We start from the raw sequence: 71184 nt of genomic DNA on the forward strand, positions 1-71184 counted from the left end.
CTAGAGAAACAGCTGGTAGCGGATGGTTATCCTTGGTCAGGGAGATGCCTTATCCGTGAAATCTCGAAGCCGTGGATGAACCTTGGGCCTTTGTGGTTGGGCCTCATCGGCGGACATTCCTAAATCTAGTAGAAGACGGTTTCCAGTAGGTTTCCTACTGGACCTCGGGACAAGAGATCTAAGCCCATTAGGTTTCTTGTTCCCCAAGAACTACGTTGGCTTGATTCCCTATAAATAGGGATACGTAAACAAATTACAATGGGTCAGAAGCGAGAGCGCAAAGGAGCCACCATTAACCCTAAGCAATTTCACCCACCAATAATCACCACCATCAAACACTGTTCATATTTTTCAACAAATACTGTTCATCAAATCCACTGATTACTGTTCACATTTTTGACGAAGAACCACCGTCATAGATCTTATTTCCGGCTACAAACCTCAGACTTTGTTACTCCCAAATTCCTCCGTCAATAAATTGGCGCTAGAAGGAGGGGCTAATCAAGATCTGCATCTAGGAGGAAAGATGTCTCAATACCGTGATGGAAGTTTTTATGATGGAAGCTCTAAAGAAGAATCTGCCCATGGCTATGATCGCCATGAACCCTACGTTCCACCCATGACTGATCGCCCCACTCCAGATGTTGGAGGTCAACCGCCTGTGCTGATCAGTAACGCTGACTTGCTGGAATAACTATATCGTATGGGAGATGCTTTGAACGATTTCAACTCAAGGTTGAACACCATGGAGCGACGCAGGACCAGAAGGGACCTTCGCCATAACCGTGCTGCTCACGCACCTGGGAAAGCTCCCGTGACTGATTGGGATGCTTTAGCCCGTCACGACCGAACTGAAGGTGGACGTGTACCAATAACCCCGTGACATCTGAACTATTCCAACGATGTAACCCCCATATTCGAACTTGTGGACGAGGATGCAGATGGTCGAGAAATACTACGAGCAGATAACTGGGGAGTAACTCACCCGCACCGGTCCGGGCGTAGTCTTGAGGAACGTCGGCAAGCGGAGTCCATACCGGAGAATGAACAACGAGGCTTCGCAGCTTTAAAGGATCACTTGGGGATCCGCTTGGGCGATGATGATCTAAGGATGTTGTTGCTAGAATAGCAAAAAGAGGCCGATCTCGGAGATGTGACGTCCCATGGTACAACGCGTGTGCCCCTGAATTCTTATGAGAATCAGGAGCGGCCTTGCGACCATGAGAGAGCTCCTCCCCGCGGATCGTTGGACCGGTATGGTCGAGGATACGGGAATGACCGGTAGAGAAGACCTCAATTAAGGGAAAGAGGTGGAGGTCAAGGTAGATAATTATATGGATACCGGTGCGACAACTATTGTGGCCACATGGATAACCGCTGGTATAATCGAGAAGAAAGTGATAACTATGCTGAACATGATGATCATAGGGATATGGCAAATTATGATCACGAGATAGCTCGGGGCCGCGGGCGAGGTCAAGGAGAAAATCTAGGGGGAGATCAAGGTCGAAACCCGGAAGTGATTGTGATACCTGAGGATGCCCAGAACACCAACCAAAAACAAGCTCCTCCAGGTGGAGATCAGGCAGTAGTACCTTCAACTCATCCCCAAGGTCCACAGCCTCACATGCAAACTATCCCAGGTGTGGGAACCTTCAATATGGATGATCTAAAAAGGCTGCTCAACCACTTGGAAGGCAGAGTAACAGCCATGGCCGAAATTCCTTCCCCATTCTCTATGGCAGTAAGAGAAGCGCAGTTGCCGGCCAGATATCATAACACTACTAGCGATCTCCATTTTCATGAAAGTTCAGATACTGTGGAATTCTTGGGCCGATTCAATATAGAGATGAACGTGTATCAAGTCCCAGACTTGGCTCGATGTTGGCTCTTGGCGGCGACTTTTAGGGAAAGCGCCCAGCAGTGGTTTAAAAATTTCGGACCGGGAGTGATCACATCCTGGGACCAAATGAAGACTCTGTTCTTGACCAAGTTCCAAGCCGCCGTGAGATATGCTCCGTCTGTCACAACTTTTGCCAACGTCAAGCAAAGGGAAAATGAAATCTTGACGTCCTACTTTAAAAGGTTCAACGCTGAGTCCACCAGCGTAAGAGGTGTTTCAGACGAAGCATTGAAGAGTTTTTTTATAGCAGGGCTAAGGGTTGGCTCGGATTTCTGGAAGCATTTGCAGGAAAAAGGCCCGACTACTCTGGCAGATGTCTTTGCTTTGGCGGAATCATTTAAGGCCATAAAACAATCTCTGGAAGAGGTACAACCAACTTTGCAAACAAGTCAAAGAGGCAGAGTAAGAAAGAGAGACAGATCTCCAAGCCCAAGATACCGAAGGAGTAGTCGAAGCCCGAATCGAGTAAATACTATGACTACAAGGAGGGAATGGAGCCCTCCCTCGGGCTATGACAATAAAATGGGCAGATACACGCCTTTGGTCACGTCTATTGAACACATCTTTGAGATAAACAAAATAGAGGGCTGTTTAGAAAACCGGAGGCTCTGTCATCTTGGCAAAGCAAAGATAAGAAGAAATATTGTGAATGCCATGAGTCATCCGGACACAACACACATGAGTGTCGACAACTAAAGGATTAGATCGAAGCCCTTATCAAGAAAGGATATCTTGGTGAATGGGTGGTGAAGGAAGTAAGGAGGCATAAGGATAGCGCCGACAGAATAAAGAAAGAAGGAGGTCGAGCCCCTCAGGGGTCGAACAACGAAACTCTGGAAGAAAATAAGTTCATCAGGGATGGCAGTATCTGAACAATCTACGGAGGAGATCCTGGGATGGAATGCAATTTCAGAGCTTTGGCAAGGTATTCAAGGGAAGCCTGGTTCAGACCTATGACCGACATTCATAAGGTGGAAACTCGGCCACCCAAAGTATTTAAGGGCGAGTCCATGGATATCACCTTCGGAGAAGCAGATGCCCGGTGGGTACATCACCCTCACAATGACGCACCGGTCATTTCCATCTAGATCGGGACCAAGAATATCCATAGAGCCTTCGTAGATAATGGAAGCTCGGCAAATATCCTCTACTACAGGACCTTTAAGAAGATGGGGCTACCTGATCGGGATATGTCGGGAGAAGATTCTTGGGTCTACGGTTTCTCTGGCGCGGGAGTTAGAGTTATGGGATCAATTCGATTGTCGTGTACCTTGGGGGAGAGTCCGTTGTCCGTGACAAAGATGCTCGAGTTCAAGGTTCTAAATCAGGAGTCATCCCACAACGTGCTACTAGGACGGCATATCCTTAGGGAAATGAGGGTCATCACTTCGATCCACCACCTTACTATCAAGTTTCCCACCCCAAATGGTATGGGCAGTATAAAGGGCTCTCAATCTGACTCTCGGGAATGTTACAGGCAAGCCATGAGAGGTTTTAGGAGAAAGGATGCCTACAACGAAGATGCGTCGGATGATGAGCGAGAAAAAAGTATCGAACAGCCGATCGAGGAATTTCGAGTCCATTACTATGTCGAGCAAGAAAACGAGCGCCCCTCTGAATTGCCTCCAACGACGTTGGTCTTAGAAGACACAATCAGGATTGAAATTTTGGAGGAAGAAAGGCCCACGAATGACATTATCCAAGAAAATTTCAACGGGGAATGGCTTGAAGGAAGATCTGATGTCATACAGAGTCTTGGACAAGATGTGCATGCCCCTCTCCCTGAGGGTGCGTCCTTATCTTCAGGAAATTCAAAGAAAGTTGATGCCTCTATGACACAGGACGCGCCTTCTAAAGAAGTAGATGCCCCTCTCCAAGAGGAAGCGCCTTCTCTGCAAAATGATGAGGATCGTAATCAGCTCGACTTAGATCCACGAGTACCAATGCCAACGGAAAAGATGGGGCCAGAGGAAGACACAGTTGAAATCCCTGTTGATGAAAAAGATCCAAGTAAAGTTCTGAGAATTGGATCTTAGTTGGCTCCAAGATTGAAATAAGGGCTTTCAATATTTCTCTTGGCAAACCTTGATGTATTTGCATGGAACCATTCTGATATGGTGGGAATTGACCTGAAAGTTATGTGTCATCGTTTGAACATTGATCCCAAGCATAAGGGGATCAGGCAAAAGCGGAGGGCCGTAAGTGGAGAAAGGGAAGTAGCCTAGGCAGAAGAAGTAGATAGACTCTTGAATGTCGGACTAATCAGGGAATCTTTTTACCCAGATTGGTTGGCAAATCCGATGTTAGTGAAAAAACCTAACGGCAAGTGGAGAACATGTGTGGATTTCACCGATCTGAACAAAGTATGTTCAAAGGATAGCTTTTTTTACCAAGAATCGACCAGTTGGTCGATGCTACCCTGCTGAGTTTCATGGACGCGTACTCTGGCTATAATCAAACCCCCATGTACGATCCTGACCAAGAACACACCTCTTTTATTACTGATAGAGGGCTTTATTGCTACATTGGGATATCATTTAGTCTGATCAATGTTGGGGCCACTTATCAAAGATTGGTGAACAAAATGTTTAAGAGGCAGATCGGGAAGACGATGGAGGTGTACGTGGATGATATGCTTGTAAAATCCAAAAGGGCAGAAGATCACATAGCAGACTTAGCTGAGATGTTCCATATTTTGAGAAAATATAGGATGAAGCTAAATCCTCAGAAATATGTATTTGGTGTAGAATCAGGGAAATTCTTGGGGTTCATTGTTAACCACTGAGGGGTTGAGGCAAACCCGACCAAAATCAAAGCTCTATTGGACATGAAATATCCCACCAGCGTTCAGCAAGTGCAAAGCCTGACGGGAAGGATTGCGGCTTTGAATCTGTTTGTTTCAAAGTCTTAGTTTAGATGCAAGGAATTCTTTTAAGGCAATTAAAGGGATGGGGAAAGATTTCCTGTGGACCTCGGATTGTGAAGAGGCATTTCTAAAAATTTAAAAGCAGTTGGGAAGTCTTCCTATGTTGGTCAAGCCAGGAGATGGGGAAATGTTGATTCTTTACTTGGCGGTCTCAGAATACTCCGTCAGCGCGGTGTTGGTGAAAGAGGAAGGGAGTCACCAATCGCCCGTGTACTATATGAGCAAAAGGTTACTAGATGCAGAGACTAGATGTACCAGCATGGAAAAATTGGTGTACGCCCTTATCCTTGCGGCACGAAAATTAAGGTCGTACTTTCAAGCTCACCGAATAGAGGTTCGCACTGTGACATAAACCAAAATCATCGGGAAGAATGTTAAAGTGAGCGATAGAGTTGGGACAATTTAATTTGGAATATTGCCCTCGAACGGCAATAAAGGGACAAGCGTTGGCTGATTTCATACTTGAGTTTGACTCTGAAGTAGACGATAAGGTTATAGTGTTGGCAGGACCTTCCTCACAGGAAATTCCTCCTGTTGACATGAGAGAAGAGTTCCCACACCCTTGGTGGATCTTGCACATCGACGGGGCCGTAAATAATAATTGAGCAAGAGCCGGGATTGTTTTGGTCACCCCGGAAGGACATCGTTTGATGAGTGCCATTCATTTCAAGTTTTGTCACAAACAACGATGCTGAGTATGAAGCATTAATCAATGGTTTGAAAATAGCTCTAGAAGTGGGGGTTGTGAACTTGATCGCTCGGAGTGACTCAGAGTTGGTGGTAAACCAAGTCAGCGGAGGTTTCCAAGCCCGAGCACCTCGGACAGAGTTATATATGAGATGTGTGTAGCGTCTACTGGAAAAGTTTGGAAGTGCCAGGCTAGAAGGTGTACAGAGGGAAGAAAATAACAATGCAGATGCCTTGGCAAAGATGGGGTCGCAAATGGACAGCGTCCAACTTGGGCAAATTCCTTTAGGGATCCAAGAAATCCCAAGTATTCCAGAAGTAGGGGTGTTCCAGACATAGGAGACCCCACAAGAAAATTGGATGACACTCATTCATAACTATATTCGAATGGGAGCTTTGCCAGAAGACAAGTTACAGGCTCGACGCCTTCGCTACCAAGCTGCGAAGTACGTTGAGTATGATGGGGTATTATATAAGAGAGATTTTAATCAACCACTGTTACGATGTGTGGATTTGGAAGAAGGGAATTATATCCTTAGGGAAGTGCTCGAAGGAATTTATGGCAATCACTCGGGGGGTGGTTCATTGGCATTGAAAGTCCTCAGACAAGGGTAATACTGGCCAACCATGAAAGAAGATGCTTTTAAGTTTGTTAGGGTATGTGATCGCTGCCAACAATTTGCAAATTATTCCAATGCCCCGGTAACATCTATCACTTCGCTGGCGAGCCCTTGGCCTTTGGCCATGTGGGGCATTGATCTCATTGAAGAATTATCTAAGGCCAAGGGGGTGTGAAGTACGTTGTGGTGGTTGTTGATTATTTTATAAAATGGGCGGAAGTTATGTCACTGGCCACGATCACGGCAAAGAAAATCAAAGACTTTGTTTTCAACTTCATAGTCTGCAGGTTCGGTATTCCATAAAAATTTATCTCAGATAATGGAAAGCAGTTTGACAGTAAATAGCTAAGGAAGCTTTGTGAAGACTTGAACATCAAGAAAGATTTTGCGGCGGTCTACCACCCGCAAAGAAATGGTCAGACAGAAGCCATAAACAAGATTATTAAACACACTTTAAAGGCTAAGCTGGAAGAAAAGAAGGGAGATTGGATGGAGGAGATGCCCATGATTCTTTGGTCTTACAACACGACTCCTAGATCAACCTCCCTTTTTTTGCTGACATACGGGTATGAGGTCATGGTCCCCGTAGAAGTAGGAGTCGGATCTCTGCGAAGGGATTTGTTTGTTGAGAAAGATGCAGAAGTTAACCAAAGGCTTCACTTGGATTTTCTGGACGAAGCCAGAATGATCTCTCAGTTGAAGCTTATTGCATATCAGAAGAGAATTGCAAGGTACTTTAATAAGAAGGTGAAGTATGTGCCCTACAAGATAGAAGATCTGGTGTTGCGAAAAGTCATGCCAAATACCAAGATAGCTCAGTATGAGGTGCTTGGAGCTAACTGGGAGGGACTATACAAGGTCAAGGCTATACTTTGGAAGGGAACTTATCGCTTGGAAGATTTGGACGGCAAGCTTATTCCCCGGGCTTGGAATGCAGAGCATTTATGGAAGTATTACCAGTAGGGTGTGACTTTGTCCCCCTTGTTTCTATGATTAATTCTTATGTAATAGACTAGTAGCAAATAAATTCCTCATAGCCTAGGGGGTAGTATACATGACTACGAACCTTGGAACTAGTAGAAGGATAAAATTTTCAAAAAATTTCCCCACAGAGCATAGTAGTCATGGGACTGGTGTAATTTTTACACTAGAACGCATTATCAATAAAAAGAAAACGTTGCTTCAAAATTGCTTTGTTTGCTTGGCATAACAACTGTAAGAGAAAGTTAGGGCGCGCCCTAATAACAAAGTCCCTTCAAAATAAAGAAAAAGTTATTTGTGATACTCCAATAAAAGATATCCATGATATGATATGACAGCAGAATTTCATTATTGTACTAAGGAATATGCCCTTTAAATCAGAAGTTATAAAATCTCATATCTAAGAAAATCTGTAAAAAAACCAGAGGCGCGCCCTATGGTAAGGCGCGCCCAATTAGGAAAATATTATGTTCTAAGTTAGCTCGTGATGGAATGCAAAGACGCGCCTTTATGTAAGAACGTGCCTTAACTTCTGTATACTTGTAAAATCTTAGCAAAATAAAAGAAAAAAACTAAGACGAAACCCTGTATAAAATAAGGCGCGTCCTAACGATAGAGGCGCCTTGACAAATTTTATCCTTGAAAAACTACTATATGAGAATATTTACTTTTAAGGTACCTGGAAACTTTTTCGCTGAAAATCCGCTCTTATATGCATATTGAAAGAAATGAAACCTTACGATTGTCATAGTGCAAATTGAAAAGTAGCAAAACATATAGTCATACAACTTTGCACAGCATCAAAAGAGGGCTGGCACCTTAAAGTATTTAGAAAGTCAAAAATAAAGAGATAAGCTCAGGGCGCACCCTTGGCGTTCTCAGTTGGAGGAACGGATTGAAGAGGAACCGTAGGATCAATTTCAGGCACGTCCTTAGAGGCCTCATCAGTGGGCGCGCCTTCAGTCTCTTCCTCTAACACAAGCTCTACCCTTCTTTCCTTGATCTCTGCAGCATGTTCCCTTTTGAACTCCACCATCTCAGTTATAGTCTCCTCCCCAAACTTCTCAAAGGTATAATCAGGATCATTGGCCACAAACCCAACCCTGTAGAAGTGAAATCCATTAGCAAAAGCCTCATCTTTGATCTCACTCTTTTCCCCAGACCACCCTTCCTTCTGCTGCTCTTCAAGATATTCAATCCTTAGGTTGGCTCCTCCAAGCTCAGTATGGAGAGAGGTAGCTTTCTTGTTGGTAATTTCAAGCTGGGAAGTCAGGTTGGCCACCTCATCCTTGAGAAAGGAAATTTCAGAATCTTGGCTTTGATATCCTTGGAATGCAGAAAGTCCTTGTCATTTAGGGTGTTCTGCTAGATATTGTTATCACCTTGTAGCCTTTTAAGGCACGCCTTTTCTTCCAACAGCTTGTCCACTACTTGGTTAGAATGGATGAACAGTTGGCAAGAAGCCTTAATAGAAGCCCTAGTAGCATCCTCCAAACTCATGGCCCTCCGCCGCTCCACTTCCTCATCTGTGACATGGAGGGAGCCCAATGGGCCAAGGCAGTTCAAGGCAGCAGAAGATCCTAAAGGCGCGCCATCTGTCCTGAGTTTTTTGGGCGAGCCCTCCTTCTTTGTCAGATCAATAATGGGCCTTTTCGGGACAGGAGCGGATTGAGGAATAAGAGTTGGAGTAGGTGTGGATGTTTGGCCTTTGGGAGCATCTTTCCTTGGTTTGGGTTTGGGTTTGTCGCTAGGACGCGCCCCGAATGATTTGGGAATCTTTGGAGGAGCCATTTCTGCATAAAACAAATGAATGATATTAGTGGGATTATTTAGGACGCGCCCAAATAATACGGTATGCTGAAGATGGAAAGTAAGAAGAAAAAAGTAAATACAAGTGTCAAAAAGTGGACTTAAGAAAGTATTATAAAGCATCAGTCTAGGTAACACGAAGGCGCGCCCTTTAACCTTGATTATATCATAGGTACATAACATTGACAAGTGAAAATGCATGTGTGTGGCAATAGTAAGGACGCGCCCAATTGGCAAGTGTTGTTCCAAACCTATGGGGATCTCATCACCCATGGGAACCTCACCCTGCAAGGTGCTATCATCTAGTTCTTCCTCTTCTTCTGCGTCTTCATCACTGCCTATGTCAACAGTACGGGAAACAGGGTTGATTTTCCTAAACTTTATATATTTACGTTTTACCTCAACTTGATCAGATAAAATTCCCGCTCGCATCAGATTATTCTTGGTGACTAAGGTTTTTAAATTCCATCTTTCGGAAGCCACCTTGAGTAATGCCTCTGCACGCCTTTTGGGCGCGCCCTCAAGGGCCTTCACATACAGTTTGTCTGAGGAAATAAGAACGAAAATGAGAGTAAGGTAGGTAAAAATAAAAGAATATATAAAATCTAAAAAGAAAAAGAGAGGGAGGAAAAGGCGCGCCCTTACTTGGAGAAGTGTTGAATCGTATCCTGATTCGGGGAACGTCATACAGATAAAAATAATCCTCTTTCCACCCCTTCTCATGACTCACTTTGCCAGAGGAAAATCCTTTCTTGTTATGTTATTTATCCACAACTAGATAATAATACCCGTGGTCAGATTTTCTCAAACTAAAGAAATAGCTTACCTCATTCATGGTTGGCTGGGGAAAACCATGGTCCATGTACATAATGAACAAAGCCAAGATAAACTTATGACTGTTTGAGGAAAGTTGGATAGGGGCTAGGTCATATAATTCGATCACTTCCCTAAGATAGGGATGTAAGGGCGCGCCCACTCCTAGAGAGATCAACTTTGGACTTGTAACCATTCTAGGAATCCTAAAGTTCCTGTCGTAGTTGAAGATATGGGGCCGCATCATACTTATAGGGCGCGCCCATATACCCTCCATATCATAGAATTCCATTAGCCACTCTAATTGCTCGTCTGAACATGAAGAAAGGCAGCCCAACACATAATAATTTGCCTTGTTCCTTTTTAAAGGTTTCTTTGTGGCTTCGGTGCATGGCTCATAATTGTTCCAATCAAAGTCGTTCTCGCTATCAGATACCTTCCAGTGTTCAAAAGGGACAGGTGAAGGGTCGGGAGAAGTCGAGAATTCATAGTTGTATTCATCAAAAAAGTTTATTTCAGGCTCATAAACTGGGGATTTTTTGTTGGGCGCGTCGTCAGGGTTAGAGGGAGAAGGCGCGCCCTGAGATTGGTGTGGAGAAAGGCTTGGAGAAACAGCCCTGTAAGAGACCTTAGATGGTCCTGCCCCAACATTAACACCAATTTCAACGCCCCTATACCTATCTGCGTTCAAACTTTCTAACCAATCATCATCATCCAACTCTGTGCTGACAGGAGCTGGGGATCTTTCTTTCTGGATCAGCTTTTGCTTACCCCTCCTTTGACTTAAAGGGACGTGATATTGGGAGTCATTTGATGATTCAACCATTATATCATTAACTTTGAACTCCTGAACAAGGCGCGCCTCCTGTTCTAAGAAGTGAGGAGTCCTATGAGCGTCTGGGAAGTCTGGATCAAAAGAAATAAGTGGAGGAGAGTAGATTTCTAGCCTAGTAAGAAAATCCTTGAATGGATGAAAAGGGGTGGACGCGCCCTCGTCTTCCAGCTGTCAAGAAAAGCAACAAAAATATTGAGGGCGCGTCCAGTTCAGAAGGAAAAAGAAGAAAAAGGAGAAGAAAATATGAAAAGCAAATGGTAAAAAGCATGTATTGGGAAGATAGCATACTTTATTCAGGAGTTATACTGGATTAGATTAATAGAGCATCTATCTTATTAATCTTTGGAGGTGCGCCATGTGATAAAATGGCGCACTCAATAAAAGGCCAAAACGGTAAAGGGAGATTGCAGCGCGCCTTGATAAGTTATGCCTAAAAACCTAAAAGTCTAAGTATGCTATTGATGGATAAACGAGATGGCACGCCTTAAGTTGTTGGCGCGTCCTAGACAAATGTTTGCGATATACGCACTAAAAAAACAAACTGGGCACAGAATACTAACGGCTGAACTTCTCAAAAACATAAATTTGAAGTTTAAAACCTTATGGTTTCGGATCTAAACCATAAAATTCATGTATATGCAGATATACGCACATATATACACAATGGACTATGAACAGGAAGTCGAATAGATAATATGGCATGCACGATGATTTACTTGATAAAATTCAAAAATATAAAAAGTATCATGTACCTTTCTGATCGGAGAAGAAGATTGACTGGAAAAATTGAAGAAATGGTGGAGAATAAGGCCGGTTTTGAACAAATATGCCTCCCGGTGGTGTGTTCTTCTTTGAGAGAAGAGTAAAGTAAGAGAGAGGGTAGAGTAAAAAGTAAAAATATTGATTGTAACTTGTATTTATAGCTGAAAAGGACAACTGTCAATCACATCAATCACATCAGTCACGTCAGTCATGATTCCCGAAAAATAAGGGGAACCATTTTTTGGACCGTTTAAAATTTCAGGACGCGCCCTCCTGAAGGCGTGCCTTATCTAACTATCACGGAAATTTGAAATTCTGAGTAGAGAAAGATTGGAACTTTAAAAGGCACGCCATGTTGATGGTGCGCCCTGTAAAAATGCTGATAAATAAGTTTATATAAATTTTGATGAAGATAAGTAGAAATTCCAATCCCATTTCCAATGACATATGGAATTTGGGGGGTAGTTGTTATACCCGAAAAATTGGTACAAACATTATTCAGATTAAGAATCGATAAAATAGTCAAAATTGAGGAACAAATGTTTAAAATTAAGGAGCAGATACGATTACCTTCCTTTGTGGAAGGAAAGTTGGTGCGCCCTATGTATAAGGGAGGACGCACCCCGTATTATGGATGATTGATAGAAATATGTCCCTGTAGGTGTGGAAGGCGCGCCCTTAGCTTCTGAGGGAGGTGCGCCTTGCTGGTTGGAAGGAAAATACTTGGGAATTCGTTACAGGGTTGGCCCTTTCTACTTTTTGAAGAACTTAGGGTGCGCCCTAAAGTCAAGAATGGCAGGAGTTTAATATGGTTGCATGGACAGGCTCTTTGGAGGACTCGAAGAAGATGGAGATTATTATTACTAATATATTTGATGCAGGTACTCTATTGAAGAACTCCTTCTTGTAGTGCATCTACAGGAAGGCGGTGTCCGTGGTCAGAGACCTCCAGAGGTATGCCTGGACGGAAGGCCTCCTCCTGTAGTCACTGGGTGTCCTCATTGGGGATTTGGGGTGAATTCTGGTGTGTGCTTTGGGAGCTCTGTCTGTGTAGTCAATGGGTGTCCTCAATGGGAGACTTCAGAGTATCCTGCACTTTGCACCCAAAAGCTTGGGATCACTTGTTCTGTAATCTGATAAGGGCTCCTTATCGGGGGACAAGGATGCGTCTAACATTTGGGGTGAACCACGGCTATACATGCGTCCATGGACTAGAGAAACAGCTGCTAGCGGAGGGTTATCCTTGGCCAGTGAGATGCCTTATCTGTAAAGTCTCGAAGCCGTGGACGAGCCTTGGACCTTTGTGGTTGGGCCTCATCGGCGGACATTTCTGAAACTAGTAGAAGACGGTTTCGATTAGGTTTCCCACTGGACCTCGGGACAAGAGATCTAAGCCCATTAGTTTTCTTATTCCCCAAGAACTATGTTGGCTTGATTCCTTATAAATAGGGATAGTAGGCAAATTGTAAGGGGTCAGAAGCGAGAGCGCAAAGGAGCCACCACTAATCCTAAGCAATCTCAGCCACCAATAATCACCACCATCAAACACTGTTCATATTTTCCAAGAAATACTGTTCATCAAATCCACTAATTACTGTTCACGTTTCCGACAAAGAACCACCGTCACAGATCTTGTTTACGGTTACAAACCTCAGTCTTTGTTACTTCCAAATTTCTCCGTCAACGCAACCTTTTTTTGACAAAATTTCTACTACGTGCTGGACACCCATTTTAGTACAAATCTTTCCTTATGCAGCCTATACGTTATAATTACATATATATTATGTCGCTAAAACCAATCAATTCGAAGCTGTTGCTATACACTGATGCTCGTTTTGTCCAAATAATAACCAGCATACACAGTCGTAAATTTGTAAAGCACACAGTAGTAGTGACAAACTGCCGAGAACTTTACATATAAAAATGTAAAAGAAATTTTGGGGAGGGGGGAGTGAGGGGCTACCTGTGAAAAACTAACAGACTCTTTGCTAGCTTTAGATGAAAAGTAAGTACAAAAAGTTTGGATCATGATGAGAAGCAAGTATTGATAAACGCCAAAGTATTCAAAGTTGGTAGAAATGTGGAAATGATAGAGAACCCTAGGATCTACTGCTTGCTTATTTAGTACACCAAAATCAAGACAACTGAGTTCAATCGACGATTCAACATATCTTGGAGTTACAAAACTATTACGCACCAACATCAGGTTTTGTTTTATTAATTCTTTCTTTACAACATAACTACAAGACCCTCTTTTTATGTGGGGAGAGCATTTAAATGCTTTATAAAGTTGCAACCTCTTTTTCCTGATCCGGTAATCTTTATTATGTACTAAGAGTTTTAAAAGACGTTTATTTTTTTTTCAGAAAAGCACTTTGTAAGTCTGGAGCAGTTGTTTATGGACACTATAATCTTCTGCTTGGTAATTAAGTAGCTAAATAAGTAGTAATAATGTAGTTAAATTAGAATAAAACAGACACATTCTCCTGTCTAGGCGTGCCCACATAATCTACTTTTGCATTCCAGTATATTTGAATGATGATTGTGGCCTAGCTGCCCAGAATTTTACTGAAATATGTGTCATGGGCTAGGATACATCTTTTTTTGTCAAGTTAGGATTTACTTATTTTGGCAACATAGGGATTTGAAAGTAAAATCTCACTGTAGAAAAAGAGAACATGAAAATTTGAAAGTTTTTATTTTAAAATAAAATTGAAAATTTTGATTGTGCCAATAACAAACACCACACATAGGATTATGAACAAACTACAATGGAAAGAGTCGGGACGGAAATAGCTTCCTTGGTTCAGGAGTAGGGACATAATCAACATACACCCCAACCGTATGTTTGATTTGGTTTATGGTATTACAACAGAAGTTAAGCAATTGTGTAGAAAGTATGTAGGTTTTGTGCAAGTAGAGAAGACACAAATATTGACTATATTTATGAATGATACGAGAGTCCATGTGATTACAAGCAACCGCGGCTGACAAAAAAATGGTGTACAATGGTACTACAAAACTACCTTTTTCATTCAACACGGCTTCATCAGTACCTTACTGGCCATTCCTTTTCAGTTTTCTTTCAACTTTCTTCTCTGCCACTCTCCCCTCCCTTCAATTAATTTTCCTTTTTCTTCTTCTTTTATAGTAATTATTATTATTTTTCTATTTAGATAATCTTGTTGGCCCAATATTGTTTTATTATAACTCAAACTATTTCATAACATTTATGTATCAATCAACCTCATTAATTGTCATAAAAACCTTCTAAAACAAATTATACTATTCTGAAATTCCATAAGAATTGGTAATGGGTACATAATAATAATTTCTGAAATTATTCATGAACCCTGATCAAACTGAGTACTGCAACTGCATGCCTGATGGGGGTACTGTGAGGAGACTGGGGGGCCTGGTCATGAGGGGACTGAGAGAGAGGACGACTGAGTTGCTCCTCTGATTACTTGTTTCTGAAGATAAATAGTAGAAAAGAGGTTGCAGAACGTTCTCTCCATGCACGTATGGGTGACACCATCTATATATATTTACTTCTATTCTATTATAGTTCTTACATTTTTAAAGCATTACTCATAACTCATGTTCTCTTCCTTTCCAAACTCAAAAACTGCTAATCACAAAATATATACTATTACTTGGCCTAATTAAAGATGAAAACAAAATCAACTTATTGACAAAAGTTTGTAAAAGGACAAAATACCATAATTAAACTGACTATTTACTGGAACATTTATTTATAAATATTGATTAAGAGAACAGAAAAAGCACTTCAATGTATATGTGTTTGAACTTTTATAAAGAGGGAGCAGGTGCACGTATGAACCTTATTTGACGCTGATCAGGTGCTGCATCTCCGTCTGTTCATAGCCACCCCTGCTGTGGAATGCATGCATGTCCTCCTCCTGTTCACCTTTACACATATATACTGCCATATTACTCATTTCATTTTATAATATCTTTTGTTTATTCTCTAGCACCTACCTAGCTTTCCATTTCATAAGTACTTAATTAAGTTTAGCTTTGGTACATGCTAATCTAGGTCATTAAGCACTACGGCAAAATTAATCTGTGCGCACATGCATTTCAAGATTATGATCGATATATGAAGCATTCGTTCTCTACTAGATTAACATATTCTGTTTGAATTTAAAAAATACTAGTGATGTTCCATTAATATTTAAATTTTTTATTTATCCCGTCATATTATAATTTCAAAATTATTTATATAAATATATAATAATAATAATAATAATAATAATAATAATAATAATAATAATAGGAGATCGTAGTTTTACTAAATAACTATACTATATCTAGTTTAGCGGATATATAACACTATTTTTTTTATTACTTTTAATAATAGGAAAACCGTGATTATAGTTTAGTAGGATAAGTAGTAGTTTAATAATTAAGTAGTTTAGCGGATATATAACACTATTCATTTATTTATTTTAATAACCAAAATTAGGGAATAACAGTTGAATCAAATTATACATCACTCCGATTATTATAGTATAGAGGTATAGATTAAATAATTAATCTTTGGAGTTTCCTAGAGAGGACAACTATAGAAATATTCTGCAAGTAAAACTTTGATAAATAGATATTAATAAACAAGTAACTTGATCAAATGAATAACTTTATAAAACGTCGATAAATAAATATTAAATAAACAAATAAACTCGTCAATGTATAACTTTGCTCGATCCAAACATGTTGTATTTTTAAATTTAATAAATGAATAATATCGTTAAATTAATAAAATTGTCGTGTCCTAGGTATATTCACTTGAGATTTAAACTGTAATATATTTTTAAATTTAATAAATTAATAATTTGGTTAAATAAAATCTTCTTTTCCTAAATTTTATTTATCGAGATGTAATATATATATATAAAAAGAAAAGACTTGCATAGTGTGCAATAAAATGTACAATGTATTAAGTCAAATCATGGCCCAAAATTTAGTTGGTGTGTTGATATTTTTGTAAGGAGGAATCCTCTGGAGTATCCCTGTGCCCTAAAAATAATAATAATACAGACAGAAGATGAATAATTGAGAGGGGGGCCTCGCCCCGGCTCTGTCCACCACCACCATAAAAGTTGTTTAATTCGATGAGATTTGAATAAATTTGGGGGAAGGAAAGCTGATCTGATGGGCCCTTATGTCCAACTCACTCAGCTGGGCCACATTGTTATATTGATTTTAGAAATGAATAGGTTGATTTTGATTACAACTTTATATATAGACAAAAACGGAGATTTATGCGCACCCTCTTTTTTTCGTCTTTCCGTGACCCTTTTTCCTCTTTCTTCTTTCCCACTCCTCCGATTCTTATTTTTTATATAACTTTTTTAGTTGAGAATAAAGAACATTCTTGCTTTCACAAAACGAATTTCCTAAATATATATTTTGATATCTCTTTTATTTCGTCTTATGCTGAGGCGCTTACATATAAAAGAGGGAGAGCTAGCTAACTAACGCTTTGTAGCTGGTTGCATCCTTATTATTATGATAATGATAATAAAAAAAATGGATTCATTCGGATGGTTTCATACTTTTCAATTCCTTGTCTCAACTGTGGGTTGCCTTGTTTTCATTAGCTACAGCTTTAAGAAGTTTTCTTATGAATTTTTCCATCTGTCTCTGTACAGGTGGGTTGGATTCATCGGATGTGATTTTGAAGGATATCGAACCTCAAATAGACTTTTTGTAGCAGAGGAGATAAAGTTGGGCAACTTTGTTCTTTCATGATTTTAAATGTCTTGTCAGTGTATCTCAATCATCTAGAAAAAAATTTTAGGGAGGCCTGATTAAATTTTGAACAAATATTTTTATAATTTTAAATTCTTATAACGACACTTTTATATATTTCAAAAAAAATCGATTGATAGTGAGAAAATGTAAGAGAGAACGTGTCCCCGTTGATAGGGATAAATAAGTCCTGATTTTATAATTAATGGGCTGCTAGGCCCAATAATAAGATGTATAATATTCAGACCAGAAAGGTTAAGCCTGATTGACCAGATCAGGCCTGGTGGAATAAAAAAGGCTCAAAAGCCCTGATTATTAATTAATTTTGTAATTAATTAATAAGAGAAAAATCAGCTATTGAGAAGAGTCCCGATAAGGATATAAATCCTTATAGATTAGCCTCAAGGGGACCTAAAAGGATAAGGAATCAGCTTCCTACTTCCTAGGACTCCTAAGTCTATCCTAATTCAGAGGCTTGTCCACCAAGTCTACTATACCAAGTCCAATTCAAGGACTCCCACATCTATATATGGGCCTCACCCCACAAATCAGAACTACGTTTTTTGGCTTGATTCTCTAATTCACAGAGATACGTAGGCATCTCGTAAAGGCAGATTGAGTCACGAAACACGAGAGCAGCCATTAAAGGCCTTGAGCTCCCGAATCTTAGTAATAACTACAGCAAATAATAACCTTAGCTTTTTATCCATAACACCCGTACCAATCGTCCCGAACTCAACCAAAAAAACACTACTCAATTTTCTAGGGAGTAATTTCCTCACTCACACATCTAGACGCGCACTTGGAGCAACGGGAGATTGTTGTAAACAGATACAAATGCTAAGGGCTATCAAATCTAATCTAATTCGGAGTCATAAACATTTCAGTCGACCTGAAATAAGCTAACAAAGAACGCATGACCTTGATGATGCAAAATAAAACATGTAAAATGGTACTAAGAAAATGTAATCAACTATAGCTAATTTGAAAAGGAGTTTGATTGGTGGCCGATGATAAAAGGGAGGAGTTTGATTACAGCAATAAGTGAAGGTGGATGTTGCCAACCAGACCAGCATGTATGCATAAATAATAATATATATTCAAATTATTTGTCTATTCTTTGTACGGAATAGTTGTCGGCTTAGCAAACTCAATTATGATGACTTTAGAATCTTTGAACTATGCATCAAACTAACACATCTTTCGGTTTGCAAATCATGGAATTTCAAAAGTTAGATCCCGGCAAATTCAGGTACTACAAGACAAAGATATGTCACTCAGCTAAAGCTACAAATTTATTCTCAGGATTATTCTTCATTTTATTAATTATGCTCCTTTGACTAGTTACATATTAGTGAGTAGTGACCATATTATGTCAGTTTTTGGTTGTCTATTAGTTAAAAATAAATTAGTTTAAGGTATCTCAGATAACTGGAGCAGTAATTGAAAACCTAACAAAAAATTGTGTTTATTTGGAAATAATGGAAGAACATAAAGAGCCAACACATTATCAATCTAACCATTCAAAGATCTCTGATATGTCACTTTCCAAATACATTGAAGAAAAAAACATTGTCCCCGTTTTAAAAATGGTAGCTTAAAAAGAAAGAACTACATAACTATTGCCTCATCTTGATCTATTATTTATATTCCCTCTGGAAACAAGTCAATAGCAGCAGCCTTCTTTGTTCTTATCAATGTTTTCTAGTTAAACTGTCCCTGTTATATCTATTCAGTCCTTGTTACTCTCACATTCTTGCTCACATGAGGAAGAACTTCAAGCATGATCAGAACTAATATGAGCTTACATGGCCCTTCAGTTATATTAAGCAGCTAAAAGAGAGGTGTGCACAATATATGAATGAGTGAATGGGTAGAAAGAGGAGAATGTGTATAAATAAACACATGATACATACATTACAGATAGTTACTATGTGTACCAGCATTGTTTGGAACTGCAACTGTTGACGGAAACACTCTTAACTCAGTTTTTTGCATTGTAGATCTTCGTATCATCATAATATTGTTATTGTTCTGACTTCTGACTTTATACTTTATATCAGATCTTTATACTGACAAAACCTTCTGGTCAACAACCTTTTTTTTCTTTATATAACATATTCTATACAATGCACTCATGGAGTAACAGAAATGTGAAAGTCCATGTCCTTTTTTTGCAGTTTCTTGCAGTAAATGCATGCAAGAATACCCAGCCCAATTTTCAACACTGGCTGGCCCAACAGATTCAAATGAAATTGGAAGTATTAACACATTTTTAATATTTATGCACAGGACCAACTACATATTGCAAGTTGCAGAAGCCAAGCCAAAAATTAATAAATTATATTATTCACAAGAGATTTAAAATTTTATTAGCAAACACCTGTTGTTTATAAAATATAAAAGAAGTTAAAGTATAAAACTATACTTGTATATTAATAGAGAAGATTTCCAGATGATATAGGCTGAACAGCAACAAACATACCTGACAGTCCGGGGAGAGCTCATTCAATCTTAACCGAATCTTGGCCAGGTTGAAAGTTGAAGGAAAAGATGACCCAGTCAGCCAATCTTCTGGAGGATACAACTTAATAATTGAGCGAACATCCTGGTGGAAGACCACAACACAAAAGTCGACCAATACCCAGCAATTATAGCCTCATAATTGAGTGCATGTGTACTCGGAGCTTCACACTACTTTCTTTCTGTAAGTTAAAAAAAATTAGGAAAGAGCTCAAGGCAACAGAAAAAGGAGAATAGTGAGGATTATAAGGATTATGAGATAAGACCAAGAATTATATGATGCAAAATGGACAAATCCTGGTAAAATTATTAATTACCTGCAATCCTGCATAATATATGCAGATCCAAACACATAATCAATGGGATTAATACTGTCCTGATAGGGGAAAATCTGCCTTGAATGTGGCTGAGAGCTCCATAAACAACTTAAGAGTCAGAATTACAAGAAAAGAATATGAAATCAAAGCCATACAATGGAAACTTGCTAAGAATGATCTTTCTTGATGCTTTTCATAAGGTAACCGAAAAAATACTGGATACATCCTAATAACACATCTCGGTGCCAAATATGCATTTGTCTAAAGGTCAGTGATCCTTAATTCTTATTCTGATCAAAGGGTTGTTATAGGTGCTTGTAACATTTACTTTTACGTTTAGATGAAATTTTCATTGCACTTGAAGCTAATATAAAATTGGAAAAAACAAAAAGAAACAATAAACATGTTACACAAGATAGCTATATCAGCCAATTGTTTATCTGACAAGGCAATTGATTAATTTACAGTAATTAAAATATGTACTGTATTCAACCTAACAGGAATATCTGTATTTTAGAGCGAAGTGTATACAGTGACAAATTACAATCCAACAATCAAGACGGAACGAATTTTCCAGCTGCAATAGCTACAAATTATTTCTATGCAGATGAGATGAGAGTAACAATCAATTAACCAACTATTTCTTGAGTAACATCTAGTGTTTGACACTTAAAATGCCAAGTGCCGTAAGTTCAACTAGTGTGCTGATGCTATTCTCTTATATGCATATAAATTTGTAAACACTATATATTAGAAACCCAAACCAGCACTGTGTACCTCATCAAATAGCCACATGCAACTTTTTGACGGATGCGGATATATTCAGATAACCAAGGCATAATGTCTACACAATATTCTACAAGAAAACCAATATTATCAAAATTGTAACAAAGATATCCATTACAGTTGACATAAAATTAATTATTTACTGCAATATATATATATATGTATATATATATATCACCGGAAAATTTATACCCATATCTATGCGCTAATAAGATAAACATATAACAACCTCATATTAGCAACAAAAGATGTTTTATATAAAATATGACCGTCCTCCATCCTTGTTATTCGTCTCTAATCAAAAGTTCAAACACAAGGAAAAGGTTTTGCACTTACTATTACCAGCATCAATCATATCAATATCTGACTTGAAGATACAGTCTTTACGAGTCCCGTCCGATTCACCAACAAAAGCTTTTAGTCGCACTTGCAGATCCAATTAGAAAATAGTTTTGATTAAAGTATATAATCAACTAAGAATGTTAAAAGACACGGTTTCTAATTTTTCCTAGATCTTTTCCAAGTATGGCCTATGTTGATCTTTTGTTCATAACTTTTTCCCGCGCATGTTTTTAGTATATGAAGGCGATTCAAATATTTTCTGCACACTGAATGTATTACTAGTTATAAAACAGTAGTCAAAGATCCTGCAATATCCTACTACGAATCCTTTTCTTCGAACTCGGAGCATGGGCCTTTTAAAACCCACATGCAAGTTCAAGTAACGACAACGCTTTAAAACAGGTTTGAGCTGATCTTGATACTCCATTGATCAGCCAAGATATTTTTAAACCTCTTACACTGTGCACAGGCTTGGGATCTTGGATCACTTAAATGCCTATTTAGGGCTTAAGTTTGCAGTGTTTTATATCCAGCTATAGAAGGATGTGCATTTTCTATGAGAATGTCATTTAAGTACTTTTAGTATCTGCTCAAACCATTCAGTGGAACATTATAAACATCATATTATATTAAACAAGTTCTAGGATATTGTTCTTTGCAGTGTATGCAGCATCAACAAAGAAGAATGAAGTGTAGAAGAGAGTAGTACAGAGAGAAAGTTTAAACAAACTTGTAAAGAAAGTTCTTTAAAAAGACCAAACCATTTATTCGAAAGTGTAAAATACAAATCTGTTTCCTTCATGGCCAAATCATGCGACTGAGACAAGTGTTTAACCCTTCATTCTAACAAAAAAATACATGAGGTATAATAAATTCTAATTCTACTGCAAATATAATTCCTAATCTTTTTTCTTTTTCTTTTGTGACAAGTATAAGGTTCATATTCTGAGCACAGTAAAAGATAACATATGTATTCTTTCATGTAACTGTATATTCACTATGATTAGCTAGCTAAGATTATCTATTTGATATAGGAAACAATATTTTAGCATTTTATTTCCTTATAATCAACCAAACTGTAAATACCTGCAAATAACCTCATTTCATTCGAGGAAATTCGTGAGAAACTTATGAACCTAGAACCCACTATCCTCACCCTTTTCCTCGTTGTTGTTTCCGATCACTGCACATGTTACCAAAATGCAACCATCCTGTCCTTGCACTCAAACTCAAACTCTTACGGATAATCTACTTCCTACACCAAATACAAGCTCTTTCATTCGCACATCTAGACTATTTTAAAGGTTTCGCACCAAGGGCCATAATGTGTCTTCATGCCCAGTTTTCATGCCCAGTTTTCACGAAGCACTTCCAAACATAATTTTTTCTTCTCCTCAACATGCTATCCAATAGCCAAGCACCATTTCTAGCGACGCAAAGACACCTTAGGCCCATGCTTCCATAACATATTTACACATGCCTTCCTGGTTCTTGGATTGTGGAGAGTCACCCTACGTCACTAATAATTTGAACAATCTTTTCTTGCACACACCTTATGAATGTTGGTGTTTAGACTAATAAAAGAAGAGAAAAATATAGAGAACTAGTGAATAAAATGAGATGCATGCTTCTATATTATTCCTGATAACCAACATGTGGTTTTATACACTAAAAAAACTAAAACTCCTAAAAACTAGAACTTATCTTATCTACTAATTTTTGAAAAACACCTAACAAACTAATCAACAAAATTTCAAGAAAACAATTCAAATAATTTTGAATTATTCTCAACACTCCCTCATAATTCAAAATTCAAAATTCTAAATTCTAAAATTAATTATATGATGTTGTACTTCCCACCATCACCATTGTTGTTGAAGCACTTCTCTCCATAATTTCTTTCGGGGGCCCTTCTCTCCATAATTTCATTCGGGAGCCATTCTCTCCACAGTTTCATGTTGATGCACTTCTCACCATCGTATACATTGGAGCATTTCTCTCCAATATCAAAATAGTTCTTCATCAAATACTTGTGTCTTATTGACATTTTCTTCCATCTTGTCTCTACAATACTTTTGCACATGTCCAAACCTCTTGCATTTAAAGCATTGAGGCTTTCCCTTATTCCTACAATATTTTTCTTCATGCCCATTCTTCTTACAATGACCATATTGAGTGAATTTTATTTTTTGCTTTTGAGTTGCCAAAAAAGCTCCTTCAACCGCATTTTCAGTTTCCTTATTTCTCATCGCTCTTCTTTGTTCTTGGGCTTGCAGAGAATTAATTAGCTCGGACAAAGATAGTTCACTTATATGTTTTGAATCTTCGGGAGATGAAAGTTTTGACTCAAACTTTTCGGGTAAACTCATAAACAGCTTCTCTACAATTTTGCTATCAGGTACATCTTCTCCCATCAGCCGCATTTTATTAACAACACCCATCAAATTATCATAATAATCTTGTATAGTCTCTTTTTCTTTCATGACTAAAGTCTCAAAATCCCTTTTAAGATTTGAAACTTGCATCCTTTTTATTCTTGCGTTGCCTTCATACAATTCTTTTAGCTTATCCCAAGCCTCTTTTCCTATTTCACAAGTCATGATTCTTGTAAAAATCGATCTGACACAGCCATATGAATAATTGATAAAGCCCTTGGATCCTTGACTCATCTTCGTGAAGCTTAATTTGATTCAGAGTATGATTGTTTATAAGAGGTTGTATCTCCCTCTCACTTTCAACCCATGTCCATAAACACAAACCTTTTAAATGAGTTTTCATCTTAACAGCCCATACTTGATAATTTTCACCATTAAAAAATGGAGGAGAAAGATTTGGTGTTTGATTTGAAAACATGGCTATATTATGTCACATACACTTAAGATTAATAAGGTTCATGATACCACTGTTGGTGTTTAAACTAATAAAAGAAGAGAGAAAAATATAGAGAACTAGTGAATAAAATGAGATGCATGCTTCTATATTATTCCTGATAACCAACGTGTGGTTTTATACACTAAAAAAAAACTAAAACTCCTATAAAATTGAACTTATCTGATCTACTAATTATTTGAAAAACACCTAACAAACTAATCAACAAAATTTCAAGAAAAAAATTTAAATAATTTTGAATTATTCTCAACAGTGAATGCACTAAAGATCTTGTCATTGGTGATGGGTCCTGCATCCCTATCTCCCATATTGGGTTTCTTATTATCTCTATCTCTCATAAATCTCAAACATGTCATACACTGTTATAGGTATCTTTAATCACTCACAATATTTGTTCCATATTTTAGTTTTGTCATACATATGATGTTTTATTTAAATTTTTGTGAAGTTCCTCATGTTATAGAGCTTTCCACCAATAAATTCTACTTCATAACCAGACTAAGAACGATATCTATGATTGTCTTTCAGACCCTGTTGTCAACTCTATTACCAAAGATTCTGTGCATGATTGGCTCAATCACTTTTGACGCTTGTCTATTTTTGACATTAAGACTTTATCTTGTAGTTTTCCATTATAAATTCCTATTGTTTTCTCTACAATCTGTAATGCTTGAAACACTAATATAAGCCACGGATTTTAGTTTTTTAATTCTATTACTTTTTTTGCTCCTACTCTGAATAATGGCATCTCCAAGTCTCTTATATGATGAACAAAGATATTATATCATTTCCTTATACAACTATATACACATGCGCACGCGCGCACATGCATATATGTGACAAATGGTGTAGAAAAGCAACTCCCCTTGACATATATACCAGGAAAAAAAAGAAGGGTAAGATGGTCATTCAAGCAGTAACGGATAAAGTGGTAATTGACAATAGCAGCAATGGGGTAAATGAGTAAATTGAGGAAGAAAAAGAAGTGGGTAGGTTAACAGAAAAGGGAGCACTGGAAAAAGGGTATGCAGATAATTGTGAGTTTATCTTTCTCTTGTGGAGAGAGATGTCTCTCGAAAGAAACCTCGTAATTCCTTTATCTTAAGTAGTATTATTGTTGATGGTACTAGAAATCTGAATCGGTTCTATTTTACAAAGCCTGGTATTTAAATTATTGCTAAGTTCATTACAAAGTGGTATCAGAGCGGAACAATCCATGGCGCCAGCAACTCCAACTGTGAGTCAAAGGGTGGAGGAACCGGAAGATTCCGTTGTTAGTATGGAGGGAAGGGTTTCCGATATGGTTTCGTAAGCGGTGGAAAAGGTCGTAAGTGCTATGAAACATTCCCTGGTTGAGATGTTAATGCAAGGACAGACAGAGGTGTCAAAGAAACAGAGTGGGGAGATGGAAGCGATGGCCACACGTTTGGAGGGTCGAATCAATAGATCGAGGGTCGAATCAATAGATCGAGGGAACAACAAGAAAACCTAAATTATTCCATGAAACATGACCAAGACCAATTCCAATCAGAGATTCGTTCCATTATCAACGAAAATCCATTGAAAACGCAGCACCACTTGACAAGGTCCCAGAATCCATACTACTTGGACAATTTGTAAATGGTCTCAAAGATGATATTAAGGCTGAGGTTCAAGTATTAAACCCGGTCAGTTTAGAGCAGGCTTAGCCTTACGAGTGGAAGAACATAACCAAGTGGCGGGGCTTAATGTAAGTTTTGGGGGTTTTAAATCTCGTACTTATACTTTCTCAGCGAGGAGCACGAGCCAGAATGGGACTCCATCTTATACTCCCATTCTAGTGCATCATCAGTCAAAAGTTGGGCCACACAGGCAAGGGAGTCTCATGCCTCTGTTGGGTCTCCTAAACATTCTACTTCAACAGCCCAAAGAACGGGTAGTGAACCTAGGAGGTTAACAGAAAAAGAGCTGCAAGAGAAGCATGCAAAAGGGTTGTGTTTTCGTTGTGATGACAAGTGGATGATTGGGCATCGCTGCAAGAAGAGGGAACTAAGTGTTTTGCTCATTGATAATGAAAAGGAGAACGGCCTCGATTATTCAAGTTGCGAACCACCAATGTCACCAATAGAATAACTTACAACAGAGGTACCGATCTACCCGAAGTCTCCCTAAATTCAGAGGTGGGATTGTCAAACCCAAAGACGATGAAGTTGAGGGGCACTATAGGTTGCAAGGAGGTAATAGTTATGATCGATCTGGGGGCAAATCATAACTTTATATCGTTGTCCACGGCGACAGAATTGGGTATTCCAGTGGACGATGTAACAGCATTTGCAGTGTCATTAGACAATGGGGACGCAATCCATGCTAAGGGAGTTTGTAAAGGAGTATCTCTACAATTAGATGGGGCTGATGACATTAAGGAGGACATATTACCATTGGAGATGAGAAATTCCGACATAATTCTCGGGATTTAATGTCGAGAAACTCTAAGGACAGTGGTCAAAAACTTGCATACTCGGGTTATGTAGTATGAGAAAGACGGAAGGACTGTGACTTTGGTAGAGGATCCAACTCTTTTTCGTTCCCGCGTCTCTTTAAAGTCTATGTTACGAACGTTGAAGAGAGAGGGAAATGGCTATTGTGTCGAAATCAATTGTGTTGAGAAGGCTAAAAAGACAGAACAGCCGTCAAGTGACAGTTCGTTGGAGGTGACTGGGTATTTACAAGAGGTTATTAACCAGAATGCTGTTGTGTTTACTAGTCCGGTAGAGTTACCACCATTAAGAGGACATGAACACTCCATTAATTTGAAGGGGCGAATCCAGTGAGCGTGAGGCCATATAGGTACCCACAATGTCATAAAGATGAGATTAAGAAGTTGATACGTGAGATGCTCACCGCCGGCATTAATAAAACCATCCACTAGTCCTTTATCCCGTCCTATTCTCTTATTGAAAAAACGTGAAGGTTCATGGCGTTTTGCATCGACTATAGGGCATGAAACAAGGATATTGTACCAAACAAGTACCCAATCCCAATGATCGATGAGCTGTTACATGAGTTACACGGGGCCTGCATCTTCACTAAACTGGACCTCAAATCAGGTTATCATCAAAAAAAGGCCTCATAACAAACATAAAACTATTTTCCTCGCACACGATCGGCACTATGGATTATTAGTTATGCCTTTTGGTTTGATGAATGCCCCGACAACGTTTCAATCTCTTATGAATGATGTGTTTCACCCATTTTTACGTGAGTTTGTGTTAATTTTTTTCGATGATATACTGGTATACAGCAAGTCGGAAAAGGAACACATCACTCATTTGCAGTTAGTTCTGTGTACTCTTGCTAGGAACAATCTGGTTGTGAATAAAAAGAAATGTGCATTTAGAAAGGTGGACGTGGCTTATTTAGGCCATGTGGTTTTGGGACAGGGAGTGGCTGTGGATATGGAAAAAATACAAGCGGTGATGGGCTGGAAACAGCCCACTAATCTTAAAGAACTCTGAGGATTTCTTGGTCTTACGGGTTACCACCATAAGTTTGTTCGCAATTATGCCCAACTAGCCTTACCCTTGACAGATCAACTTAAGAAAGACTCATTCGGTTGGTCCTCACAAGCCACATCGGCGTTTGAGCAGTTAAAAGAGGCGATGATTCATCCTCCGGTCTTAACGCTACCTGATTTTCTAGAAAACGTTTGTCTTGGAAACAGATGCTTCAGGCTATGGCCACAAAGCTGTCTTGATGCAAGAGGGTAGACCAGTCGCTTTTTTCAGTAAAATTCTTGTGCCCCGGGCACAACACAAGTCAATATACGAAAAAGAAATTATGGCTATTTGTCTGGCTGTGCAGAAGTGGCGTTATTATCTGTCGGGTCGACACTTTGTCGTTAGAATAGACCAGCAAAGCCTTCGATATTTGACAAAACAGAATGAGATTGGGGCTGATTATGAAAAATGGATTAGCAAATTGATGGGTTTTTCTTTTGACATACAGTACAAGTCTGATACCGCAAATAATGTGGTGAATGCTTTGTCACGAAAATCAGTTGCAGTTGCAACACTCGAATTGGGCAGTTTGGTAACTACATCTGTTGTACTTGTTAATTAGGAAAGTCTGGATAGGAAGGTAGCCACAGACCCGTTATTAAAACAAATTTGATTGTACTTAACCACAAATGCCTAAACACATGTTGGTTTTGAGCTGTACAACAGCAAATTATTGTTTAAAGGCCGTTATGTCATTCCCCGTTCATCGTCCTTTATCCCCAAACTGCTGCAAGCTTGCCATGATTCGCCCATTGGTGGGCATGTTGGTGATGTAAAGATATACATTCGTTTAGTAGCCGAATGGATTTGGGTTGGTCGACGTAAGGATGTGGCAAGATATGTGCACCATTGTGATGTTTGTCAATGTCAGAAACCATCACAACAGTCCCCTACTAGGTTATTACAACCTTTACCTCTGCCAATGCAAGTTTGGGACGAAATTACGATGGATTTTATCGAGGGCTTGCCAGTTTTACATGGGGTCGATTCTATTTTTATGGTCGTAGACAGACTGCCCAAATACGCCCACTTTGTGGCTCTCATACACCCATTTAATGTTGTAAAATTAGCCTCTATGTTTGCTAAAGAAGTTGTTCGGTTGTATGGGTTTCCGTTGTCTATTGTCACTGATCGTGATCGCATTTTTCTCAGCATTTTCTGGAAAGAGTTATTCCGGATGCAGGCATAGATTTAAAACGCAACACCTCTTACCACCCACAAACCGACGGGCAATCTGAGATTGTAAATCGTGCCTTGGAAACTTATCTGAGGTGTTTTGCAACAGAGAAACCCAGCTCTTGGTCCAAATGGCTGCATTGGACTGAGTTTTTTTATAATAAGGCATTCCATATGTCCATCAAATTTACATCATTTAAAGTGCTTTATGGTTGCGCCCCCATGTTGAGCAAGCTAGGTAGGGGTGAATCACAGTTGAACAGTGTAGATGAACTACTAAGTGAGAGGGATGCAGTATTGGATGATTTACACCTGAATCTACTGAGAGCCCAACAGAGAATGAAAATTAATGTGGATACTAAAAGGTGGGATGAGCAGTATACAGTTGGTGACAGAGTCTATTTAAGGCTACAACCATATCGTCAAAGATCCCTTGCTAAAAGGCCCTATAAGAAATTAGCTGCAAGGTTTTACGGACTGTATGAAGTGATGGAGCACATTGGGGTTGTTGCCTATTGGATTCAACTGCCAGATTTTTACCAGCTCCACCCGGTTTTCCATGTTTCACAACTTAAACGGGTCATTGGCACTGTGCCCTCCTCCCCCACTCTTCCAGCTCGACTTAACTAGAGTTAGTAGTGGAGCCAGAAGTGCTGCAGGATCTTCATTCTGCCTCCCCCAACTAGCCATCTGACATGGAAGCATTACTCAAATGGAAAAGGTTGCCCTTGTTTGAGGCAAGTTAGGAAGACGTAAACTTCATCAATGCACGATTTCCAGATTTTCACCTTAAGGAGAAGTTGAAACTTTGGCAAGGGGTAATGTGACAAATGGTGTAGAAAAGCAACTCCCGTTGACATATACCGGGAAAAAAAAGAAGGGTAAGATGGTCATTCAAGCATTATCGGATAAAGTGGTAATTGACAATAGCAGCAAGGGGGTAAATGAGTAAATTGAGGAAGAAAAAAAAGTGGGTAGGTTAACAGAGAAATGAGCACTGGAAAAGGGGGTTATGCAGATAATTGTGTGAGTTTATCTTTCTCTTGTGGAGAGAGCTGCCCCTCGAAAGCAGCCTTATAATTCCTTTATCTTAAGTACAAGCCTGAATTGGTTCTATTTTACAAAGCCTGGTATTTAAATTACTGCTAAGTTCATCACAACACACACACACATATATGGTTTATCCATTAAACCGTAAATCTAACACATCTAATGTCTTTACTCACTTTCGAACTCTAGTTGAGTAATTCTTTAAACGACTAAACTTACAAACTTATTCAGATAATGGACAAAAGTTCCTCTTACTCTTCATTTCTCTACAAATGGATCACCCACTACACTAACACAATGGCTATGTCAAACATTGTCATATAGTTGAAATTGGTCTCGTGCTTCTATCACATGCCATTTGTCAATATACCTCCAATATATTTCCTCTTGCTTTCACTACAGCATCAAACCTCATAAATCGTCTACAGACTTGGTCTCTGGAAAAAGTCTCAATATCTCAATTATTTAAAATCCCCTCTTAATTATACTAAATTATGTAATTTTAATTGTCTTTGGTATCATTGTCTACGAGCATTCATTGCATCTAAATTACATCCTCGGTCAAAATGCTCATAAAGCTTTAGGTCCTGCCACCGATATAATTTCTTCACGCCATGTCAAATTTGTAGAAAGTCGATTCCCCTTTCTAGCACTTCAACCATCAACGTTGACTATTTCCAACATCAACCTTGAAAAATGGTGCACTCTCAATGTAATTATTATACAACATATTGTCCCCGACTATTCTTATTCATATCAAACCATCCTTACCGCCTCTTTCATAGTCATTGACTTCTAAAAACTCTTAAATATAGCATCATGGGGACACATATTCTAATAAAATTTTGCCTTATTTTAAATCTTCTTCACCCTCATCCTTTACAAACTATAACGACCCGTCTTGTAAATAATATTCATAAACTCAATTCCATGTATATAACAAAACTAGTTCTTTGTTACCTACCAACAAAGTGAACCTCGCAACATCACACAAGTTCCAAGGCACCCTCAACTCATCAAGCCATGAGTGTTGAATTTAATATTCTCACTCGTAACTCTAGTTGGTTGCTTGTACTTGCCCAATTAAAATATTGTAGGATGTAATTGGGTTTATCAAAGTCAATACAACTTCAATGGCTTAGTTGAGTGGCTAAAAGCTCTAACTTTCACCGACTCCGGTCTTGACTACTCTAGACTCTTTATTACTCTAAAATATTTATTCCTTTAATCAAAACCATCACCTGACTTCTCATTCTTTTCCTTAATCAAAACCATCACCTGTCTTCTCGTTCTTTTCCTTGCCAATCTAGAGATTGGCATTTGCATCAAGTTGATTTTAATAATGCTTTCCTACAAGGTACTCTATGTAAAGATATTTATATGGCTCAACCGTTTGGGTTCATAAATCAATAATATCTCAATTATGTATGCGAGCTTTTAAAGGCTATCTATAAATTAAGACATCCCTCGAGCTTCGTATACTAAGTTCAAATCATTCCTCTTCACTTTCCACCCACAACATTTAACCCTCTCTTTTTCTCTGCAAAAAAGGTTCAATATCATTTATTTACTTGTTTAAGTTGATAATATCATCATTACCAGCTCATTCCCTCGCACCTTACAACATCCATCCCGATATTGGTTGCTCGTTTCTTCCTTAAAAAATTCCCACAATGTGTCGCTCATATTTATGGTGATGATCAGCTTGCGGATGTGCTTGTTTGTGCTTGTCAATGCTACTGTCAAGTCACGATTTCAATTTTTACCTTGATCATCCATCTTGCGGGGGGTGTATTACAGATTTTGATTCTACTGCAATATATTTTATCACAAGTACATTAATAGATAACATATGTATATGTTATGTAATGATGTATACATAATGATAAGTTAGTTAGATTATCTCTTTAGTTCATAAAACAATCTTTTAGCAAATTTCATTGCCATGTTGTCAGTCACAATCACCAATCACAATCATTCACAATCACAATCATAGTATTGTACTTACTGTATTTACTCACTTCGCAAATAAAACCAAAACACTTTATGAGAAAAGTAGGGTGTTGTTTGAAATTATTTTCTTGTCTTTGATTTCAGAATTTTTTCAATACAAAAATAAAACAAATGAACAAATCAGAAACATTGTTTGCTTGAAACGAAGAAATATATGATGCAAAATAGTCAAATCGTAGTAATAGTAGGAAAGAGGTTAAAGAGCAGTATCGAGAAAGTTTTGAATTTTCAAAAAAAAAATCATTTTTTAAAGAAACAACATTTTCATGTTTCTGTTTTTGCAAAACTGTTTTCGGAAACCCTCCTTTATCACTAGAAAACTCCCATCAGTATGCTTGGATAAATGCCTAACATTGGACCAAACATCTCATTTGTTTTCTAAAAACTGTTTTCTTTTCTTAAAAACTGAAAATAAAAACCACTTTTAAGTTATGTAACCAAAGATGTTCTGAGTTTTCTCATTACTTACATAAGGTACATGTTGAATTCTAAAAATTGGCCTAGGCTGATACGCACTTGGCGGGGAAGTAAACACCTAAATTTGATGAAATTAGATATTTCGGTCTTTTACTAGAAAAAACAGGATTAGGCGGAAAATATTGGAACTAGGTGAAAAAAGCAGGATCATACAGACCCAGGCGTATATAAAGCCGAAAATAATATTCTTTGTACAAAAAATTTGAAATATATATGATTACTAGAAGGTGCCTGAATCGCCTAACCCGCCTATCATTTTCTACGACACTGGGGTGGAGCCAGAATCCCTTGATTGTCTTATTTCTTACAACCTTGGAAAATATATCTAAATTGTCTTTTAACCAATAAGGTTTTGAAATTATGGGGTAAATCGAGTGGGGGACACTTTGACCAATTGAAATACCATATATTAGATGAACACAAGATGCGTGTATGAGAAAAAAAAAGATGGAGAAATGACGGGGGAAAAAAGGATAACAAGGAGAAGAAGACACCTACCTACTAACCTTCTAATGTGTTTTACATATTTCTATGATATGAAATAGATCTAATATTCCTCGATATCAATCAATAATATTGTGTCCATAAATAATACATAGTCACATGTCCATAATTTATAGACACTTAGGGCCCGATACTTGGATATGTCTTGTGTTTGACTCTTTATTACACGAGTCTGAGTAACTTGTGACAAGAGTATTTTATAAAGAACTGTGCACATCTACACGTAAATAAATAATAAATTATTAATCAGCATATCTTTATATAACATAAAGCACAATTGAAGGGATAGGAATAGAATTCACCTGTCAAAAGCCCCTTCGCCTCGCCCTTAACTTTAAACTGTTAGCATTACATCCAGGTGATGGCTTACGAAGCATTTGAGTTTCCTCTATGCTATAGACTGCAGTCAGTACCACTTGGAGTCAAAGGAACTATATGATTTGGCAAGCTCAACATATCCAACAATACTATCCTGAAACAAATTTGTACATACATATTGTCACGCAATTTAGTGCTAATAATTTAATAAGAGAGAATTTCCAATACTCGTTCCAGAAGAACCTACTGATAAAAATTCTAAATGAGCAAAGAGTGAATTTCCAGATAACAGTTACTGGTCTTAGATTCCGAAAATGAAAACGTAAACCAAAAATTCAAAATGCATCTAATTAAAGTTTATGTGTAGCAATTGACTAATTAAACTGAGCAGTAGAATACAAATTATCTCAAGAAATTCATTACAATAAATCGATCTATGTAAATACACAAAGGTATTTTTATTACTATAAAATTTTAAAGGGAGAGGGAGGGAGAGAGAGAGAGAGAGAGAGAGAGAGATTAGAATTTTATCACTACATTTTAAAGGGAGAGAGAGGGGGGGATTAGAGTTGGGGATTTATAAAACCCTAGAAAGCATGATCTGAGAAATTATGTGGATTAGTAATGAGATAGAGTAGAAGCAAGTTGGGTAACCTATAATGATCGTTGCGAGGCTTCATTATCTCTCTGCTGCTGCTGCTACTGCTACTTCAGAGTTGGAATTATATGGAAGCGTGTTTTGTACATTTACGTTTATATACACTGAATAATACGCGGGAAATTAGCAATGGAATCTAACTGATTTTGAGCAAACCAATTTTTCTTTTCAAATTTGTGTTTAGGTTATTTTTCGAATCGAACTTAAAATTTATAGGTTCAGATATTATTTTTTTGTAAAACAAAAGTAGATTAATAAATAAGTAATTAAGTTACAAATGTGCGAGATAAACATTAAACAAGTTTTATTGGGAGAACTCGCCTTGGAACGCTTTTTTTTATGAAGCTATTGTCATTATATTCTTTTTCGTGATTTTTTATATTTTTCGCAGAAATTCAACTGCATCAGATCCAAATGTATCAAAAATAATGATAATTGTGTTGATTATCATATTTGTACACCTTTGCTTTGACTAAGTTTCTTCCGGGTCAACGATATCCTCGCCAAAACAACAGAGTATATTTTCCTGCATTTCAGCCGTAACACTTTTTCATGTGATTTCACCTCTAAGTTGAGAATTTTTAAATTGGGTGCTTTCTGAGTAGTAGCCCAAAGGTTCACAATTTTCAGAGAACAGGCAGGCACACACTCTCTGTTATAGCCTTATAGGATGAAAGAAGTCAGAATGTTGGCGAATCTCAAATTTCTATATTTTTGGTTCAATGCATATCCGTGTACATATGTTTATACCAGTAGTCTAGTACCAAAAAGATTATAATAAATCAAATAGGATAGCAACAAGTAAGACTTCCAAATGTAGGAATACATCAATATCATTGTTTGTTGTCAACAAAAGAGAGGACGGTGTAACAAGTCTGAATTACGGTGAGGATGAGCAGAACCAGAGCAGCAAAAGCTGATATGAATGACCATGGAGTATTGAAGTAAGTATACTGAAAACTTGCCACAGTCACATACCAGTTATTCCTATAATGTTGATTCACATCGTTGAATACTTTGGCCAAGTAACAACTATCTATGTCAAATGAAACATCTTTTCCCATATTGTTGATCAATCTAGCAAGCTCTGAATCAGTTCCATAATAGTTCTCAAGTATGTCGTGATCACATAGATGCTCAACATCCTTATAAGTATTTACAAGGCAATCCAACAGCGTCGTATAAGTTGTCATGTGCTTGGAACAACTCTTGTGGCATTGTTCATAGGCCACACAATTTATCAAGAAGGAGCCCATGAAATCATCTATGGTAAGAGTTGGCATTTCCAGCACACCATGTTTAAATTTTATCACCAAGAAACTTGTGGCCTTTCCAGGTTTGAGTTTAATACCTGATCGACGAAGTTTTGATACACAATGAATCACGTGGCTTGGATTGTTATAGTGCTTATGACCCGGATCACTAGGCGGAATCAAACTTGCTCGGAAAAAATCAAGCAAGTGTTTTCCAACTAGGTTCTTGTGTAGGTCATGGACTTCATCAGGTCTTTCAAATGCATTGTTGAAGAAATTTAGAGTTAGAGTAGCAAGAGAAGGGCCTGATTCTTCGCCAGGCATTCTTGATAGATCAAACAAGCATTGAAGTATGAAAAAGGGGATTTGATTCTCCAGTCGAAGAAGATCTCGCGTGAAAAAAGAATATACCCAAGACAATGAAATAAGTGGATCATCAGCCTCAATTGGAACTAATTCTCCAAGCTTCCTGAATAGCTCAATTATAAAACAACCATCAAGAACCATCATTTCTATAAACTCATCAGTATCAAATTTGACAACTTCAGAGTAACATTCCCTGGCTTTTGATTCGAGAGGTTGAATGGCCTTCAAATAATCCTCTAAGATCAATCCTTTACTCTGCGTTCGCTGCAGCAACGTGCCTAAAAATCTCCATTTGTGTTCTTCGATCATCTTTAGATGAGGTTCGCCATGGTGATACGGGCCTATGGATACTATGTGAGGCTGGTAGTATCTGCCGTTGATGTCAATGAAGCTCTGAGGAACACGGAAGATCGAACAAGTGCTACTACCAGCCGATTTGCTTAGTAAAGTAGGAGCGGTTTCAACTATTTTTTGTTGCATAGACGATAATCGAGCTTTGTTTGCCTCCCAAATTGTGATGGCATGATGATGGCTTTCTGTAGAAACTGTATAGTTGTTGCTACTCATTATGGTGGTTTTAAAATTTCAGGCTCTTCCAGGAGGAAAAACAAGTAACAATGTATGTGGAGGGAGGATGTGCAAATGGGGTTATCTGTACCAAGTCAATGGCATATTCAACACCTGCTGCTGATTAGTTATAGACTTGAATGTTTATATATTAAGTAGTGGATTAGAATAATTAGATGACAACTCATATACTCCATCGTCGGTAGCAGTCAAATTCGTTGTCTCTTAATAACCCAGTTATTCATCATATACGCTAACTTATACTAATAAACAAGTAGGAGTTGTTGTCAGAGAATGGAAGACAAAAATAAGATTATGAATAAATAAATATAAGCTTATTCTGAGAGTAGATTGTAGAACTAGAACATGTGGATGTGGTACATTGTCTTATGTAACACAAGCTGCACCGCTCAGCAGATTGGGCTGCAATTAAACAGCCCAGCAGCTATTAAGTGATTACCAGGTTATCAAGTTTGCAGTCAATAACTCGCTGAAGGCCCAACATGAATTTAACAAAAAGACTACCGGAAATTGAGACAAGATGTCCATGTAACAGATTTGCATGAGGATTTTGGGCCACTTCAGTATTTTACTTTTGTCAACACAACCTAATGCAGAATTTTTTTTTTAAAAAAACGCTATAGTAATTAGTGTTTGTACTCTGAAGTCTGAAGAAGTAAAAAACTGATATCAAGGGTAGGCCTCTATTTTTATGAACCGGTTACTCAACATGTTATCGTTGTATTCCAATTTTCTCAACCCCAATTGCTTGCTTTATGTGTTTATTTGGTGGATAGTTAACAAAAATAACAATGTAAACATTACAAGTGGATGACATTGCAAATGGATACTCAGTAATGTTCGCTCTGTCCGTTCCATTGAATTGTTAACATTGTTCAAATTTTTGTTCACATAGTTTGAACAATGTTAACAGTGGGAGCGAAGTACAATATGTACACACATAATTTGAAATATGGGGTGAAGTGCCAACTGATAAGGCTGTAATGCGAAGAATTCCAGTACCCTGATGTAGACTTAACTTTGTCCAATCTCAATTCTACATATAAAAAATAAATTTAAATGCTGCAGTACTAGTAAAGATTCCATCCCCTCTGATGCTCTTTTATAAATAGCAAGTAGTAGTACTAGTACACACGAGACAGTGATGTTCTCTGAGATAAAGTTGTACTGTATCGTTTTATGTGTTCATGCTTGTTGCCTGTTGGGTTCACTTTGAATATCTGAATTTTAGACCCCCTAATTTACCCTTCAAGTACATCCCCCATAAAGTTTTTCCAGATACTGGATTCTTTCTTTTGACTAAGCAATAAGCATACATAAACCTGGATAATTGATTTGTAAATAGTTCAAGTGCAGGTAATTAAGTTTAGTTGAGCTGTAACAGACCCTTTGAAAGCATTTAACAACAATTTTATTGTCAATCACTTCACAGAAGTACACACACAGAGGAATAATTTGACAGTGAATAAAGGACCTGTTAGACCAAATCTAGTGGATCATTTACCATCATCCTTCCAAAATTTTCAAATTTTATCTCTCATTTCCGAAAGCATATAATTTGTTTCAGACAATGGACATCAAGCATCAAGAATATTAAAGATCATGCTGTGGCCTCTAATTGAGAGATCTGCAAACATAAAAATACTCATTTATATACCACTCTTCTTTATAAATCATACATATTCATAACCATGCTGCTACTAGATTAACATCATTAACTCGCAAGACACTACTTGGTCATCGTGATAATGAACCCAGCTCTCACAAGTATACAAAACTTAGACTGATTCTCCTGTAAAAATTACAGTACTCAACTAGACTGGACTGATATTAGGACCGATACAAAATTTCACGAAGGTTCTTGTTTATGCAGATTTTAAGTTTTTGACTAAGCAACTATCTCCGCAACCAGTAACTCAAAGATTGCTAGCTCAGTATCCTTTGCCCTTTCTCCTACTTCCTCCTCACATTGCGTCCAACCATCTACTTCTTTTCTAAAGTCCAATTCGACCATCATATCAATGGTGTTAGATTCCACTTCTTTCCATGCATTTAACCTCTTGCAAACACTACTCACCACTGCTTCTCCCCTACAGTTCGATTCACTCTTTCTCTCTTCAGCAATAAGGTCCAAGAGCAACCGTCTAACGTCTGAGGGAATCTTGTCTTGATCAAACTGATTTGATCTGCTTAACACTTCTCTAACAATTTCATCAAGATTTTCTTCCATATACAAAGATGATCCTAACTCGTTAACATAATCACATTCCTCTTCATCATCACCATCATCATCTTCTTGATCTTCCAGCATTCTTTTTTCAAGTTCAACAGGATCCAACTCTGCCAGTCTCTCAAACCTACGAAGTTTGTGCAGTAGCTTCAGCTTGGCTCCTATGATTAAAGTCACAAAAAACTTTAGTTGGCAATTCTTATCTGAAAGAAATGCAATGTCTGAATAATGTAACTGAACAAAGAACACGAGGCCCTACGCAACAAAGAGCATGTACAACACAAGCACATGAAACATTCACTTCAATTAGTACAGTTGGTTGCAAGAAACTTAATACCAGTTTTGGGTAAATAGTCAGTTAGCCATCAGGTGGGTAGGGAATCATTAGCATAATTGCAGCTGTTCCATTAAATTTAAGTAAGCAAGTCTGATCGAACACACCATTGGAAAAAAAGCTAAGAACTGATAATCGTGATCATTCCAAATTAACATAAAAAAGAATACAAACATAGCCATCAAGATATAGCCCTACGGCAACAGTGTTTAGTCAATAACCTCATATGCAACATTATTGGAGACTTGGTGCATATTGATCTATAAAATCAATCCAATGGATCCCACAGTTCATTTCAGGTTTTAAAATCATTCAATATTTGATTTATTTAGGTGTGCACACTTGCATTTGACAAAAACAAAGGATGAAAAGGACACAAAAATTGTTAACATGCAGAAAATAATTCAAATTTTAATAACATACTTTGCACGATCGCATAGCTGCACTCAACATCAAAATCACTATCCTCTTCGTCTTCCTCATCTCCTCTGTTCTGTTCATCGTCGTCTTCAAATGGTGGGTCCAATACAGATACTGGACTAAATTGATCTTGTTCTGCTTCCTCTGCTACTGGAATTTTTTGTAAACTCTCCTCATGTTTATCATCCTATTAAATCACAAACAATACTATTGTATAACGAATACACTAATCATAAAATTTACAAAAATGCAAAATGAGTTATGCAAGTCATAATTTCATATAACTTGATCTATAACACTAGTCAGTCGACCATGTTTGTTCCGGTGTGATTATATTTTCGCAAAAATTAGCTTATGTTGTTTATTACTTGTAACATCAAATTTTAATCAAGAACATATTCAAGACTTAAACATGAATTATTTAAAAAAAAAAATTATACAGCTGCTAAAACAGACAAGCATAAAATAAAAGATTAAAGTGCCAGAATTTACAGAAGTGAAATCGTCTTTTAATGTAAACAATAATTTACACACACAGACAGGGGGTGGTTTGGAAAAGATTTATGTGGCAGAAGCGTGATCAAAAAAAGGCAGAGCTACAAAACAATAAGGTCCTCCTATCGAAGCCCCTGTAAATGACAAATCACACCCTCCAAAGTCATTTTGGATACATGTAAATTGTGGGGCAACACCGTCATTTCAGGTCGACACTTCGACTAACATAGAGATCCTCTTGTCCAAAACGACATTGAACTCATCTGACAACCGTGTTAACTCAAACATTTCTTTATATTAATCTTGTAGTAAATCTAACAATGTAATAAATGTGTATTAATAACAAAGATAAAATAATGAAACGAACCGTTTTACTATGGCAAACCGGAGAGGCCACCGGAGATAACATATCAGGTGTGAGAGTCCTCTGAAGAGCAAAGTGAAATGGGCTTGATGTTGGGCTTGAACAATCAGATCTTGAAGTAGTTGAACAAGACTCCATGTCCAATGACTTGCCTTCATTACTTTCGGACCAGCCCGCACTACTAACCCTTCTAGTATCTTCACTAATTTCCTCTACTTTGTTAGTAGAAAAAACACCAACATTTTCTTCAACTTTAGTTGTACTTGTAGATGCATCATTTACACAGATTTCACATTTCCTGGTCTTGCTTTTATTTCTGAGCCTCTTGAAAAACGACCCAAAAAGTCCAAAACGGATATTTTGGGCCTGGGTTTTGGGCTTAGTTGACTGGATTCTCAAAGCAGCTTCTAGAAGCATGGCAGCAGTTTTAGCTGGGATGTGAAGAAAACGAGTAGCAGCTGCTTTACATGGGCTTTTAGCCGGAGAAGGAAACGGCGATTTCTTGAACTCCGTCGAATCTTTAAAAGACATGAAACAAGTTTGTCTGCAGAGAAATGAGACATGCTTTGACGATGATGTTTGATTAATGAATAGGTTGTGTTTTTTGGGTTGTAAAGAAGTGGTAGTTTTGAGATGGCAACGTTTGTCAGCAATGTGTTTGTTGAGTAAAAATGGCTCTTGATCTTCTCTTAATAGCTCTCGTAAATGCTTCTTCTTATCATGAGGATGATGAAGATGATGATGAGCCATTTTACAGTAACTCAACTCTTTTTGGCTGTGTAGCTTTGAGAAGAAAAGAATGAGTAGTAGTATAAAGTAGAGAAAAAAGAGTAAATTTGAAAATGAGAGGGGTAATCAGTTATGTACTGTAAGCAACAACGTGGAGTGGACAGTTGAAAGGGTTGACTGTGGAAAGTACAATTTTTGTGCTATTATACGAGAGAGTGTTCTTGATTCAAATCTGGAGTTTATAATATCGAGGCATGGTGGTGGTATTATACGAGTAGTTTGATAAACAGAAGGCTTTTTAAAAAAAAAATAAGCTAGTTGTGTTGGTGGAGACACTTTATTACACTCTACTCTACTAGGATTACGGAGCACTGTAGTAGAAGAAATAGAGTTAGTTAGGCGGCTATTAATAACAGTGGGGAAGAGGGAGAAGATGCATTGCACAGAATAGGCCAGCTACCTCTGTTACTAGTATTATAAAACTGTACAGTGAGCTCGAGCGGATACGAGTTTCGAGCAGTAATTTTAGTCGTGATTAATCTAGTTAAACTGAACTAGCTTGTTTAACCAATCGAGTTTAAATTTTTATTTGAATTTGACTCATTTAACTTCACGGATCTAGTTGACGAGTTCGAGCCCGAGCTCGTCCGACTAAAATTATAGTACTATCTACGATCATTTATTGTTATTTTCTTCTCTAAAGAATATGAATTTTTTTCTTCAAAAGAAAAAAATAAAATTTGGTGGTTGAGTCAAATTATCGGTGACGCATGACAAATATTCAAAATCAAAAAAAAATTAAGGTATAATAAAGTGATATAAACTTGTGAATCACATCAATTCCAAATCTTAAAATTAATTACCAAATTTTTCCGAGAAAATATGCTTACAATCATTAATGACCATCACGGTTCATGGTCAGGACCCTACAAATATGTACAACACATAATTTAGAATGTGTGAGTTTAAGTTAATCGTTTATCTATTACTGTTACACGATCTTGTCTCTGTAGCTATAAGATGGACATGTCTGTGGTATATGAGACTGTGACTCTATGCAATAACAGCAGAACGGAGTTTGCTTGAGCCTGAGGGTGTGCAATCTTTTAGAGGCCGACCCCAACTTATGTTACTAGTACTACTACAGAACTATACAATACTATACCAATGGTCCCGTAATACACAGTGCAACATAACACATGCAGCTGCAATCTGTTTCCGCAACTGTAGTTCGTTCATCGTGGACCAGAGAGTGTTTTCTTCCCTTCATTAATCACCCCTGTTAGCATTACTCTCATTCTTGTTACTTGTGATCTCATCATGCCCGTATCAGTTTCTTAACACTTTGGTTACGCGAATTACGAGAAGATAAGATAATAGTTTAATCAAAATATCCCGTTTCTTAAAAATACGGAGTTTATCGATTTACCGAAACGAATATTGTATCTAAAATTTTGCGTCGGGACCCGCACAGGTAGAAACATACTCCGGATCGAAAAAGTCAAAACATGGAAAATGTTCGGAATATTCCAATTAGGTTAGAAAAGAGTTTTCCTGAAACTTCCGGGTTGTAAAAACATAAAAACGATTGAAGTCGATCGATTCTCGACTATACCAAATAGTTTATAAATACTCGGAAAAATAATTTATTAAATCCATAAATCCTTTATAAAATTATATAACATAAAAATTAATAAAAAAAATCAAAATTATCTATACTTTATCTTGGACATATAAAAATTAAAAATACTCAAATTTTATCACATTTAAACATCCAAACACAAATAACACTTAACAGATAATTCACCAAAATTCATATAATAAACACAGAATATTTATTGATAAAAATAATTACACGATATATCCCGAATATTACATCATTCCCCCTTAAAAGAATTATGTCCTTAGAATCTCCTAAGTAAACAAATGAGGGTACTTTTCTCGCATATCATTTTCTAGCTCCCAAGTTGATTCTTCAACCCTTGGGTTTCTCCAAAATACTCTTACTTACTGTAAAACTTTATTTCTTAACACCTTCTCTCTTTCTTTTAGAATCTCTATCGGACTCTCTATATAAGACAAATCTGCCTGAAGTTCTATCAGCTCGTACTCAATTATATGTCTGGAATCTGGATTATACTTCTTAAGTATAGACACGTGAAATACATTATGAATGTGCTCCATATGCGGGGGTAACGCTAACTCATATACTACCTTGTCGGCACGTTTTAAATTTCAAAAGGTTCAACGTATCTAGGACTCGGCTTTCATTTCTTTCCGAATCTAGTCAATCCTTTCCATGGTGATACTTTCAACAATACTAAATCTCCACCTTCGTATTCTATATCATTTCTTGATTGATCTGCATATTTTCTTTGATGATACTGCGCTGCAATTAATCTTTTCCAAATAACTTCAACAACTTCTTTTGTTTGTTGCACCAACTCGGGTTCGAGTATCTTTCGTTCTTCTACTTCATTCCAATACACTGGCGATCGACACTTACGCCCATAAAGAGCTTCATAGGGAGGCATTCCAATACTGGCATAATAACCGTTATTGTAAGCAAATTCTACTAAGGGCAAATACTCGTCCCAACTTCCTTAAAAATCAATAACACAAACACGCAACATGTCCTCAATTGTCTGAATCGTTCTTTCACTTTGACCATCGGTCTATGGATGATAAGTTGTACTCATATTCAATTTAGTTTCCAAACATTCCTGAAAACTTTTCCAAAACATTGAATTGAATCGTGAATCTCGATTAGATACAATGGACACGGGGACTCCATGACGGACTACTATCTCTTTCAGATACATGTGAACCAGCCTGTCCAATGAAAATCTTTCATTAATAGGTAGAAAATGAGCTGATTTAGTAAGTCTGTCCATTATGACCCGAATGGCATCGTGGTTCGCTTTCGTCCTTGGTAATCCGACTATAAAATCCATAGCAATGTGCTCCCATTTCCATTATGGAATCTCAAATGGTTGTAATAATCCGCTTGGTCTCTGGTGCTCCGCTTTAACTCTCTGACACGTATAATATTTGCTAACCCATTCCACAATTTCTCTCTTCATATCTGGCCACCAATAATTCTCCTTTAGATATCTGTACATCTTGGTACTCCCTGGATGGATTGAATATTTTGAATTGTGAGCTTCCTGTAGAATTTTATTCTTCAACTTTGTCACTGGTGGAATACAAATTATGGAAGAAAATATTAGAATACCTTGATCATCCTTTTATGTGCATAACTCTTATCCTACCAATTGATTGATGTCATGATCCATTAATTCATCTTGATACTTCTTTATTTTCTCTAGCAATTCTGGCTGAAAAGTCATACTATACATTTTTGCTTCATTGGGCTTCAAAACTTTGATTTCCAATTCCAAAATATGAAATTCCTTATATAACTCCTCGGGTATTGTCAACACGTTCAATCTCTCTTTTCGGCTTAAGGCATCTGCTACTACATTCGCTTTACCTGGGTGATAGTTAATCACACAATCACAATCCTTGATAAACTCCAACCACCTTCTTTGTCTCGTGTTCAGTTCCTTTTGCGTGAATATGTATTTCAAACTCTTATGATCCGTATAAATCTCATATTTTTCTCCATATAGATAATGTCTCCAAATTTTTAAAGTGAATACTATTGTTGCTAGTTCCAAGTCATGGGTAAGATACTTCTGCTCATGAGGTTTCAGTTGTCTAGACGCATATGCAATAACTCTATTGTGTTGCATCAAGACACAACCTAATCCTTTATGAGAAGCATCACTATAAATTATAAAATTTCCTTGATTATCCTCCGGAAGTGACAAAATATGTGTCATGATCAATATCTTCTTCAATTATTGAAAACTTTCTTCACACTTCTCGTTCTATATAAATTTATCATTTTTCGTGGTAAGCTTTGTCAAAGGTGTTGCAATCTTCGAGAAGTCTTGAATAAATCTCCGATAATATCTCGTTAATCCCAATAAACTTCTCACTTATGTTGGTATTTTTTCCTTTTCCAATTTGTAATGGCGTAAATCTTTGCTGGCTGCACTTTGATCCCTTCATTACTGACTATGTGTCCTAAAAACTGAACTTCCTGTAGCCAAAACTCACACTTTAAAAATTTGGCATTCAACTTTTCCTTTCTCAAAATTTCCAAATATATCATAAGATGCTCCGCATGGTCTTCTGTTGACTTCGAGTAGATTAAAATATCATCTATAAACACAATGACAAACTTGTCCAAGTAATCCTTGAAAATTCTATTCATCGAGTCTATAAACGCTGTTAGGGCATTGGTTAATCTAAAAGACATCACTAAGAATTCATAATGGCCATACCTTGTTCTGAAAGTTGTCTTTGGTATATCTTCAGGTTTAATCTTCAATTGATGATATCCGAATCTCAAATCAATCTTAGAGAAATACTTAGCTCCCTTCAGCTGGTCAAACAGATCATCGACTCGAGGCAATGGATACTTGTTTTTGATAGTAAGCTTGTTAAGCTCCCGATAGTCAATGCACAACCTCAGGTTTCCGTCCTTCTTCTTAACAAATAATACTGGTGGCCCCCACAGGGATACATTGTGTTGTGCATATATTGTGTACTTGATGATTTCATAAAACAAAATATCTAAGTAGATTTTACTTAGTGAAATTATGTAGCACTCGACAGATAAGAATTATAGTCCCGACGGATAACTCATTATAGTCCTGACGGATGATTAACTTATTATCCATCGAGTGAGTAGCTTATGTAATAATAAGTTTGTAGCACAGTTATGTATGCACCTTTGTATAGAATTTGTAGTAGCATATAAGTCATGTTGACTTTAACTAGATATGCAGAATAGGTTGATTAATTGTACATAATTGATGTCTTGTAATTCTGCATAAGTGAAATAGAGTCAAGTGCCAAAAGAGCTACCGACGGATGATTAACAAAGACATCGACGGATGATCAAATGACTATCAACGGATGTTTAATATAGCAGTCGACGGATGATCAATTAAACCATCAACGGATGTTCTGAAAGTCGACGGATGATCATATGAAGAATTCAAACAGCAGTTGAACAGTGAAAGCTGACACACAGCCGTCGAGATGTATACAAACACACTGTGGAAGCCCATTAACTGGGTAATAGAGGACGAAAAGCAGCAAAGCTTAAGACTGTTAGATTTTATATTTGTTCAGTCTTTTTGACTTTGTAATCTTGGTATTATATAAACCAAGAGAGTAGCAAATAGAAAAATAACTGAGATAGCTGAAAAACACAAAAACAGAGAAATCTTTGTAAGCAGAATCTTTAGCATTTCCTGTATTCTCAGTAGTTCCATTTGTAAGCAGCTGTGAGCATTTCTGCACACAGAGTCCTCTCGATATATTATATATATCTCTGGTGGAATTGTTTAAATCCACCAAAAAGTTTTTAACGACTCTTGTTTTTAATTACTTATGTTTTGATTCAATTAAGTTTTCATTCCGCATTGTGCTAATCAAAACAAATATATCTATAATCGAGTTGAACATTTTTATTTCAAGAAAAAGGTTCAAGAATTCCATTCAATCCCCCTTCTGTAATTCTTGCTATATTGTTAAGGGACTAACAATTGGTATCAGAGCAAGCTCTTAATCTACAAAGAGTTTAAAGATCAAAACAATTCAGCAAGATGAACAAGAAAGATGTTGGAGTCAAGATTCCTTTTCTTGATAAAGATAATTACCATCATTGGAAGGTAAAGATGCATCTTCATATGCTTTCTCAAGATGAGGCCTATGTGGACTGCATAGAAAGAGGCCCTCATGTTCCAATGAGAGCTGCAACAGGAAACGAGCCATGTGTTCCAAAGCCAATGCATGAATGGTCTGATCCTGACATTGAACAAGTCAGAAAAGATAAAAAGACCATGAAGATTTTGTTCAATGGTGTTGATGCAGATATGTTTGATTACATCATCAACTGCAAAACTGCCAAGGAAGTTTGGGACACAATACAGATAATTTGTGATGGCACTGAGCAAGTAAGAGAAAATAAAATGCAGCTCCTGATTCAGCAATATGAGCATTTTCACAATGAAGAAAGTGAGTCACTCACTGACATTTTTAGTAGATTCCAAAAACTACTAAATGCTCTTAAGTTGCATGGAAGAGTCTATCAGACTAAAGACTCCAATCTGAAATTTCTTAGATCTCTTCCAAAGGAATGGAAACCAATGACAGTCTCATTGAGAAACTCACAAGATTATAAGGAGTTTACTTTGGAGAGACTGTATGGCATTCTTAAGACCTATGAGCTTGAGATAGAGCAGGATGAAAGAATGGAGAGAGGAAAGAAGCAAGGAGGTAAGGGGCTAGCTGAAAGTGAAGATTCATTGAGCCAAGATGACATGGAGGACATTGATGAGCACCTAGCATTTCTTTCAAGAAGATTTGCCAAGCTCAAGTTCAAGAAGAACTTTGGAGCAGCCAAGCCAAATAGAAACATGGTGGATAAGTCAAAATTCAAATGTTTCAAATGTGGCTTGGCAGGGCATTTTACAAATGAGTGTAGAAAGTCAGATTCCAGTAAGAAAAGGTTTGAGTCTGTGGATTATAAGCAAAAATACTTTGATCTACTCAAACAAAAGGAAAGGGCTTTCATTACACAAGAGAATGACTGGCAGCAGATGGTTTGGATGAAGATGAAGATGTCAGCTATGTCAATCTAGCCCTAATGGCCAAGTCTGATGAAACAGAGACAAGTTCCCCAAGCAATCAGGTAATCACTACAAACCTTACACATTTATCTAAAGCTGAGTGTAATGATGCCATAAATGACATGTCTACAGAATTGTATCATTTGCGTGTTACACTTAAGTCTCTCACTAAAGAAAATGCTAAAATCAAAGAAAATAACTTGTTTTTAAGTGAGAGGAATAATGTGCTTGAGTCTCAGTTTGTTGAGTTTGAGAAACTAAAAATTGAGTGTAAGATTGCAAAGGAGGAATTAACTGAGTCCTTGAAAAAGGAAGAAATTTTAAAGAAGCAGCTCGAGCGTGAACAAGAGGTGATTAAAGCATGGAAAACATCCAGGGATGTTCATGCTCAAATCACCAAAGTTCAAGGAATTGAGTCTTTTTGTGATGAAGGCTGGAAAAAGAATAAAGAGAAACTAGAACCTATTTTGGTAGATGGGTTGCTGACAGATGTAGAATCGACGGATGATGAGGACTATCCGTCGGATAACAAAAAGTGTTATCCGTCGAATGATAAAAATCCTCATCCGTCGGCTATAAGCAAACCCATTAGCAAAGCCAAATTAATCAAGCTAAATGATAAGTATGGGTCTGTTTCCAAGAACTTTATTTCAGGAGAGTCAAGTCAAGCTAAGAAAGGGAAAAAGGCTAATGTTGGTCACATGTCAAACAGTTAAGTAACAGACTTGAGAAAATAGAGGTAAAAACAGAGACTAAAAAGAAAACTAATAGGAATGATAAAGTAGGGATTAACAAACACAATAACTACACACCTGATAAATATGCTCCTAGAAAAATCTGTGTCAAGTGTGGTAGTGTAAATCATTTGTCTATTAATTGCAAATCTGCCATGCCTACTCCCATGTCTGTTCAACCTCAATTTCCTAACATGAATGCCATGCCTCCCATGCCTGTTAATACTATGCCTACACAGAACATGAATGCACAGTTTGCTAATATGCCATTTACACCTAATCCATATTATGCTGCATACAATATGCCTCAAATCCCATTTAGCATGCCCTACTGGAATAACATGTTTGCACCAAGCATGTCATTTCCTGTTAGCCATAACATGCATGATAATTATGTTGCATTTAGTGGTTTCAAAGGTACAACCCAATTGACTAAGGAAGAATCTAGAATTCTTAAGTCAAATGAGATAAAACCTAAGAAACAGAAGAAGAAATCTAACAAGGCAGGACCCAAGGAAACTTGGGTACCAAAATCAACTTGATTTGATTTTGATGTGCGCAGGGAAACAGAAAGAATCTTTGGTACTTAGATAGTGGCTGTTCAAGACACATGACTGGTGATTCTACCCTGCTCACAGAGTTTAAGGAGAGAGCTGGCCCAAGTATTACTTTTGGAGATGACAGCAAAGGTTATACTGTGAGATATGGCTTGATTTTAAAGGACAATGTCATCATTGAAGAGGTTGCCTTAGTGGATGGTCTCAAACACAATATGTTGAGTATCAGCCAGCTTTGTGACAAAGGAAACTCAGTAACCTTTAACAAAGAAGCCTGTGTTGTGACTAACAATCAAAACAACAAAGTGGTTCTCACTGGTGTGAGAAGAGGAAATGTGTACCTAGCTGACTTCAACTCAACCAAAGCAGAATCTGTAACTTGTCTTCTCAGCAAAGCAAGTCAAGATGAAAGTTGGCTATGGCACAAGAAGCTATCCCATTTAAACTTCAAGACCATGAATGAGCTGGTAAAGAAAGAACTAGTAAGAGGCATTCCTCTAGTGGAGTTTACAAAGGATGGACTGTGTGATGCCTGCCAAAAAAGGAAGCAAATCAAAGCATCATTCAGGAAGAAACTTGATTCAGCAATTGAATAGCCTCTGCAATTGCTTCACATGGATTTGTTTGGACCAGTCAATGTATTGTCAATTTCAAAGAAAAGATTTTTCCTAGTAATTGTAGATGATTTCTCAAAGTTCTATTGGACATATTTCCTAAAGTCTAAAGATGAGGCTAGTGAAATCATCATCAATCACATAAGGCAAGTTAACAATCATCCTGATTTCAAAGTTAGAAGAATCAGGAGTGACAATGGAACTGAGTTCAAGAACTATGTCATGAGAGCATTTTGTGAGGAAAATGGAATCTTGCATGAGTTTTCAGCAGCAAGGACTTCACAACAGAATGGAGTAGTGGAAAGAAAGAACAGATCTCTTATTGAAGCTGTAAGGACAATGCTTGAAGAATCAAAATTACCAACTATTTTCTGGGCTGAAGCTATAAACACTGCATGCTACACTCAGAACATCTCTCTGATTAACCAAGCAAGATGCATGACTCCTTATCAATTGTTCAAGAACAAGAAGCCAACTCTAAACTTTCTTCATGTCTTTGGTTGTAAATGCTATATTCTGAGAAATCAAACTGATCAAAATGGGAAGTTTGATGCTAAAGCAGATGAAGGAATTTTTGTTGGATATGCTGTTGGTAAAGCATATAGAGTCTACAACCTTAGAACCAACATTGTTGTGGAATCTATATATGTTGTGCTTGATGATAAAAAGATTGAAGGACTGAAAGATGGAGATTACCATGAGAGCCTCAAATTCGATAATGTTGAGATGGTCAGTGATGGAAGTGATGATGAAAGTGATCAAGAAACAGTGTCTAAGGATAATGCAGACAAATCTGCCACCAATGAAGCACAAAACTCAACATCCGTCGAGTTGCAAAATGCTTCATCCATCGGAAGGCAATCTGTGTTATCCGTCGGTAGACAACCTGCCTCATCCGTTGGTACTCAAGATTCACCATCCGTCGGGTTATCAAAAGGAGCAGGAAGTCAAGGCAGATCACCCATAGAAAGTACCCCTTTCTTAAATCAAAGATCCACAAACTCAGGGGGAGTTTCTAGCAATCAAAACTCAATCACACATCAAGACAACATTGAGGTCTCTTCATCTAGAGCTAATCTACCTTAACCAAGGAAATGGACAAAAGATCACCCCTTTGAACTGATTATTGGTGATGTTTCTTCTAGAGTTCAAACCAGGAGAGCAACTCAAGAAGAATGTCTATACAACAGCTTTCTGTCAAAGGAAAAACCAAAGAAGGTAGAAGAAGCCTTGTTAGATCCTGATTGGATTTTAGCTATACAGGAGGAGCTAAACTAATTTGAAAGGAATAAAGTGTGGAAGCTGGTACCCAAGCCTAAAGGAAAGAATCCAATAGATACCAAATGGGTATTCAGAAACAAGATGGATGAAAACGGCATAGTATGAAGGAACAAAGCCAGATTGGTTGCTAAAGGCTATTTCCAGCAAGAAGGAATAGATTTTGATGAAACATTTGCTCCTGTTGCAAGACTTGAAGCCACCAGAATCTTCTTAGCCTATGCAGCCCATGCCAATTTCAAGGTCTATCAAATGGATGTCAAAAGTGCCTTTCTGAATGGAGATTTGGAAGAAGAAGTGTATGTTAGTCAACCTCCTGGCTTTGAAGATCCAAATTTTCCAGAGTATGTCTATTATCTACTGAAAGCACTTTATGGACTGAAGCAAGCACCTAGAGCCTGGTATGACACTTTATTAAAGTTCCTTTTAGAAAATCACTTCACAAGAGGTACTGTAGATAAAGCTTTATTTTTCAGAAATGTTAATGGCTCTAGCATACTTGTTCAAATTTATGTAGATGATATTATTTTTGGCTCTACAGATGAGAAACTTTGTAAAAAGTTTGCCAAACTGATGCAAAGTAAGTATGAAATGAGTATGATGGGAGAACTAACTTACTTTCTTGGTTTACAAGTTAAGCAAGTTAGTGATGGAATATTCATTAGTCAAACTAAATATATTTTTGATCTCTTAAAGAAGTTTGATCTAATGGATTACACATCTGCAAAAACTCCCATGGCCACTGCAACTAAGCTTGAACTAAACACTACTGAAAAGTCTGTGGATATTTCAAGCTATAGAGGCATGGTTGGCTCACTTCTGTACTTAACAGCTAGTAGGCCAGATATAATGTTTGCTACATGTTTATGTGCTAGATTTCAGGCTGATCCTAGAGAGTCTCACTTGATAGCTATTAAGAGAATTTTCAGATATCTCAAGGGAACACCAAAACTTGGCATTTGGTATCCTAGAGATTCTGGTTTTTATCTAACTGGTTATTCAGATGCAGATTATGCAGGTTGCAGAATTGATAGAAAAAGCACAACATGAACTTGTCAATTTCTAGGAAACAAGCTTGTGTCCTGGTTCAGTAAAAAGCAAAATTTAGTTTCTACTTCTACAGCTGAAGCTGAATATATTGCTGTTGGCAGTTGCTGTGCACATATTTTATGGATGAAAAATCAATTGCTAGACTATGGTTTGCAAGTTGAGAGGATTCCTATTTTCTGTGATAACACAAGTGCAATTGCCATCACTGAAAATCCAGTGCAACATTCAAGGACAAAGCACATAGACATCAAGTACCATTTCATAAGGGAACATGTAATGAATGGTACTGCAGATTTACATTTTGTTCCAAGTGAGAAGCAACTTGCAGATATATTTACCAAGCCACTGGATGAATCCACCTTTTCTAGGTTGGTAAGTGAGTTAGGTATACTTAATTACTCTTGAATCTATCTGAGTTATTTTGCAAGTTGAAATGTAGCCAGAAATCTAACTGATTTTTAGTCATGAGTGAAATTTTGGCTAAGTCAAAATTTGCATCTCGACGGATGACCATTATCCATCGAGTTGAGTCATCCGTCGATGTACTATGTGCAAATAAAAATCAATTACTTTTCTGAAATCTTTTAAAACTCGACGGATAACAGTTTATCCTCATCCGTCGAAGTGTCTAAATCTTAACCGTTAATTCCTTGAACATTATCCATCGAGTATACTTACAGTTTGTAAGCATTAGACGACGGATAATGGGTGGAATTTTTACAGTTTATTTTTAAACGGCTAATTTAGGCAATTTCTATTGGGTAATTTACTTTTCTTTATTATTTTCATCCGTTGTTTTTGAGATAGTATAAAAGCTTATTTCATTCTAATTATTTTCTTTTATCATTCTCAAATTCAACTATTTTTATTTTATTCTCTCTCAAGCAAATATCATCTTTCTCTTCAAAGCTTTCATTCTCTAACAATGGCACCTGTAGTAAAGATCATGTCTCAGACTGGGTTCATTTATGAGAAGAATAACTTCACTGCTTTGGTCAATAAGGGTATTCAGCAATCAGAAGACTATCACAAGATGATGGACTTCGTGAAGAACTGCAAGTTAAGTTATTCCATGCTTGAATCACCCACAGTTTACTGTGAAGTTGTTGAAGATATGTGGACCACTGTAATCTACAACTCTACTGACAAAACCATCACTCTAACTATCAAAGGTAATGAGTTATGTATCAATAGTGATGTGATAAAAGCATGTTTCAAAATTCCTAATGATAATGTAACTTCATCACACACTGACACTGATATTATCAATATGCTTAATTCCATGCATTATGCACTTCCTACTAATAAGCTAAGTGAGATTAGAAGATTAGGTCTTAGGAAGGAATGGAGTTTCATGTGTGATGTTGTGACTAAAGTTTTCTCTGGAAAAGTCAGTAATTTTGATTATGTGAACATTTTCATGCTTAACATGCTATACATGCTAGTTACAGATAAATTTTACAATTTCAGTGGCCTTGTCTTGTATGAGTTGGGTTTTAAACTAGGTGAGTTAGCCAAAAGGGGAAAGAATGTATATTATGCTAGATTTTTCATGATATTGGCTAACCATCTTTGTCAAAAGATTGTACTTGAGAACCCAAACAACAATTTAGCTTGTTGGGTTCAAGAGAGAAGAATCATTGCAGATTTGAACAGAGCCAACCATCATAGGGATGTGCCAATGTTCTACTTTCCTGTAATGCAGACACCTCAGGTAAGTGAGGTAAGTTCATCCATACCCTCAACTATTCCAATCTCCTCAATTTTTTTGAATTCAGGAGTAGCTATGGCAACTGTGACAATGACCAAACAGTTGCCTACCAAAGCTGCCAAAACAACTGTAATTTCCAAATCCAAGTCAAAGAAAACCCCCTCTGGTATCTCTCAAAAGGTACCAGTTGAAAAATCTACCCAAGCCAAAGAGGGGAGTGTGAAGGAGGGTCAGTTAGGTGAAGGAAGGGGTGAACATCAAAGAAACCCCAAGGATAAGGTTGGAGAGTTGAGTGAATCTCAGCCTAGCCACACTGCAGTTTCCCAACAAACTGCAGTGCTTGAAAAGGACAAAAGCTCACTTCTATCTGCATCCTCCCAAAAGGATGTGGCTATTGAACAAAGCTCTCAGCCAAGAGCACAGGTCAAAAGGGTTAGGGACACAAGCTCACCCCAAACTTACACAAGAAAGAAGAAATCCAAAACAACTGGGGATGCACAGGGCACACACACAGTGCAAACTGGTGCTAAAGACACAGTCCCTGCACTTTCTCAAATTTAGATTGATGTGGCTCCAATAAATGTGGAGTCAAAGCCAAAATCTCTTATAATAGAAGCCTCTGAAACACCATACTCACCAACAAACTCTCTGGAAGTGGATATGATAAACACTTCAATTCCTGATTCCCCTTCTTTAACTCTGTTGGGGAAGCTAAAATCTAGTGCAAGTGAGCATCATCTTTTAGATGATTTGTTGGCTCACTTGCCAATTCTTTCAGATACTATTGTGACATCTGTGCCTCAAATAACTTCAATCAACACAGAGTCAACAATAGTTTCTCTTCCCGCCTCATTCATTTCTACTCTCTCGATGGATATTGCTCATCCGTTGAGTAGTGATTGTATCCCGATGGATAAGCTTAATAGCAGTTATCCGTCGGATAGCTTTACCACTCACCCGATGGATATCACTTATCCGTCGAGTGTCTCTGCACAACTTCAAACTTCAATTATTTCTACTGCAGAAGATTTAGTGGTAATACAGTCACTCTTAGGACTGAGAGAGGAGAGTGCTTTGAGTGAGAGGCTGGGTTGTTCCCAGGTAAAAGGAGAGGAAAAACGTGAATCTCAGCAATCCATTTATTCAGGATTGGCAAAAGTGAGTGAGAGGAGTCCCACCTTAGTAGGTGAAGGTGAGGGTGTGAGGGTGGGGAGCCAGGGTGAGACCCTGATGCAATAAAAGAGAGATTATGAGAGAAAGGCAGGTACAGGAGAAATAAGGGTGGATCCAGCCATTGCTAGTGAGTCAATGATTGTGGATGATGCTAAAAAGGGAAGACAATTTCAGCAACATTACAAAGCTGAAATTGATAACATTTCCTTGGATGCTGACACTTTTACTCATCCTGTGTCAGCCTATCAATTGTTGGCTGCTCAGGGCAATATGGAGGCAGAACAGACTTTGAATTTAGTACACACCTCAGAATCTCTTCAAAGAGATAAAGCTGCTGTCAATAGGATGCCTTCTCAAGCTGGTGAGCCATCTGAAGAATTTGGACTAAATTCTAATGATGATGACTCTGTTTCTTTGGATGGAAGCATGAACTTAGGGGGAGATGAAGGACCAAGTTCTGTTTTAAATTTACCTGGATGGGCATGGACAAAGGAATTTACACCAGGACAATTTGATGTGTCTTTGGTCAAGCAAGTGGTGGCTATTCAAAAGGCCCTTCAGGAGACTTCAGATGCTGGTACCAAGGTTATTCTTCAAGCTCACCTAGACTCTCTACATCTCATGAACATCCAGCACTTAAGACAGAATATGAGTGTGGATGAACTAAAAAGAGATATAGCTGACTTGAAGACATACAATTCTGAGAAGCTGGATTCACTAATGCCATATGGTACCATGCAAGATCTACTACTAAGATTGAGGAGAGAATCAGACTCTGAAAAGAAGCTAGCCAAGCTGGAAAACAGAGTTCAAGTTATTGAGAAGTCAGTGGCTATCCTTCTTCAAAATCAACAGACTCAGACAAATCTTCTCATGCAACTGGCTAAAGCACAAGGCCTAACTCCTCAACTTGATGATAACAAAAAGGGGGAGAGAGAATCAAGTAAGGGGGAGAAAGGACCAACTGGGGGGAGAAACTTCAAGTACAAATCAACAAAGTAATTATACCTTCAATTACAATCTCCAAGCCAACAGTTGCAGATGGTATATATCTAATTAAAGCAGCAGCAGCAAATTTGAAAGTTGCTGAAAAAGGAAAGTTGAGTTTGATCAACTGGAATAAGATTGATGAGGAGATACAGAAAAAGTTTGAACTAGTCAAGGAGCCAGTTCAGTCAGCCATCCATCACTCTCATGTCAAGCCAATCAGTGTGAATGAGATGAGCATGAACTATCTGGAAAAAGGACAATCTTCCTGCATCAAGTCTACAAAGGCTGAAACAATTCTTAAACCAAGGGCAAATTATCCGAAGTCATCTTGGAAGAACCCTATGGACACTATGTATGAGACACCCAAGCGTGATGAAAAGAAGCTTATGTCAAGATCTATTGTCTTCTATAAAGATCCAGCTGATTCAGCTTCAAAAAGGAGAATTGCTAAGATATTCAGAAATGGAAAGAAAATTTGTGTGGTAGTTGGACATCCACAGTTTGCTCAAGCAAAGAAAGAAGAAAAAGCCAGATTAAAGCAGGAAAAGAGGCAAGCTGCTCTAGATGCAAAGAAGTCTAAACAAAAGAAAGAACAAATTGCTATCTTGGCCAAGCTACATTCTGTGAATTCTTCTCAACAAATTCCCTCTCAAACATCTGAAGCTGCTGAATCAAAGAAGAAAATTGAAGAACAGAAGAAATCCCCAAGGAAGAAAGAATTGGCTAGAAGAACAAAAAGGAAACTGGATGTTGTTGACAAGGAATTGGAAGATCAATTTCCTAAGGAATCCACACCAGCTACAACTCAAGCATCAAAGCCCTCTATGGTATTTGAAGACATAAGGGTGGTGAATCCCTACAAGAACATACATGGTGAACCTATTGTGCCAAAGGATGAGCCAATAGAGTGGGATAACAAACCAATTCCTGACTTCAACTTACCAATCCTTAGCAAGCCAAAAAGGATAAAGTCAAGGGCAGTCAAGAAATTGAAGCTGTCACCTCTCAAATCCAAGTCAGTAGTTAAAGCTCAACCCAAGGTCAACAGGGGAGACTACTTGTACTTGTGTGACATCAAAGAATTTTCAGATCTAAATCTTTATCTGGATGAACTGGATGAAGTAAGGGCAATTGATGCATACAGAAACCTACCTGAAAGGTTGGTGTTCAAGTACAAAGGAGGAACGGAGATTCAGTGGCCACTTCACAGGATTCTTCAAGAAAGACAAGCTGTGCTGATTAAAGTCTATTCATCCTTCAAGAAAAACTTTGGGTTCAATGTAACTGCAAGAAGACTAGTATTGAAGAAGATTGAAAAGCTGAGGAGTATTAGAGCTAAATATGCACTCCCAAAGACTCTAATCATCCCATACACAGGGAAAAGAGTGCATCTAAGGCCCTACTGGCTGATGGAATTCATGGATGACAATGGTGTGAGAAGATTCTTCAGATTAGAAGACCAACTGAGTATCTCTGGCAATGAGACTCTCTTGGAAATACAAGAAAAGCTAGATCTCTCAGAATCGGATGAACTAGAATTCCACAGGCAGCTCCAGAATCAAATTGAAGAAAATAACAGAAAGCTTGGAAGAAGATCCAGACCTTCAAGGAACTAGAAAAATCTGCTCAGGCTAGAGGAGCATCTTGAATTGACTGTGAGCCAAACCTTGCACATTTTAATTAATTGAAGCACTTTCAGTTTATCTACTTATCTTTAAAGATATATGTTCAGGATGTTTTGTTATCATCAAGTATCTCTTAATTTATGGCTACAATTCCAGTAGACATAAATTGGGGGAGATTGTTGTGCATATGTTGTGTACTTGATGATTTCATAAAACAAAACATCTAAGTAGATTTTACTTAGTAAAATTATGTAGCACTCGACAGATAAGAATTATAGTCCCGACGGATAACTCATTATAGTCCCGACGGATGATTAACTTATTATCCATCGAGTGAGTAGCTTATGTAATAATAAGTTTGTAGCACAGTTATGTATGCACATTTGTATAGAATCTGTAGTAGCATATAAGTCATGTTGACTTTAACTAGATATGCAGAATAGGTTGATTAATAGTACATAATTGATGTCTTGTAATTCTGCATAAGTGAAATAGAGTCAAGTGCCAAAAGAGCTACCGACGGATGATTAACAAAGCCATCGACGGATAATCAAATGACTATCAACGGATGTTTAATATAGCAGTCAATGGATGATCAATTAAACCATCAACGGATGTTCTGAAAGTCGATGGATGATCATATGAAGAATTCAAACAGCAGTTGAACAGTGAAAGCTGACACACAGCCGTCGAGATGTATACAAACACACTGTGGAAGCCCATTAACTGGGTAATAGAGGACGAAAAGCAGCAAAGCTTAAGACTGTTAGATTTTATATTTGTTCAGTCTTTTTGACTTTGTAATCTTGGTATTATATAAACCAAGAGAGTAGAAAATAGAAAAATAATTGAGATAGCTGAAAAATACAAAAACAGAGAAATCTTTGTAAGCAGAATCTTTAGCATTTCCTGTATTCTCAGTAATTCCATTTGTAAGCAGCTGTGAGCATTTCTGCACACAGAGTCCTCTCGATATATTATATATATCTCTGGTGGAATTGTTTAAATCCACCAGAAAGTATTTAAAGACTCTTGTTTTTAATTACTTATGTTTTGATTCATTTAAGTTTTCATTCCGCATTGTGCTAATCAAAACAAATATATCTATAATCGAGTTGAACATTTTTATTTCAAGAAAAAGGTTCAAGAATTTCATTCATCCCCCTTTCTGTAATTCTTGCTATATTGTTAAGGGACTAACACATTGGGCCTAATCACTCCTTTTTCTAATAACTCTTGCAACTGCTTCGCTAACTCCTTCATTTCAACGGGCCCCATTTTGTACGGGGCCTTGGATACTGGATCCGTTCCAGGTGCTAAGTCGATCGCAAACTTAATTTCCCTATCTGGAGGAAGTCCTAGTAACTCGTCTGAAAACACGTCTGGAAACTCATTGACTACTGGAATATCTTCAAGTTTTGCTGGCTCCTGATCTCTATCTATCACATGAGCAATGAAATGCTCATATCCTTGTCGCAGTAACTTCTTAGCTTGAATCATCGTTAAGAACTTATTTGCTTGCCTCTGACCTCTAAACGTCATCACTTTTTCGTTCGACATCTTCAACATTACCTTCTTATTACGACAGTCTATCTGAGCATCATGTTTAGATAGCCGGTCCATTCCTATAATGACGTCAAATTCTCCTAACTTAAATGGTATCAGATCCACACAAAACTTATTTCCAGAAATCTCAATCTCACAGTTCACACACACTTGATTAACTGATATACGCTCTTGATTTCCTAATTTCACAGTCATTATTTCATTTAACAATTCAACTGGACAATTCAGCTTATCAACAAAATCTTGAGAAATAAACGATCGAGTTGCTCCCGAATCTAATAACACTTTAGCACATAAAGAATTCACAGTAAGCGTACATGCCACAACATTAGTGTCCTGAATAACATCCTTCACATATATGTCATAAATTATAGCTCTGGGAGGCTCATTCACTACCGGAGTGGATCCCTTTATTCTCAACACATTACTGACTGGAACTGGTGTCTTGCAATCTCTCGCTATGTGTCTTGGCTTTCCACACTTGAAGCATGTAAATCCAATTGCTGAAACCTTGCCCGCTTGATTCCTGGTAGGCTGATCCTTGTTCACTGGCTCTCTAGCTGGCTGATTATGGCACTCCCTTGAATAGTGCCCTTTCTGGTTACATATATAACAAACCATATTTAACTTATTACAAATTCCTCCATATTTCTTTCCGCATACCTGGCATTCTGGTATAGCGGGCCTCTGTTGATTTGGCTGATTCCCAGTGGCTGGACGGTTGCCTTGTCCTCCGTCGCCCGCATTTTGCTTTCTAAAATTAAAATTCCTTCCTGGATGAAACTTGCCTTTCTTTTGGTTAAAATTTGGAAACTTCCTCGCTTGTGAATGTCCTTCATTTCCTTCAAACTTTCTCTTCTTACTCTCCTTCTCTTTCTGGTGACATTTCACTCTCCGTCTCCACAATCATAGTCTTTTATACAACTCCTGCATACGTGTCCAACTCAAATATGGCTACCTTCCCTCTGATCCATGGCTTAAGACCTTGCTGGAATCTCTTAGATTTCTTCCTATCAGTATCCACATATGATGGTACAAACCTTGACAATTCCTCAAACTTACTTTCATAGTTCGCTACTGACAAATTTCCCTGCTTTAACTCCAGAAACTTCAATTCCATTTGATCATGAACAAATTGAGGAAAATACTTCTCTAAAAATAATTCCTTGAATCTTTCCCAAGTAATAACATATGTTCCTTCCAACGTCTTAACAGTTTCCCACCAATAGGTGGCTTCATTCTTCACATAGTAACTTGCAAACTCAACTTTCTGTCCCTCTCTCACCTTAACCAAAGTAAATGACTTCTCTATCTCTTTTAACCAAACTCTCGCTTCAATCGGATCTAAAGAACCTTTGAATTCTAGTGGATTCACTGCCTGAAAAGTCTTATAAGTTACCTGAGGATTGGTCTGTCTCTGCTGCTTTTGAGTCAAGTAGATGGTTTGCTGAGCCAAGATCTGGAAAATCTGGGCTACGGTTGGGTCTATGGAACTTGGATTAGCATTATGGTTATTGTTGTATTGGTTGTTGTTGTTGTTTTCTTCATTCTGGTTGGTAGAACGGGTATTTCTTCTGGGAGGCATTTTCTGTAAAGAATCAAACAACTTATTTAGCCTTTAAATGAAATATTTCCTTTATGAAAAGTTTTTGTAAAACAGAAATATCTCTTTTTGAAAATATTTTCAGTAGTTAAACTAAGTAAATTGCATGCTTCTTTACAGAATTTAAACAGTTAAAAGGATAGGGTACATGTTATCACAAGAGTTTATAACTGGTGTAGTAAATGAAGTAAAATAAAACAGGTGCAGTAATGTAAATGACAATGCTGGAAAAGAAAAGGTACTGATATATATATATATATGTATATATATGTATATATATATCAAAGTTTGATAGTACAAGCGTGAAAATGCTTCAGCAAAAGTAAAGGGGTAAAACAAGGCTACACACTAATCAGCCAGTCTAGTCAATATATGCAAGCCAAAAGTCTGCTAATACACACTACACACTAATGTACATATAACAGCGGTCTCAACCTCTCTATCATCTAGCTCCAGGAAAATTCTGGTCCATCAAGCCTCACAATATCCTCTAACACCTCTCTGGCCCACCCCATATGAGCATTCAGGACCGCATACTAACAAGTAGATCCATACAGTCTAGCCTCAAGCACCCTCCGGGTCACATAAATCTCATCTCAAAGCTCCCTAGCACTCATATCAACATCTATAGTCTTCACAATGTGGCGTAGCTCCCGAATCTGTGCTAATAGGGCCTCTCGCTCCAATAGAAGAGCTTCATACCGATAATATGGAACAAGGCATGGAGTAAACTAAAAATATAGACCTGCAACTGAATTCCCAGTAGAGTTAGAACCAGCAGGTGGGGGTCCTCGGATAGGTGGCCTCATACCAGGGGTGGAATAGCTCGCAGTGCTACAGCCGACACAACAGGAGGTAATATACCTAACAACGGTGTGGATCAGATGAAGGTCCTCCCACTGAAGACTCAGAATGATCAGATGGTACAGGAATGATAAAATTTGCCATCGCTGCTATCTGAAAATCACATCGTAATATAAGAATCTTAAATCATAACACAAATTATAACAAAACCTAATATACAGTCGCACTCAACCTCTCGGCGTTCTATTTTTATATTTCTTACCTCTAATCCTAACCATCTACCCATTCTTGATGATCTAGGCTTGTGTCAGTGACTTATAACCTATAGCTCTGATACCAAACCTATGACGCCCTCCAAACCCGGGTCAGAAGTTTGGGGTTCACAACACACACACACAACATATATAAGCATGCTTATAAAAATAAAACATATGCAATGACCCTTACTTACCAAATTCCACGGATTGCAACAGGTTAAAGTATGCACACAAGCCACAACCTTACTTATATTACAAAAGTTCCAAAACTCAACTAGTTTCACTTACATCTAAAAATAAAACATTCTTACAAACTTTCAAACTTAAACTATAACAAAAGTCTTCAGATAGTTTATTCCGTCTCAACCTGGAATCCTAGCTCGCACACTTGATTGGGGATCTTCTTTACCAACGGGATCCTTCTTAACTAGAAAATAACATAAACATATTCGCAAGAGTGAGTTAACTAGCTCAGCAAGTCAAAGTGACAATATTGAGATTAAAAAATGATCAAATGAAATGATTTTAGGGAATTAAGTTTACTGATAAACAATGATTAGAATTGGATATTCATTTTCATATTAAAAACCAAGGTTAGGCTGTTGATCAATCACGCACTAACCCCGAGCAAGGAACACAACTTTTCTCTAAATATTGGATCCAAGGCACACATTGGCCTAACACGACCACGAATCTGGTCCACATTTATAAAACAATCCAATTCTATAACAATAATAGAATAAATAATGTAAATCACTAAACAGAAATATAAACAACATATGTCTTCAAGTATATGGTGATTTGCAATCACCAAAAAGGGTATAACAAGGTAAGTACAAGGATTGGCTATCAGCCGGTAAAAGAATCAGATAACAGGAAAATCAAGGTCTCGTGGTTATAAGGATTAATCTTCTGATGTATAAGGTATGAAGGTTTGTATGTTAAACAATTCCAGTTCAGTGATCAGTATATAATGTGTATGTATTTATGGAGTAGTATCGTATATCTGCGGTTCGTATCTGAAGGTTCAACAATCAATGGTTACAAAGAATAAGGTTTACGGCTCAAAGATCAATAACTGGAATCAGGGTTTAGGGTTAAATACTTCAAAACACTTGCAATATAAAACATAATTATTCCAAGTACATATCAAGATAGTTTAGGAATCACTTGCCTTTTCTCAATCTGTTAACGCTTCACTTGCTCTCTTCTATCGTTTCCATTCATTGACTATCTGCTTTTCCTTTCTACGCCTCACTTCCTCCATTGATTATGCAGTAGTATGGATATTAGAATCTGATAGTACTCTTCAATACCTTCATTTTGGTGACTTGAACTCCAAAATCGGATATCGATAACACCTTCAAATCTCAGTTTGATTCTCAAGAACACTATGAATTTAGGGTTTTTAAGAAAATTATATATTTTTACAGTTTGCAAAATATTATATGTACAAAATAAAATATGGTAAGGGCTATTTATATTTACGGAAAATTGGTACCTTGTTGGATCATATCGGATATAAAATAGAATATTTAAATGATAAAACAGATCCAATTCGGTACCGGTTTCGGGATAATGATCAAAACCAAGCTTTTTGTAAATACGGTCTTGGTCTCAGCGTTTTGGTTACACGAATTATGAGAAGATAATATAATAGTTTAATCAAAATATCATGTTTCTTAAAAATACGGGTTTTATCGATTTACCGAAACGAATATTGTATCGAAAATTTTATGCCGGAACCCGCACAGGTAAAACCGTACTCCGAATCGAAAAAGTCAAAATATGGAAAATGTTTGGAATATTCCAATTAGCTTAGAAAGGAGTTTTCCCGAGACTTCCGGGTTATAAAAACATAAAAACGATTAAAGTCGGTCGATTCTTGATTATACCAAATAGTTTATAAATACTAGGAAAAATAATTTATTAAATGTATAAATCCTTATTAAAATTATATAACAACATAAAAATTAATAGAAAAATATCAAAATTATCTATACTTTATTTTGGACATATAATAATTGAAATACTCAAATTTTATCACATTTAAACATCCAAACACAGATACCACTTAACAGATAATTCACCAAAATTCATATAATAAACACAAAATATTTATTTATTGATAAAAATAATGACACGATATATCCCGAATATTATAACATGTATGTGGATGGCTTTTTTCTCTCCCAAAGAAAGTACACATCTGACATCCTACAAGAATTTGGAATGCTTAAAGCCAAACCTCTTCTCTTGGCTATGAATATTAAGCTCAAATTTACTGCTGAAATGGGTGACCTGCTTCCAGATCCATCGACTTATCCGAAGTTGATAGGAAAACTAATCTACCTCATTATAACACGCCCAGATATTTCTTTTTCAGTTCAAATTCTAACCCAATATATGCAACATCCCACCTCTGTTCATATGCAAAATGCTAAGTGTCTGCTTCGATATCTGTCTGGGATAATCACTCAAGGTATTTTACTCACTTCTTCTGCTTCTTGCCTAACGCCATATTGCGATAGTGACTGGGATGGGTGTGTGTTACATGCTGATTCTCAATGATCAGAAGAAGCTCAGGATCTGATTGTATTTAGATGTCATCAGTATTTGATGTATCATTAGGATTTGATGCATCATCAGTATATACATGTTATCGGCATCTGAAGGCAGTCAGTTATGAAGATTGATTTATGTTCCTCATTTTGAGGGATGAATATCTGTTACATTCTGAGTGATAGGACTTTGTGTATTCAGTTAAAGATATGTATCATTTTCTGTTAGTATTTGATAATGCATATCTTAGATTGATTTGTAGTAGCTGTGTAATATTAAACACAGTTTAGGTCATCACATAGTGATTAACTTGAGTATTGTACGACCTAGCAGCTCTCAAGAACATCAGTATTTCTTGAGAGAGTTTGTAACAGTTTTTATCATAAATCTAAAGAACTTTTATATTTTTTATACTTGTTCGAAACATCTATACAATTGCATCCAACCCCCTTAAACAATTGTATTACCACTGGGCAACAATTGGTATCAGAGCGGACTGATAATTTACTATCAGAAACGATCTAAACATGTCTCTAAACAAGTATGGAAGGTAAAGATGCCCATGCACTTGGAAGCTACAGATCCAGACTACCTCGACGTAATCAATGATGGACCCTACAAGTCAACAAAACTGGAGCCTGCAACTCCTACCGTTGATGAATATCTTCAGTTGAAAACGAAGAGTGAGTGGTCACCAGAAGAAAAAGTTGTTGTGTTGAAGGATGTAAAGGTAAGAAATATTTTGCATAACAGCCTTGACTCTGTGATGTCAAACAGGGTTCTAGCCTACAAGACTACCAAGGAGATCTGGGATGCTCTTAAGACTCAATGTCAAGGAACAATGGCCATCAAGAAGAACAGAAGGGCTGTTTTAATTCAAGAATATGAACATTTTGAGGCCAAGTATGATGAAAGTCTCACTGAAATCTATGATAGGTTTCTCACTCTGCTAAACAACCTATCTGAAAGGCATATGTCATAGCCTATTTGTTTATTCGAGGATTTAACTCAACTCAATTAAGAATGTAATAAGTAAATAGTGGATCTATCGTCAGAGAGATCTCACAGAGTAACATATGTCAAAGGATTAAGAAGCATTGTTCATCTACAGACTTGATTACTTAATTCACTGGAAGAAGCTCAAGAAATTGATCAAGTCTCAGTGATATAAATCAAGATTGTGGATTTAATCAAGTGACAGAGATCTCGTCAGGGTATCAATTAATTACAAGGATTTAGTCTGAAGAAAATCAAGAGTATCAAGGTCAAGGCATGAAGAAACGTCACGGAAGTTAGTCACTCATGAACCAGACAGTACATCGAGTGTCAACATTGAAGTGGTGGAATTGATTCATAATTTTCAGTGATTTTCAGAAGATATTCAGAAGAATGGTTGCTGCTCAAGATTAGTATTAATTCTCTATTAAATAATTAATTCATTTAATTTAATTAAGAAATTAAATTATATCTGTAAAGATTAATTTATTGATTAATTGAATTAATTGATTAATTAATTCAGAATTAATATTAAGGGTTTTCAGAATTTTTATTAGATTAAAATCTATTATTAATTCAGTAAGACAATATGATTTGAACTACTATGACAATCGGTATGACAATTGATAGTCATACCGAAAGTCTTGCTAGTTCATTCTGATTGTCTTGCTAGCTCTAAAGATAGTTCTACCGATTGTCTTGCTGAGCCAAGGGATTGTCATTGCAGTTCATTTCCATTCGGCTGTTTTGATAAAAGAAGCAGAAGACATTCATTCTGACAAAAAAAATCCAAAGAAAACCAAGTCAAAAACACAGCAGAAACAAAAGCAAAACATTTCATTTTTCATCTGCTTTATTCAAGATCAAAATTCTAGATTGTAAAGTTAAATCCAAACCACTAGAATTATTTATCTTGTTCTTGTGTAACAATCTAGCGGATCAAAATCCCTAGAACTTAATCTCAAATCGCATTTAGCATTTGATCTTTTTATTGCAAAAATAGAAAAAGTTGATGTCGAATTTATTCTAGATTTGTAATAATTGATTTGAGATTAATCCCTTGTAACAGATACCGTTGTTGTAACACCTTTCAAGTTTAATAAAAGTTTTATTTAACTTGAATTTTGTTTCACCTTTTTATTCCGCATTTCATTCGATTAAACGGTATAGTTTGTATTTAACCCCCCCTTCTACAAACATATTGGGACCTAACACTATCTCTGGTGGGAAAGGTGTATGATCTGGAAGATTTAAATACCAAGTTTCTGAGAGTTTTGAATGAGGAATGAGAGACTCAGATTTCAATCATACGGCATCAGTATGATTTGGAAATAGTCACCCTGGATGATATCTATGGCATGTTAAGAACTCATGATTTCGAAGTTCAGCAAAGGAAAGAGAGGAAAATCAACAACGGAAAATCAGTTGCTTTGAAAGTGAATGCTAAAGCTTCAAAAGACAGGTCTGTTGAAGCTGCAAGGAAAAAGAACAATCTTCCAGAATCCTGATGATGATACTGATTTTGAAACCGATGAGATCGTGACAGATTCTGATGTCATGCAAATGGCTACATTACTAGTTAAGGGCTACAAGAGGATGCAATTCAGGAAGTCTCAAAAGAAAGGAAGCTTCGGGAAGAAGTTCACTGGAGGAGAAAGGAAGTCATCTGGAAGAAGAGAAGGAAATGACTCTAAAGCTGTAAAAGTCGACAGGTCAAAAATCAAGTGCTACAACTGTGATGAACCTGGTCACTTTGCTACAGAGTGCAAAAAGACAAAGCATGACAAAGGGAAGAACAAAGCCTTGATTACATCAAGCAAGGATTGGATGGATTCCACTGATTATGAAAATGAAGAAATATGCTATGCACTGATGGCTAGTTTTGATGCTCCTGCTTCCTCTGATTCTAAGGTATCAACTTCCTTCTTCTCTCTTGATACTGAAGATATATCTAAATTGAAATCTATTCTTAAGTCTCTCCATGGAAATTTTAAAAATAAGATTCTAGAGAACAATAGACTGTTAACTAAAAATGAAGTTTTAAAATCTAGGAATGATCAGGTGTAGTCTGACGTAGTAAATCAGATTGAAATTCAAAAAGAATATGAGAAAGCTAAAAATACATCAAAGATATTGGAAGCTAAGTACAGTATGTTAGAAAATGAATTAGAAAATGAGAGGAAAACCCTTAAAGCCTGGACTGCTTCATGGAAAAAAGGTTCATGAAATGATCTCTAAGAAAAAATGGAAAGAATGTCTTGGTTAAGTAGATGGAGTTAAGGATGTTGACACTGAAAATAAAACTACCTTTAAGACTCATGTTAAGTTTATCTCTTCAGAAGCTGATGAACCCAAATCTACCTTTGAGAAGGGTTCAACCTCAACATCCCAAGAAAAGTTAGTAATTGATAAATCTCAAAGAAAGGAAAATGAGGAAACCATTATGATTGTTAAGAAAGAAAAGAACATAGGACTTTTGTCTAAAAGACAATTGAAATAGAAATTATCTGAGGTTACTGACAAACCTCAAGTAAAAAGTCCTAAAAGAAACATGAATGGTAAGCAAGGTATTTCTAAGGATTTTAACTATAAGGTTGTTCCCAATACTCCTAGAAAAACTTGTTTTAACTGTGGTAATACTAATCATCTTGATATTGATTGCAGGAGGAGTAAGAAAATGAAAACTATTATTCCTGAGTCTGATGTTAGGGGTAGATCAGTATTTTACAACCCACAAAATCGTTATTTTCATTGTGGTAGTAGTTGGCATTCAATTTACACTTGTAGTTCCTATCATAAGCTGTATCACAACTATTATAAACCTTTTTCTAAATTCAATAAAACTGCTTATGTGCTTAATTCTTCTAGTTCTACTATATCTACCTCTGATAAGACAAATCCTGAAAAGGGAAAAACTGTCAGAAGTGAGCCTGAATCACAAAGACTTAAGTTGTCCAAAAAGAGGGCCCAACAAGTGTGGGTCCTTAAAAATCCTTCTAATTAATCACTCCTCTGACTGTAGGGTAACAGGAAAAATACTCTTGTCCTGGATAGAGGATGTTCAGGACACATGACTGGAAATAAATCCTTGTTGTCAGAATTTAAGATGAAGGTTGGCCTAGATGTATCATACGGGGATGGAAATATAGGACACATTATGGGATATGGCAACTTGATAATTGGAAAGGTAGTAATAGAGAATGTAGCTCTGGTGGAAGGACTGAAGCATAATCTTCTAAGCATCAATCAAATCACTGACAGAGGTTATCATGTGGTGTTCTATGACTCTCACTGTGAAGTTATTCATAACAAGTCAAAGAAAATTGTCTTGATGGGATACATACATTACAACATGTATGAAGCAAGACTGCATGAACGTCTTGAGCAAGAAGCTACTTGCCTTATCTCAAAGACATTAGTAGATGAGAGCTGGAATTGGCAAAAGAAGCTCTCACATCTCAAATTCAATTCAATCAATGAACTTTTCACGAAGGAGCTAGTAAGAGGATGACCAAATATATTATACTCATCTGATGGTCTTTGTGATGCTTGTCAAAAGTCCAAGCAAAAAAGAGTATTTTTCAAAAGTAAAACAGAATTCTCTATCACCGAGCCATATCATATGTTACACTTGGATCTCTTTGGAACAGTAAACATAATGTCTATCAACAAGAAAAGGTACACACTTGTAATTGTTGATGCTTTCACTAGATACACTTGGGTTTATTTTCTACACAGGAAGGATGAAACTCCAGAAATTCTATTGGATCATACAAGGCAAATTGAGAATGGATCCAACTTAAAAGTGAAAATACTGAGAAGTGATAATGACACTGAATTCAAGAACTCAAAAATGGAGGAAGTCTACAAGTACAAAGGCATACAATAACAATTCTCAGCTCTTGGCACACCTCAAAAAAATGGCGTTGTTGAGAGAAAAAACAGAACCCTGATTGAAGCTGGTAGGACTCTGTTAGAAGAAGCCAAACTACCCACTTACTTCTAGGCTGAAGCATTAAACACAACCTGTTATACTCAGGATTTTACACTGATAAACAGACATGGTGTCACTCTTTATCAGATGCTGAAAGAAAAGAAACCCAGTCTCAAACATCTTCATGTATTTGGATGTAAGTGCTTTATTTTGAAAACTCATACTGATCAACTAGGAAAATTTGAATCAAAAGTTGATGAAGGAACCTTTGTTGGTTACTCACCATCAAGAGCATACATGGTTTTCAATATGAGAACAAATACCTGTAGTTATTTCCATCAATGTATCTTTTGATGATAAAAAGATTCCTGGTTTTGTAGAAGACTCTCATGAAAGTCTAATCTTTGCAATTGAAAATGCAATGTTGGAATTTGGATCAAACCCTAATGGAATGTCAATTACTGATGATCAAAATCCTGATACTCCTTCAGATCCTGAAGATAATCATTTTACTAATGAACCTACACATGTTGAGGGGGAGCAATAACAAGGTTCAACTGATAGTACTAACACTGAAGAATCAACTCAAGGTTCTTCTCAATCTGGTCATTCAGAATCTAATGTTGATTCAATATCATATGGACATGAGTCAAGTCCTAATACTTCATCTAGAGATAACAACACTGATTCAGGGGGAGCCTCAGATGCATTTGACGATGCATATGATTCAGGGGGAGCATCTAGCTCAAGGACATTACCTAGTGCGAGAAAATGGACTAAAGATCATACTCCTGATCTGATCATTGGAAATCCTGATGAAGGTGTAAAGACAGGGAGTGCAACTCAAAATGAATGTTTGTATCACAATCTAATTTCAAAAGAAGAGCCAAAGAAAGTGGAAGTTGCACTTAAGGATGCAGATTGGGTCATAGTTATGCAAGAAGAGTTGAATAAGTTTGAAAGAAATGAACTTTGGAAGCTGGTGCCTAGACCCAAAAACAGGTCAATTGTAGGCACAAAGTTGGTCTTTAGAAGTAAAACTGATTCTGATGGAACCATTTTCAGAAACAAGGCAATATTGGTGGCTAAAGGATATTCCCAACATGAAGGCATTGACTATGATGAAACTTTTGCTCCTGTTGCTAGGCTGGAAGCAATATAAATTTTCTTGGCATATGTTACACACAAGAAGTTCAAAGTTTTTCAGATGGATGTCAAAAGTGCATTTCTCAATGGAGAACTTGAAGAAGAAGTCTATGTTAAACAGTCAACAGGTTTTGTGGATGCTAAACATCCTGACTGTGTTTATAGACTTGACAAAGCACTCTATGAACTAAAGCAAGCACCTAGAGTATGGTATGAGACCCTTGCTCAGTTTCTGCTTGAAAGTGGATTCAAAAGAGGTACAATAGATAAAACTTTATTTTTTCTGAATCAAGGTAAAGATCTGCTTTTAGTTCAAATTTATGTGGATGATATCATTTTTGGATCAACTAATCAAAAAATGTGTGATAAGTTCTCCAAGTTGATGCAATCAAGATATCAAATGAGTATGATGGGAGAGATGAGCTATTTCTTGGGATTGCAAATTAAATAAAGTGATAATGGCATCTACATTAATCAGTCCAAGTACACAAAGAATCTGTTGAAAAGATTTAATATGCAAGAGAGTGCAACTGTAACTACTCCTATGGAAACTGCTACAAATCTTGATCCTCATGAAGGTACAGAAGTTGATGTCACAAACTATATAGGTATGACTGGCTCTCTTTCCGGAAACAACTGTTAGTTATCTTAGGATACTGAAGTAAGCTTTACTCCTTGTACATTTTGTAATTGATTTTGGCATCATTGAGAATAAAATTTGTGCTTTATTACATTAAGCATAAATTGGGGGAGATTGTTACGTGTTGATTCTCAATGATCAGAAGAAGTTCGAGATCTGACTGTGTTTAGATGTCATCAGTATTCGATGTGTCGTCAGGATTTGATTCATCATCAGTATTTACATGTCATCAGCATCTGAAGGCAGTCTGTTATGAAGATTGAATATGTTCCTTATTTTGAGGGATGGATATCTTTTATGTTCTGAGTGATAGGACTTTGTGTATTGAGTTAAAGATATGTATCATTTTCTGTTAGTATTTGATAATGCATATCTTAGATTGATTTCTAACAGCTGTGTAATATATAAACACAGTTTAGGTCATCACATAGTGATTAACTCGAGTATTGTACGACCTAGCAGCTCTCAAGAACATCAGTATTTCTTGAGAGAGTTTGTAACAGTTTTTATCAGAAATATAAAGAATTGTTATATTTTTATACTTGTTCGAAACATCTATACAATTGTATCCTACCCCTTTTAAACAATTGTATTAATACTGGGCGACAGTGTGTCACTACAAGAAAATCAACCTCTGGCTTCTGTATCTTTCTGGGAAACTCACTAATTTCGTGGAAAACGAAGAAACAAACTTTGGTGGCCCGGACTTCCGCAGAAGCCGAGTACCGCGCCATGGCACTCACAGCATGTGAAGT

At 37.3% G+C, this 71184-nt stretch overlaps 3 protein-coding genes and 1 long non-coding RNA gene across 6 annotated transcripts; 1 reads left to right on the plus strand and 3 right to left on the minus strand.

Annotated features, from left to right (window-relative positions):
• Positions 1-5903: 5903 nt before the first annotated feature.
• Positions 5904-7099, plus strand: LOC141713931 (uncharacterized). The gene is made up of 2 exons (XM_074517489.1): positions 5904-5981; positions 6482-7099. Exons 1-2 carry the CDS (start codon positions 5904-5906, stop codon positions 7097-7099), a joined length of 696 nt encoding a protein of 231 aa, XP_074373590.1.
• A 12333-nt stretch (positions 7100-19432) lies between these two features.
• LOC141711833 (uncharacterized) lies at positions 19433-33863 on the minus strand. Of its 3 annotated transcripts, XR_012571467.1 has the most exons (6): positions 33697-33863; positions 33027-33196; positions 21074-31542; positions 20729-20807; positions 19952-20040; positions 19433-19816 (listed from the first exon to the last, which is right to left on the minus strand). It is a non-coding gene; the product is annotated as an uncharacterized LOC141711833 (long non-coding RNA). The 3 variants fall into 3 exon arrangements; XR_012571466.1 differs by lacking the exon at positions 21074-31542; XR_012571465.1 differs by having other exon boundaries at positions 20729-31542.
• A 322-nt stretch (positions 33864-34185) lies between these two features.
• Positions 34186-36089, minus strand: LOC141711834 (UPF0481 protein At3g47200). The gene has a single exon (XM_074514521.1). It carries the CDS (start codon positions 35884-35886, stop codon positions 34534-34536), a length of 1353 nt encoding a protein of 450 aa, XP_074370622.1. The 5' UTR covers positions 35887-36089; the 3' UTR covers positions 34186-34533.
• Positions 36090-37533: 1444 nt separating this feature from the next.
• On the minus strand, positions 37534-40875 carry LOC141711836 (uncharacterized). Its single transcript, XM_074514522.1, has 3 exons — positions 39754-40875; positions 38895-39078; positions 37534-38298 (listed from the first exon to the last, which is right to left on the minus strand). Exons 1-3 carry the CDS (start codon positions 40498-40500, stop codon positions 37796-37798), a joined length of 1434 nt encoding a protein of 477 aa, XP_074370623.1. The 5' UTR covers positions 40501-40875; the 3' UTR covers positions 37534-37795.
• Positions 40876-71184: the final 30309 nt, after the last annotated feature.

The sequence above is a fragment of the Apium graveolens genome, chromosome 3 (assembly GCF_009905375.1).
Source record: "Apium graveolens cultivar Ventura chromosome 3, ASM990537v1, whole genome shotgun sequence".
NCBI classification, from domain to species: Eukaryota; Viridiplantae; Streptophyta; class Magnoliopsida; order Apiales; family Apiaceae; genus Apium; species Apium graveolens.

Bases quoted from the DNA above. Each gene is read 5' to 3' on its own strand.
- LOC141713931 (XM_074517489.1), top strand. From the start codon at position 5,904: ATGGGAGCTTTGCCAGAAGACAAGTTACAGGCTCGACGCCTTCGCTAC. The intron at 5,982-6,481 runs GTATTATATAAG...GACAGTAAATAG, and splicing joins AGTACGTTGAGTATGATGGG to CTAAGGAAGCTTTGTGAAGA.
- LOC141711834 (XM_074514521.1), bottom strand. From the start codon at position 35,886: ATGAGTAGCAACAACTATACAGTTTCTACAGAAAGCCATCATCATGCC.
- LOC141711836 (XM_074514522.1), bottom strand. From the start codon at position 40,500: ATGGCTCATCATCATCTTCATCATCCTCATGATAAGAAGAAGCATTTA. The intron at 39,079-39,753 runs GTTCGTTTCATT...GTGATTTAATAG, and splicing joins CGGTTTGCCATAGTAAAACG to GATGATAAACATGAGGAGAG. The intron at 38,299-38,894 runs GTATGTTATTAA...CTTTAATCATAG, and splicing joins CAGCTATGCGATCGTGCAAA to GAGCCAAGCTGAAGCTACTG.